Source organism: Crinia signifera, chromosome 1 (assembly GCF_055691185.1).
Source record: "Crinia signifera chromosome 1, ASM5569118v1, whole genome shotgun sequence".
Lineage (NCBI taxonomy): Eukaryota > Metazoa > Chordata > Amphibia > Anura > Myobatrachidae > Crinia > Crinia signifera.
The window spans coordinates 444,129,884-444,201,972 of NC_139217.1; the positions used below are offsets into that span (position 1 = coordinate 444,129,884).

The 72,089-nt window shown below is 47.9% G+C and overlaps 1 protein-coding gene across 1 annotated transcript; it reads left to right on the plus strand.

Moving 5' to 3' along the window:
• The first annotated feature begins 3,438 nt into the window (after positions 1-3,438).
• EMB (embigin) lies at positions 3,439-26,265 on the plus strand. Its single transcript, XM_083153887.1, has 9 exons — positions 3,439-3,779; positions 10,915-11,001; positions 12,493-12,685; positions 15,034-15,122; positions 17,159-17,286; positions 19,201-19,483; positions 19,972-20,014; positions 20,108-20,159; positions 25,453-26,265. The coding sequence occupies exons 1-9, from the start codon at positions 3,695-3,697 to the stop codon at positions 25,453-25,455; spliced, it is 963 nt and encodes a 320-aa protein (XP_083010013.1). The 5' UTR covers positions 3,439-3,694; the 3' UTR covers positions 25,456-26,265.
• The last annotated feature ends 45,824 nt before the right edge of the window (positions 26,266-72,089 follow it).

Sequence of the window (72,089 nt, forward strand, 5' to 3'; positions counted from 1 at the left end):
TGGGGGGGGGGGTGTAGAGAACAGTGATGGAGGGTGGGGGATAAGAACAGTTGGGGGGTGTAGAGAACAGTGAGGGAGGGTGGGAGATGAGAACAGTTGGGGGGGTGTAGAGAACAGTGATGGGGGGTGGGGGATAAGAACAGTTGGGGGGTGTAGAGAACAGTGAGGGAGGGTGGGAGATGAGAACAGTTGGGGGGGGGGTGTAGAGAACAGTGATGGAGGGTGGGGGATAAGAACAGTTGGGGGTGTAGAGAACAGTGATGGAGGGTGGGGGATAAGAACAGTTGGGGGGTGTAGAGAACAGTGAGGTAGGGTGGGAGATGAGAACAGTTGGGGGGGTGTAGAGAACAGTGATGGAGGGTGGGGGATAAGAACAGTTAGGGGTGGTGTAGAGAACAGTGATGGAGGGTGGGAGATGAGAACAGTTGGGGGTTGTAGAGAACAGTGATGGAGGGTGGGGGAAAAGAACAGTTGGGGGGTGTAGAGAACAGTGATGGAGGGTGGGGGATAAGAACAGTTGGGGGGTGTAGAGAACAGTGAGGTAGGGTGGGAGATGAGAACAGTTGGGGGGGGGGTGTAGAGAACAGTGATGGAGGGCGGGAGATAAGAACAGTTAGGGGGGGTGTAGAGAACAGTGAGGGAGGGTGGGGGATGAGAACAGTTGGGGGTTGTAGAGAACAGTGATGGAGGGTGGGGGGTAAGAACAGTTGGGGGGTGTAGAGAACAGTGAGGGAGGGTGGTAGATGAGATCTGTTAGGGCTGTGCAGAGAACAGTGAGGTAGGGTGGGAGATGAGAACAGTTGGGGGGGGGGGGGTGTAGAGAACAGTAATGGAGGGTGGGGGATAAGAACAGTTGGGGGGTGTAGAGAACAGTGAGGGAGGGTAGGAGATAAGAACAGTTAGGAGGGGGTGTAGAGAACAGTGATGGAGGGTGGGGGATAAGAATAGTTGGGGGATGTAGAGAACAGTGATGGAGGGTGGGGGATGAGAACAGTTAGGAGACATAGAGAACAGTGAGGGAGGGTGGGGGATGAGAACAGTTGGGGGGGTATAGAGAACAGTGATGGAGGGTGGGAGTTGAGAACAGCTGGGGGGGGTGTGTAGAGAACAGTGATGGAGGGTGGGGGATGAGAACAGTTGGGGGGGTGTAGAGAACAGTGATGGGGGGTGAGGGATAAGAACAGATGGTGGCGATGTAGAGAAGAGTGAGGGGGGGTCGGAGTTGAGATCTGTTAGGGCTGTGCAGATAACAGTGAGGAAGGGTGGGAGATGAGAACAGTTGGGGGGAGGTGTAGAGAACAGTGATGGAGGGTGGGGGCTAAGAACATATGGGGGATGTAGAGAAGAGTGAGGGGGGGTCGTAGTTGAGATCTGTAAGGGGGGTGCAGAGAGCAGTGAGGAAGGATCGGACTTGAGATGTGTTAGGGGGTGTAAAGAACAGCGAGGTAGAGTGGGAGATGAGAACAGTTAGGGGGGGGCGCACACCCTGCACCCATATCTCATACCCCCTGGACCCACACTCTGCACCCATTATAGATAGGCCTTTTTTCTGGGAGTGTCAGGAATACGCAGAAGTGCCCAGGCGTTTTAACGGAGGGTGTATGACATCAGCGCTGGTCTGGATCAGCCTGTTTTTGCTGCAGAGTTGTGGAAGTGTCAGAGTTAAGGTCCATACACACTGGGCGATATTGCCCAGCATGTATGGATAACGATGATGGGGAAAATCACAGGGCTGAAAAACTCTCTGTGCATACACACTGAGCGTTCCTCGCCCTTCCCCGCGATTTTCCCTGGGGTGTACGAGTTTCCATAGCACAACGCTACGGAAAGCCATCCACTCTGCCGCTCATCTACTGGTAATACCGCCCACCGGCTGCCCCGTACACACTGGGTGGCTCAGACGAGTAAACTGAATGGCTTTCAGCTGAAAGTTGACCAGTGTGTATGAGGCTTTACTCACATTTGCCCAGAGCGGGAAGATCATTCGAGGTTAGTGAGTTGCGTACGGATTTGCAGATAATAGCGAATAGCGAACCGGTCACAATTAATTTGCAGAATGTCACAGGACGGGTTCAAACACTGGGTGGCAGCTGTCTACTCGCAGTCATCTGCAAATTTGCAGATGAGTAATCAACTCTGAATCAGGCCCTCTGTCCACAACATACAGTACTGTACATGTCGGCGTAACGTATGTCGACATGTTACCCGCTGACATAGGAGGTCATTCTAGTTGATTCCGTCCATTGCAAATTTGCAACGGGGACCGATGGTGAAGACCTGCACATGCGCATATATACGCTTATGTGCAGGCCTTCTGTGCGGGCACCATCGGAGACTTGCATAATCTCTGGGGTGCTCTAAAATGGGGGGGGGGGGCGTAGGAGGCGTGCAGGTGGCATTCGCATGCATTTCCTTGGCGTAACAACAAAAACGCTGGGTGTCCCCATGCGAACGTGAGCGGGCACCTGGATTCCGGGGCGGCCGGCTAATGTCACCGGACGTCAGCTGCCCTCCCGGTACTCGGAGCAGGACTGACTTAGATTTGCAAGCACTACAGAAATCATTTAGTGGCCAGCGACCATTCGCAGTGCGTGTAGGCAGGCGGTGTTACATGGCTCGCAAAGCTGCTTTGCGAGCCAACCAGAATGACCTCCATAATGTACCTGGCACACAGTATGACACTACTAACGCGCCACCATTGCTAACCAGAATGACCTCCAGAATGTACCTGGCACACAGTATGACACTACTACCGCTGCACCATTGCTAACCAGAATGACCTCCAGAATGTACCTGGCACACAGTATGACACTACTACCGCTGCCCCATTGCTAACCAGAATGACCTCCATAATGTACCTGGCACACAGTATGACACTACTACCGCTGCCCCATTGCTAACCAGAATGACCTCCATAATGTACATGGCACACAGTATGACACTACTACCGCTGCACCATTGCCAACCAGAATGACCTCCATAATGTACCTGGCACACAGTATGACACTACTACCGCTGCACCATTGCTAACCAGAATGACCTCCATAATGTACCTGGCACACAGTATGACACTACTACCGCTGCCCCATTGCCAACCAGAATGACCTCCATAATGTACCTGGCACACAGTATGACACTACTACCGCTGCACCATTGCTAAACAGAATGACCTCCATAATGTACCTGGCACACAGTATGACACTACTACCGCTGCACCATTGCTAACCAGAATGACCTCCATAATGTACCTGGCACACAGTATGACACTACTACCGCTGCACCATTGCTAAACAGAATGACCTCCATAATGTACCTGGCACACACTATGACACTACTACCGCTGCACCATTGCCAACCAGAATGACCTCCAGAATGTACCTGGCACACAGTATGACACTACTACCGCTGCACCATTGCCAACCAGAATGACCTCCAGAATGTACCTGGCACACAGTATGACACTACTACCACTATACCATTGCTGTTACTATAATAATTGCAGTAGTGTAGGACACTGTGTGATTGCTGGGGACAGAGGCAGTGACAGCACCGGGAGGTTTGGTAAGACAGGATGTAGCAGTGTGATGACACGAAGAGTGTCTCATCCCCATCACCCGGAGCACACACCCTGCCTGCTGCAGGAAGCTCCCGCCAGTGACCGGGCTCACAGCTCACCCACTGCACCGGCGTCACCATGCGGCTCTCTCTGCCCGGCGTCCTGCCTGTCCTCTGCGGGCTGCTGTCTGTGGCTTCCCCGGGCATCACCCCTAACAAGGCAGGTAAGTGTCCCCCTAACCCCGCACACTAGCTGCCGACCTTGCGGGGATCACTGACCTTGGCCGGCAGAGGTAACTGGCTGCGGCTGCGGTGTGATGGCTGCTACTGGGGGGAACTAGTGCTGTAACTGGGGGACACTGTGGGCAATACGGGATTTACTGACGTGACCTCGCAAGTATACTCTAATATACAATGTAACCTATATAACTATGATTATGTAATGTGTGACTTACATTCTACTTCATCTATCTATCTATCTATCTATCTATCTATCTATCTATCTATCTATCTATCTATCTACTGTATCTATCTCTGTTTCACTTTTATCTATCTATCTATCTATCTATCTATCTATCTATCTATCTATCTATCTACTACTGTATATATATATATATCACTGTTTCTCTTCTATCTATCTATCTATCTATCTATCTATCTATCTATCTACTGTATCTATATATCACTGTTTCTCTTCTATTTATCTATCTATCTATCTATCTATCTATCTATCTATCTATCTATCTATACAGTATATCTCTGTTTCTCATCTATCTATCTATCTATCTATCTATCTATCTATCTATCTATCTATCTATCTATCTATCTACTGTATCTATATATTTGTTACTCTTCTATCTATCTCTGTTTCTCTTTATCTATCTCTATATTTCTGTTTCTCTTCTATCTATTTATCTATCTATCTATCTATCTATCTATCTATCTATCTATCTACTGTATAAATCTCTGTTTATCTATCTATCTATCTATCTATCTATCTATCTATCAATCTATCTATCTATCTATCTATCTATCTACTGTATCTATATATTTGTTTCTCTTCTATTTATCTCTGTTTCTCTTTATCTATCTCTATATTTCTGTTTCTCTTCTATCTATCTATCTATCTATCTATCTATCTATCTATCTATCTATCTATCTATCTATCTATATATCTACTGTATAAATCTATGTCTCTCTATCTATCTATCTATCTATCTATCTATCTATCTATCTATCTATCTATCTATCTACTGTATCTATATATTTGTTTCTCTTCTATCTATCTCTGTTTCTCTATCTCTCACTCTCTTCTATATATCTCAATCTCTCTGTTTATTTTCTATCTATCTATCTATCTATCTATCTATCTATCTATGTTTCTCTTTTTATCTATCTCTTTTTTTCTATCTATCTATGGGCCCGATTCAAAGTGGGCCGCTGAAGTACAGAAATTTTTTTTTTGTCTTATTCACACTTCACGCACGCACGCACGCACGCACGCACGCACGCACGCACGCACGCACAAGCCCTGGAACTGCAATCACAGGAGATCACATTTTCAGTGCTGGCCAGGGGTGGCGACATGGCGTTGCGGGGGCAGGATGCAGTGTTTTGTGAGAGCGGTCAGGACAACACAGGCGTGTTCGGACCGCTTGGGGGGAGGCCGCAGTGACAGCATGACGTGACACGTAGCTGCTGTGACCCAGAACATGGCTGGCCTGCGACATCACAGAGGCGGACCCAGCAAAGGTGGTGGCCTTGCCTTGTACTAGGCAGCCTCCGCATCCTAGCACCTGCAGTTGCATTTGCACCTGTTCAGCATGACAAAGCCCCAACTTTCAGCAGCACCACCCTCCACAACCAGGGTGTTCGGGGCCCCCCTTGGTAACTATAAATTTTTGCCCCTCTAACAAATTTTTATAAAGGTATAATGTGCACTAAGGGGGTGTGGACTCTCAAGGTAGGGGTGTGGCCACACAGCAGTACCCCCAATTCAAAATATGCCACAGTATCAAGATCTTATTCACATTACACTGCACGTAGTGCCCAATTCATATTATACCACATAGTAGTGTACCTCATTCACATTACATCCCACAGAAGTGCCCCTTATACACAATGCCCACAGATGGTGCCCCTTATACACAATGCCCACAGTAGTGCCCCTTATCCAAACAATGTCCATAGTAGTAGTGCCACTTACTAGTAACATAGTAGTTTAGGTTGAAAGAAGACTTGTGTCCATCAAGTTCAACCTTTCAGTGTGTGTTGTCTAGATGTTAAATCCCCTTTTGAATTTTTTACTTCAATTCCACTTTGGACTAAATTATGTTTATTTGTTGTACCTCTGGATGTTTTTATCCAATAAATGCTTGTCTAACCTATATTTAAATGTATTTTGTGTCTGCTGACAATACTTCTTCTGGATGAGAGTTCCATACTTTTACTGCCCTGACCGTAAAAAAGCCTTCCCTTTGGAGGGTACAAAATATTCTCTACTGCAGCCTGAGCCCATCGAGGGTACAAAATATTCTCTCCTCCAGCCTGAGCCCATCGTCTCCTAGTCTCCTACCTCAAAGTAAGAGTATATGGTCATATTATCGACCACACTTAGGTCGACACCATTAGGTCGACATGCAACTAAGTCAACAGGGTTCTATGTCGACATGGTTGAAGGTCGACAGGTGTCTAGATGGGTTTAGGTCGACATAGCGTTAGGCCGACATGTGCCGACATTCGGGTAAAAAAAAACAGTGAAAAAACCCATGTCGACCTCGCAACCTGTCGACCTAACGATATGTCGACCTAAACTCATGTCGACCTTATCCCATGTCGACCTAGACACCGGTCGACCTTCAACCATGTCGACCTAGAGCCCTGTCTACCTAGTTGCATGTCGACCTAACGGTGTCGACCTAATGACTGTCGACCTAAGTGTGGTCGATGAAACGATCCACATTCAAAGTAAGTAGGGTGTCTGACAGTTCTTTATATTGCCCCTGATATATTTGTACATGTTAAGCATGTCTTCCGTAAACATCTCTTTTCCAGCATAAACATTACTAATTTGGATAATCTGTCCTCACAGCTTAATCTTTTGGAGTATGACTTAAATATAAAAAAAAATAATTGTAATTGTTTTTTTTTTATATTCAAAAATAGATCATTGAATGTCGAACGATGTTAATGTTCTCATTAAGTGGCTCACCATCGGATCTGCTACTAGCGCTAGGGCTGTTGAGCCTGATTAGACGTTGGACTTGAAAGAGTTAATGACGCCAACCCTTTTATTAGATTGGTTTTCCTACTATGGACTTTTTCCAGTTCTAGAATGTCCTTTTTGTAGCAAGGAGCTCAGAATTGTACCCCAAATTCTAGATGAGGTCTAACCAGTGCCTTGTACAGTGGCATAATTATTTTGGTGTCCCTAGCTTCCATGCCCCTTTTTATACAGGCTAGTATCTTGTTGGCCATATTGGCTACTACATGACAAGGAATCAGAATCTGCACCATACTGCCAACAGTTGTCATGTCCCTTATACACACAATGCCAACAGTAGTCGTGTTGCTTATACACATAATGCTCATAGTAGTAGTGCCCCTTATACACATAATGCTCACAGTAGTAGTACCCCTTATACACATAATGCTCACAGTAGTAGTACCCCTTATACACATAATGCTCACAGTAGTAGTACCCCTTATACACATATTGCTCACAGTAGTAGTGCCCCTTATACACATAATGCTCACAACAGTAGTGCCCATATGTACATAATGTTTATTGTAGAAGTGCCACTTATACACATAATTCCCACAGTACTAGTGCCCCTTATACACATATTGCCCACAGTAGTAACACCCCTGATACACATAATGCCCACTTACCTAACACCTGACCACCAGCATTCTGACCACTGGTCATCTGTATGTATTTTGGTTGAACAAGGAACAACAAGCAAATTTGCACACAGGTTAAATACACATTTTTTTTTCAAGACTTTTGTTCCCAGTCACCAATTTGTAACTGCTGAAGCCCAGGGCCTGTACAAGTTTTTGTTGGCACCCTAGGCAAATCTTTCCAGAACTTCAGGTAAAAGTGTTGAGGTGGTATCTTAACAGTTCAATACCTGCCATTTGCATTAAGTCAAACAAGGATGCCTTTTTTATACCCCTTTCAGATAGAAAATCCATTTTGGACCCAGGATCTCGATCCCTAGTCCGGCACTTTCACATTAAACCCGGGTTGCCCATTATACAGAGGGCAACCCAGGTTTAACCTCTCTTATAACCCAGGTCATATTGCCGGGTTGTTTGACTTAGGTTATAAGCTTCGGTGCATTCACATTGCACCTCAACTTGGGTCAACACGCCAGCAACCCAGCAATTACCCGGGTCCGAGGTGCGGTGTGAACGGGATACTAGGGGCATGCTTAGTTTTATCATTGTCAGACTCAGGGGTGCCGACCAGATTCTTGAGCCAAAAAGGCAGCTGCCTAACGGTAAAGCCGGCCCTTATGAGGCCTCAGGGGCGTTAGATCTCATTTTACTTAAGTTGTGCTCTGAGTGTGAACACGTTGTTTATGCAACCATAAATAGCCACACACAATGGTTATTCATTTAGTGTATACTTTAAATACAATTTCACATTCATGTTGATATATATATCTGGCGATCGCCGGTGGAGAGGCGCATCATCTGACTGGGACGCGCAAGCATCTCACACACACACGTGTTCCAGTCACTCGGCGGCAGGGAGCGGAAGCCCTGCCCATCTTCACTTCAGGGAGACGAGCAGGGCTGGGGGGGGTGCGGGGAGGTGGCGGCAGCGTCTCGCATGCCCCCTTCCTGCAGATGGTGGGGGCTGGTGGAGGCAGGCGGCTGTATATAGACTTGTTTGCTGGGCAGCGAATTCAATGTCCAAGCGATTTTCGGATGTATTCTGTACGAAGACAGCCAGCAAAGTCCGTTTGGTGGCAGTAACGCAGCATTTTCTTGGATTGCCCCAGAAAACGCACACATTCCCTAACCATTGGGAGGGAGGGCCGCTGCGGCCTTCTTCTCCCCATGGCCTTCGCATCACTGAGTGAGACTAGACTGATTCGGCACTGCGAATAGAGGGGGGGAAAATTGATGGCGAGTTAATGTTTTTTTCCTCATGTTGGCGGCTGCGAATGCATTTGTAGCCCTGCACATGGGCAGAATTTCTCTCTCATGGGGCCTTCCTACGTCGGCACCTGAATCAGGCCCATGTGGGCAGAATGCAGATGTGGGGGCAATGCTATTTGAAGCATTTTACTGTGATGTCATTAGCGCTGTAAACTTGATGCTAAAGTGCCGTATATATATATAGATTTACCTGACAGAACCGTAAAATGCTCCTTTCCATCTTTCTGCACCTGGCATTATGATGTCAGCATTTTGGCTGTTGGTAAATCTCCCATTGTATTATGCCATCGAACCAAAGATTGAAGGAAGGTATATACCTACTTCCACAGTATCAGATAACTGCGAGTTAAGCATATTTCAAGCATAGATTGTAGCAGCTGCTGGAACAGAAGGTCATTCAAGAGCTTGGTCAAGGCAGCAAAGCGTACTTCCAACCTGTCTGAAATGACTCTCTGATCTGAAAGACAGAGACTATAATCCCTACTAGGGATGGCCATTGACCATCGATGATTAGAAATCATCGATGGTTTATGGCTGATGTCGAATAGTTTTGCCATCGATGGGGGAGAACCAGATGGTTTCCCACCATCGATGTCAAGCTTAAACGAATAGTTTCGTTTTTGCTTTTTCCCCAAGGGGCCGGGACATGGAGCATAGCTCCACCCACGAAGCCTCACCCTCATATTTTGATTGGCCCACAGGCCAACCAATTAAAGCAAATGGATGACCATCGATAAGTAAAAGCATCGATGGTCATCCATTGAATAGTAATACACTATCGAAGGCCAGTTGAACTTTTGCCATCGATGGCAACCATCGATGGCAAAGGCAATAATGGCCATCCCTAGGTAATACCAGAGAAAGAAAACTAAAAGTACATCTGGAAACATTCTATAGGCTGTACGATTTTGTCTATTTTTCTATTCAATTTTGCTTATATAAGCAAAGTCGAATCAAAATTGAATGGAAATTCAAACGCTTTTGATTCATTTAAAAATGTGCAGTTAGAGACCAGTGCTTCTGAGATGATGACCAGCTCTGGTAAATTGTTAGGGGGTGTGGCCTAATCGCAGGAGGCGTTACCACACCCCCTTAGCAAAAAATTGTGTTTAAAAAAGTTTTGGAGCAGGGGTAGTCAGGGAGAGTCTGCCAGGGGCATCTCAGACTAATACCCCTTTTACACCAAAACACCGGGTTGCATCTGGCTTTTTGGACCCAGGATCAAGCCGTGTGCGACCCAGCGTTTTGTCCCTTTTACACCGGCGCCCCCCCTCCCGGTGTAGGCGGTTCCTGAGCCGCTTGGAGATAACATCATCTCCAATCGCCACCGCCGGGACCCGGACCGCTGCGCTGGGGCAAGCCCAGCACTAAGGTAATCTGCTGGGCAGCCCCCGTGCACCCCCCCCAGCCCTTGTCCGGGTGGTGAATGGATGCCGCACACAGGCATCCATTCACCTCCTCCGCTGCCGCTACTGCTGTCTGCAGGGTATAGCAGACAGCAGCGCAGGCTGTCTGTGCCCCCCCCCCCCCCCGTCCAACCTGCTGACGCTGCGGTCCGCAGGTTGCACGTTCCCTCATTGATGTAAACAGTAGCCGGGTCGGATGACTGTCAGGACCTGGGTAGAAGTCCCGTGTAAAGGGACACAGCCTGTCCCATTTACACCGCCGATGATGCGGGTCTGACTCGTCGCTGACCCGGATTTTCCGGGGGTGTAAAAGGGGTATCAGCTGCAGCCTCTGCAGTACAGCACAATCCAGCATGTGCCACACTTCTGCCAGGGAGGGGGAGTGCGTGCGGCAGACCAGGTCCCCCGCTGGGCCCCTCCATCCGTCCCGGGTAATTAGTACCCCCCACCGATCATGGCGGCCATGTTAGCGTCTCCTGTAGTGGTATATTTGGGACTTTTTCTTTAAATCTAGCTAGGTCAATTTTACCCTGGTGCGCGGAATGCAAGATTTCTATCTGTAATGCCGCACTAAGATTTTATATTCCGAAACACATGGAGAAATTGAGAAATAATCTGTATAAGCACAAGGAGGACTGTGTAAAGGAATCAGGCTTTTAAAGCTGAAACATAATATTGATTTCCCAGGCTGGGGCTGGAGGTTAAATTCGGAACACAACTAGTATTACAGGAACGTGAAATGGAATGAATCCAATTTAATGCTTTGTGAATCCTCACCTAGGTCCGGATGTGACAGCGCAGACGCCTGTGAAAGATGACGATGGCGGCCTTGACAATGCCGTAGTAAAACACAGCTTATCCATTACAGGTAAAATCTGCATTTCCATCAGTGTAATCCAGATATCCTCGTCCAGCTCTCTGGATTCGTATAAGGCTGTTATGTAGACATTCTGCAGGCAGCTATCACACAATCTGGAAATATCTCAAGACAAAGAAGGGCAATGGATTTTTTTTATAGTTTGAAATGATTGACAGACTGTGATTGGTTGCTATGGGCAATAGCACCACTTTTAAGAAGCTTTAATAAATTTACAACTACTGGCCTGTTTAAAATGTTTTTACCACTGGCAGCCACAAGAGGGCACCCAAGGGAGCTAAAAAGCGAGAAAAGTCATCAGTTTAGCCTAATTAGGAATGGAAAAAGAGGACAGTGCCAGCGCTGGCTGAACGATGACGGGATGGTTCTTTTGGAGATTTTTTAATTAATAAAAAATAAACAGCATAAACACTATTAGTGTGTACCACAGTAACAAATTGTAATTGATCAACTTTTCGTGTTGCGCCTATTGGGGGTTATTCACGTTTGTTCGGGCCTGCGTGCATTCGCGCTCAGGACCGATGTTGGGCGCCTGCACATGCGCAGACGGGTTTCTGCACATGTGCAGATGTATGGTGCGTGCACCCACGGCGAACTTTCGGTTCCCGGGTGTACGCACCCATGGTGGCGTGCGGTGGGCGGAGATGGCCGGCGGGCGCCGGGCTGCCCTTTTAACATATGGGAACGCTCAGCTGGGCGTTCTCTTGGTAATGAGGCAGTGACGCTGGTGCGGGGGGGCGGGTAGCTGACATCACCAGATGTCAGCTGCCCGCCCATATCATGCCAGCGTGCACGCAAATGTAAGTGACTTAAAGTCACTTATATATGCGTGCACGCACCACATCTTTCGATGGTCGGTGACCATCGAAAGATGTGGGCGGTTACCCGAGCCATGCGAATGGAAGTTTATGCAAAACATCCATTCGCAGCCTGTGCGGACGAACCCACACTTCGAGGGGGCGGCGGGTGGGTGTCCATTTGCCGGACGGGGTTTAGTGGACTCGCAAGGCTGCGAAATCGCAGTCTTGCGAATCAACTAGAATAACCCCCATTGTATCTGCTTTACACGACTAAACCTAACCATAATGGGCGCAATCAGCGTGCTAAAAATCCGCAATTGAATATCATCCCACAATCTCCCGTCACTTCAGACGGGAGATCAGGCACGACAATGGAATCCAGCTCCAAGTATTAAACTTAATCTTGATGAACTCTGACTGTAAAATGAATGACTTGGTTTATAGATATGCGTGTGTGTGTGTGTGTGTGTATATATATATATATATATATATATATATCTATATATATCTATATATATAGATATATATAGATATATATCTATATATATATTTTGTTCAGCAGTTATATACGCTAATAACAAATCACTATATTTCTGTCATCTCTGCTTCTTTCTGTTGTTCTTGGGTTTGGAATGAAGTTGCATTTATGACTAATAAAGAACACTTTCTATTTGTCCGTCAGCCTCGTCGTCCCAAGGAACCCAGAAGAATATAATTATTGACAACACAGTCCGTCTGAAGCTGGAATGTAATCTACTGAACGACTTCAAAGGTTCCCAGATTAACAATGTCTCATGGAGACATGGAGAGGAACAAATAAGAAGTGATCTATACATGTACAATAATACAGATAGTCAGTGGCACACTTCTTATGAGTGAGTATCACGTGTGCACTTTGTCTCCGCTGCACAATATTTTTTCTTAAACAAGTGAATGGAAGCAAGCGTATGCATCGCGCACCTCCCATTCACTTCAATGGGACTGTTTCCATGTTGCGCTGGGCTTGCATCTCGGTCCCGCTACAGTAAGCTGCTATGCACAGAAACAATGGACCTTATTCAGGTACGTTCGCGCTCATGTGAATTTGCATGGGTACCCGCCCATGGGAACGCATGAAAACGCTGGGCGTTCCAATGGAAATCGCCGGGTGATGTGGGCACCAGGGGCGTGCAGCTGACATCACTGGATGCCAGCTACCCGCCCAGTTCCTCCCGAATGTGCACGCATATATACTGTATAAGTGACCTGAGAGCGCACCACATCTTTCGATGGTCAGCGACCATCGAAAGATGTGGGAGTTTCCCCCCGGCCTATGAATGGATGTTTATGTGAAACATTTATTCGTGGGACGTGCGAAGGTGCACGGTGTGCTAATTGGCAGGCGAGTGGCCTGCCATTCGCAGGGCGGGTTCTGGTGCACTCGCAAGGGTGCGGATTCGCATCCTTGCGAGTCAACCAGAATAAGGGCCAATGTAGTGGGGCACATCTGTAGATGCACAGACCACAGGCTGAGTTGCATGAGGCCCACAAAAGATTGTTTTGTGAGAGCGGGAGAGATAAAGTACATAGGGATCTGCTATGGGAATCTTTGGCTGTAGGCCTGGATCGGTAGCTTTGAGTTCAGGTAGTTTGACAGTGAATTAGACTGTGGGGACATACACTAAGTCATGGATAGTGATACAGTGGAGAGAGATCAAGTACCAGCCATTCAGCTCCTAACTGCCATGTTGTATTTGAAAAATGACAAGAGCTGATTGGATGGTACTTAATCTCTCTCTCCAAGGCTTCGTACATCTGCCAATGAAAAACGTTCCCTCTGAATCAACGATATCAATATTGTTGACGATATCACGTATATATCGTCCAGTGTGTACAATCAGTATCGCGACCGATGCATGCAGCCGCAGGTCATTAACGACCCCCCCCGTCATCTGTATAAGCAGCTCAATCTGACGGTATCGTCAGCAACTGCATGTACAGAGCGGGGATTGGGTGACGTCGCTGACCAATATCGTGAATGATACCAGTGTGTGCGCTCAATATCGCTCTCCCACGGCACCGCCGATATATAGTCACCTATATCTGCGGTTATGGAACTCATCTAGTATGTTCCCAGCATTAGTGAAAAGTAAAATGAACCATAATGGTATGTAGAAAAGAGCGAAAGAAGAAAAAAAGGAGGTAAAAACAGTCAAAATATGAAAAATCCTTATTTCGGTCAATATTGGAGACAGCTGTGAAAGCGCAAACCAAAATGAGGGCGGGATGTACTATCCTATTCCGCCACGTTGTATCATTTTTTCCGCGGCTGCACAGTGGTCTCGTATGTATTAATTTTTACACAAAAAAAAACTAATTTCCCTGCCACACAAAATTCCGCGATACCTCCGCCGCGGTTTGTTTCCTCATAGATTTACACAGGAAGTATCGCTTGGTCTTATGTTCTATGAACAGGCGCCGGAGTTTAATTTCTGCCATACTGACATGGCAATTTTTCTCTACTGCTATTGAAGTCTAATAAATACAGCACTCTGGCAAGTTTGATTGCTTGGTCATTAATAGTAACAATAAATAGTAATAGTAAACTCAATATACATATAAATACCGGTCCAGCATGTTAGAAGTTTTTTACTATTAAAGACCAAGCAATCAAACAAAACCCGTCTTCCCATACAGAGCTGCAGCCGCAAGAAGGCAAAAATGTAATACATCAGGGAACACAAGGGGCACAACGGCTGTGAGGGTGTGGTATAGGGATGTGACAGTGGGGATCCTGACAGTCAGTATCCCGACGTTGGGATCCTGACTGCCGGTGCTCCGACAGGGGGGGCAAGTGCAAAGATGTGCGTTCGCCAAGCTGCGGGCCCAGTGGCTCGCTACGCTCACCATAGGTTATAATCTCCCTCTATGGGGGTTGTAGACCCCCACAAGGGAGAATAGCCCCTGTGTGTCGGGATCCCCTGTGTCGGAGCACCGGCAGTCGGGATGCCCGACGTCAGGATACTGACTGTCGGGATCCCCACTGTTGGACCATCAGCCGGAACCCGGCTGTGATCGGCGCGTACAAGACTAATTGGCACATCCTGCCCGGAATGTACATTCCCAAATCTATACAGGACACCAAGCTCTGCTCCACCAGTATTTATATTAGAGTATATTTGATATGCTGCTGAAATATGATGAGCTTGTCATTTGAACATAAACTTAATATTTGTATTCCTAGATTTGTAGTAACAGACCTGAACCAGACTGGAAACTACAGCTGTGTGTTCAATTCTAACACAGAAGTAAAAGGAACGTTTCATGTACAGGGTAAGAATAGAATATTACAACACTACAGACAGCTCTGTAATACACCAATCACACAGAAAATCAAATTACCACATGAAGTAGTTCTAGTTGTGTGAAAGGGTCAACCCGGGTTGTAAATCCCGGGTCTCCGACCCTGGAATTTACCAGGGTCAAGGACATGGCATTTACGACCCGACTTTACCTTTACACGCACAGAAGAAATGTATTCTTATTCACTCGCAAAGGCAAATTCCTTCTCAAATGGACAAAACCATGTGCACTGCAGGTGGGGCAGATGTAACGTGCAGAGAGACTAAGATTTGGGTGAGGATTTACTTCAAAGTGAGATCTATATTGCAGTGTAAAAATAAAGCAGTCAGTATTTTCCCTGCACAGAAACCAAATAACTCACCCAAATCTAAAGCTGTGCACACACGGGGACGATATATCGCTCAGTGTCTTCTTTTCATCAGCGACCAGAGACGGTCGCTGATGAAAGGGAACGTCTGCCGGGGGAGCCGCAGAGGTAATCAGCTGGTCGCAGGTGCAAGCAGCGATCATAAGAGGGCTAAAAACGGGAGCACGAACCCAGCGATGAATCGCTGGTGCACACTCCAATCGCTGGCAATATGGTTGCTCAGCGACTATATTGCCAGTGATTATAGCCCGTGTGTACACACCTTAATTCTCTCTGCACGTTACATCTGCCCCCCCCCCCCCACCGCGCGCACTTTCCCGGGCATCACATTGCACAGTACAAAAAGTATGTGCTGCACATACTTTTTGAACTGCCCGCAGATAACATCGCATGCAAATCGCATGCGATGCGATCCAGCCCATAACGGGTGAGATCATCGCACCTTGTATGGGCACCTCTAGAAACTATGGCACCGGGAAGGTACCCAGCCATGGACCAGAGCAGGGCCGTAACTAGGGGGGGCTGGGGGGTCACGCGCACCGGGCGCTGGAGGTGAGGGGCGCTGTGAGGTCCGGTGACAGGTGTGTGGACGCTGTAGCGGCATGTTACTTTGACTCCGTCCATCTCCTACTAGCGCGGCTGCAGGAAGCGCTGATGACTTCGAAAAGACTTGCCGGACGCTGATTGGCTGAATTCAGCCAATCAGCGTCCGGCAAGTCTTTTTGAAGTCATCAGCGCTTCCCGCCGCAGCGCTAGTAGGAGACGGACGAAGTCAAAGTAAGATGCGGCTACACCATCAGCAGCATGGGATGAGGAGGAGAAGGGCAGCAGCCGTGGCGGTGAGAGGACTGTGCGGGGAGAGGGGGGTCTCCGGCGCCAGGGACAAGGCGTCATTTGGTCCGGTCCCCCCTGTCAGCTGCTAACTAAGCAGCGGGGAATAAACGCTGTGCGCATACGCACAGCGTCTATTCCCGCAGCCAGGGGGCTGGGGGCATGGCTAGAGGCTCACAGAGCCTCTGGGTCATGCCCCCATAGCGGCAAAATGGGGGCGTGGCCTCGCGGGAGAGCAGCGATTATAGGCCACGCCCACAAATTAGGCCACGCCCCCCCCCCCCCCCCCCCCCCCCCCCCCCCCCCCCCCCCCCCCCCCCCCCCGAAAATTTCAACGCGCCTCCGGCGCGCAGCAGCATCACTGGGGGGGGGGGGGGCACCAAATGACTGCCTTGCCCCGGGCGCCGGAAACCCTAGTTTCGGCCCTGACCAGAGCACTCATTCTGACATGTGACTACATGTGACAGGGGCAGTGTCAGGTTTTCAGAATGCATGCCAGCTGGAATGTACTAGGCCCTGATATGCGCACACTGGTGCAATGTCATCAGTATAGCGGATATATTTAAAATAGCTAAAGTTTCAGGGCAAAGTCAGATTGGTTTGGGCCTAAAACAAATTGCTGTTTTAAAACTGGCAGCTGTATCGCCGAAATCACCCCGGTGCCCACAAATTACATATAGGTTCCTTGGCAGAGTAGTGATGTGAGGTTTCTGATTAAGGAACATCGTATTGTCAAATGTGCCTCCGTATATGTCAAAGTTCCCTCCACCTCCAGGTCATGTCATTCATGTAACTGTGTTCACTCTAGTTCCTGCTGTCCATGTCGTAAGCAAGTCTTTCGTCAGTTATAACGGAGATTCTATAGTCATGAAATGTGATAGCTCCGCCTACAACCCTGTGGAATGGATTTGGTACAAGGTTACGGAGAACGAGCAGGTAGGCTGCAATTCACCACATTCCTGTTCTCACCATTACACAAATGTGCCAGTGAGACGCATTCACCTTCCAGTTTCACAGTTAAATCCTAGTTCAAATCCTATATTAAAATAAAAATTTCTCCTATTACATCATTTGAGACAGAGGGCGGGATTCTCTAATAACTTCAGCTGCACATTGCTGGCACTCGCAGTGTTAATAATTGCGTATGCAGTAACATAAGCGATTATTAACGCAAAAGCGATGGCCGGTGATGTGCTGCAGGTCCCCCCTCCCTCCCTGAACCCTTACCCGCTTTGTAAGTGCTCCGTTTCCTCCTTCCTGCACCCGGAAGCTGTGCAGGGAGGAGGAGATCACTGTTCTGGAGGCTGCCGGAGGCTGCCCGGACAAAGGTGAGGGGGACAATGCGGATCGGTGGGGGGTGCGCGGAGCAGCGTGGGACGCGAAGGGAAGCCCATAGGCTTCAATGGGGCTACGCCATCTAGAATTGGCGTAACCCCTCGCAGTGAAGCCCCAGTGGTGGGCTTTGCTGCATATGAAATTGCGGTAAAAATCCAGAATTTACAGCATTTTTAGTTTGGAGAATTCCGCCCAATAACAGATAACATACCACTTAAATGTCCCCGCACCCTGCTGGCAGAACCTAACCCCCCCTCCCCGCAGCCTAACTCTAACCTTCCCCTCCCCGCAACCTTACCCTAACCTTCCCCTCCCCACAGCCTAACCTTATATCCCCCCACTAGTGCCTGAACCTAACCCTCCTTCCCTGGCCACCCGCAATCCAGGCCTGCATACAGATGAAGCTAGCTTCATTTTTGCAGGGGCTGGCAATACTTTTCCCAGCCACCGGCTTGCGCGCCCCGTGGCAATGGAGCTTGCTCCGGGTCCCTGCCGCCTCCCTCGTCGCCGACGCCGGTCCCCCTCGACGCCCCCGACCCCCCCTAACCCTGTCTATCTCCCTGAAGCGGAGATGGGCAGGGACACGCAGCGCCACCGTCGAGAGACTGGGACAAGTTCAGTGTAGCCCCTGTCAGCCAGCGCTCACCAGAGGGGAGGGTCTGGCGAGCCCTGGCCAATGATGACACGGGCCACATCTGTACTCCACATAGCTATGTCTTTAGACACCGCAGCGGTGCTAGTGGCCGGCATTATGAATAATCGGTTCGCCAACTTCAGTTCCCAATGGCCATTTGTGGTTGTAAATATAATGAAGAGAAAACAAAGGCCCTTATTCTGGTTGGTGCGGTAATGTCCGCGTGCGTTCGTACCACCGATGTTTTGTGTCTGCGCATGTGCAGAGGCGTCTCTGCGCATGTGCGAACGGAACGCACGTCCAAATTCCGCATGAAATGTGTACACTACGAACAGGGGGTGGAGAGGGGCGTGAAGGGCTGTTTGGGCTCATTACCATATGTTTACACCCCGCGTTTCATGGGCGTTCCCATGAAAACGTTGGGCGTACGTATGGTAATGTGGCCGTGACGCACGTGTAGGGGGCGGACATATGACATTGCCGGATGTCAGCTGCCCGCCCAGATCCCTGCTTTTGCACGGAGAAATGCCCGTGTGGGTCTGAGGTTGCGGGAGCTGGCGGACCACTCGGTCCTGCGACCATCGAATGATGGGGGAGGTTCCAAGAGATGGAGGAGGTGTATCCGTGAGAAATCCACTCGTGCTCCGTGCGGTCAGCGGCTTACCGCATTCGGACGGAGTGAGCGATCCGTACAAAAGGCGGGGTTTAGGACGCACGGTCCTGCCCGCATATTCGGCTCCGTCCGCACCGACCAGAATAAGGCCCATAGTCACCAGTGTAGCGCTAGCACTGGTGTCACCGAACCATAAAGATACCTTTTGTTCAGTTCATCGTGGTTCCCTATTCCGTAGCTCACAAAGTATTTTTCTGCTGTTTTATAGGTGGTACTAAACTTCTCTATGATGTCAGCAAAATATAAACATCACAAAGGAAAAAGGAACGAAACAAAGCTGCACTTAGCAGACCTGTCCGAGGGTGACAGCGGGACTTACATCTGCAAGGCGATTTTTAAGACAGGAGAAAGCGAAGGACAAGTTCATCTTTCGGTCCTCAGTTACATGGTTCCGCTTAGGGTCTTCCTTGCCATAGCTGCTGAGGTTGCAGTTCTAGTAGCTGTTATTTTAGGCTATGAGATGCTCAGCAAGAGGAAACAGGCCAAAGACGGTAAGAGAATCCCACTTACACTATATTTTCTTCTATTCATTAGCTGGTGATTTGTAGATGCCCATTTAGTTGCACCTAAAGCTACAGCACAACATGGAAATGGTCCACACATGAAAAGGTCGACATGAGTTTTTCACGGCTTCTTTGGTGTCTATGTCGACATATGTCGACATAGACAACGTATAAGTGTACTGCGGTCCTTCTCATGGCTCGCTGAGTATTATGATCTAATTCTGTACCCTCTGGGATCGTGAAGTAAGAACAAGTCAAATTTTTCCTGTGTCGACCGTTTCCATGTCCAGATTTTGCTTGTGTCGACCTTTTGGCAGTGTCCACCATTTTTAGGTGTCAACCTAATCACCGTCGACCAATAGTAGTTGATCTACTGTAGTCTCTCGGCCTATCGACCGGATACCGGTCTGAGCACCACTAACTGACTGTACTAACGAGCCGGCACTCACTGATTTCTTTATGTGTTTCTTCTACAGATGTGAGAAAAGACGATGAACAATTGGAGCAAATGGAGCAGCTGTAAGGGCTCATTACCAATAGTTTCCCTCCAAGTTACCTCTTTCTCCAACAATTGTATTTACTGCATATTTCTCACTGTGTTTAATACTACAGAAAATCTGCAGACAGCAGCAGTGCCGACGGAAGTGCCGCCAGACAGAGGAAGGTATGAGACCATAGAAAGGGGGACAGAGGAGCGGGGAGGGGGGGGGGGGTGGGGAATCTTTTTTTTTTTTCATCTCAGAACACAAATCCAAACAAATCTTATTTATTTAGTACCTTCTAGAAGAAGAACATAATAGATAGTATCGGATTGGTTGCCTATAGCAACATCCCATGTGAAATAGAAATCCCATCTTAGTAAATTTCCCCCTATATGTCTTGGGCTGGGGCAGCAATAGCCAGGACCCGATTAACTATAAGGTGGATGGAGATACAGCTCCAGGCCTCAACATAAATTGTGTACAGGCACTTGTGTGTACTGAGGCGCTTGTGTTACACTTGGTGTATTACAGAGGCACTTGTGTGTACAGAGGCGCTTGTGTTACACTTGGTGTATTACCATACTTGCCAACTTTTGAAAACTAGTCTCAGGGAGATTATAGTTGGAAATAGAATTTTGCTTAGCGTACCATTGAGGGGGCGTGTCATGCTCCTCCCAAAGGGCGTGTCTAGTTTCATATATGGAGAGATTGTGAAAAGAGATTGTGAACGTGGCACCTAGAAGCGTGGGTGTGTACTGCTACATCTGAGAGGAATCTTGTAAAATGACTTATATCCAAATGTAGATGATCCCCAAAGCTGTTAGTAAGAGCTACTGTACTTGGTAATGTGCTGGGAAATGGTGCTGATGATTCAATGTAAATGTATCTGTCTCGTATTCCCTTTTTTCCCCAAAATGTAACAGTGTAATGTGGGCTAGGTGACATGAGGGAGATTGCTAGACTAATGAGGGAGAGAGGGAGATTGCTGTTATGTCAGGGAGTCTCCTGCAGAATGCAGTAGGGGAGGTAACTATGATGTAACAGTGTAATGTGGGCTAGGTGACTTGAGGGAGATTGCTAGACTAATGAGGGAGAGGGAGATTGCTGTTATGTCAGGGAGTCTCCTGCAGAATGCAGGAGGGGAGGTAACTATGATGTAACAGTGTAATGTGGGCTAGGTACATGAGGGAGATTGCTAGACTAATGAGGGACAGAGGGAGATTGCTGTTATGTCAGGGAGTCTCCTGCAGAATGCAGGAGGGGAGGTAACTATGATGTAACAGTGTAATGTGGGCTAGGTGACATGAGGGAGATTGCTAGACTAATGAGGGAGAGAGGGAGATTGCTGTTATGTCAGGGAGTCTCCTGCAGAATGCAGGAGGGTAGGCAGCTATGTGTATTACAGAGGCACTTGTATGTACCGGGGAGGCTTGTGTTACACATTGTGTCTGATTCAGACCTGTTCGCTGTGCTGCGTATGTTTGCAGCCTAGCGAACAGGTTTACACTGGCCGACAGGAGGACCGCCTCCTCTGCGCGAATTCCCTGCATTTACATACAAGGGGATATGTAAGATTACACATCCCATCGCATGTGCATGAACGGAGGAGAAATCATTGGTCGCTCACCATCGAATGATTTCTGCAGCCTTCAGTCTGAAAAGTCAATACTTACTTTTCAGATGGCAGCTGTCATGTGACATCAGCCGCCCTCCTCACACAGACATTGACACATGCCGCTGTCATGTGACGTCAGCCGCCCTCCTCACGCAGACATTGACACACGCCGCTGTCATGTGACGTCAGCTGCCCTCCACACACAGACATTGACACACGCTGCTGTTATGTGACTTCAGCCGCCCTCCTGACACAGACATTGACACACGCTGCTGTCATGTGACGTCGGCCGCCCTCCTCACACAGACATTGACACACGCTGCTGTCATGTGACATCAGCCGCCCTCCTCACACAGACATTGACACATGCTGCTGTCATGTGACATCAGCCGCCCTCCTCACACAGACATTGACACACGCCGCTGTCATGTGACTTCAGCCGCCCTCCTCACACAGACATTGACACACGCTGCTGTCATGTGACGTCGGCCGCCCTCCTCACACAGACATTGACACACGCTGCTGTCATGTGACATCAGCCGCCCTCCTCACACAGACATTGACACACGCCGCTGTCATGTGACGTCAGCTGCCCTCCTCACACAGACATTGACACAAGCCGCTGTCATGTGGCGTCAGCCGTCCCTCCTCACACAGACAGTGACACACGCTGTTGTCATGTGACATCAGCCGCCCTACCCACACAGACATTGATACACGCTGCTGTCATGTGACATCAGCCGCCCCTCTTCACACAGACAGTGACACACGCTGCTGTCATGTGACATCAGCCGCCCCTCCTCACACAGACATTGACACACGCTGCTGTCATGTGACATCAACCGCCCTCCCCACACAGACATTGACACACCTGCGTTCCCAGGGGAACACTCAGCGTTTTTTACGAGGATTCCCATAAAACAGTGGGCGTTCCCATGCTGCCGAACGGGTCTAAATGGGCTCCCTTGTGCATTACAGCGGTGTATGTGTAACGGTCCCTACACACGTAGCTATTTATGGGCATTTTCTAAGCCATCTCACTACTAATCGCAAATGCTCTAACAAATGTGATTAGTATCGCAAATGGCAGCAGGGGTGAGCGGGTCCCCAGCAGCTCTCCCCTCTCCATCTGTCCCCTACTGCAGCTGTGGGGTTCCGACATCTTCCTGCCTGAAGACGGAAGGGGAGTTATGGGGCTAGGGCGGAGAAGGTCACTGGTTTGGGCAGCACAGCACTTGCAGGGTTCCGTGCGGGGTGGCAACAAGTAGCGGTGAAAAGCCCATAGGTTTTTGCTGGCGATACTCCCCCTCGCCGTAACCAAGTGATCGGCTTTTAGTGCGTTCCAAAATGCGGTAAAAACCTAATAACTGAGTTTTTACAGCATTTTCGACATACTGGAAGGTCGACAGAGATCTAGGTCGACATGGCAAAAGGTCGACAGTTCATTAGGTCAACACAAGCTCTAGGTCAACATGGTCTAGGTCGACAGTCAAAAGGTCGACATGGGGTTTTTCACTGTTTTTTTACCCGAATGTCGACACAGTTGACATGGACACCGTTGTAAGTGCACCGCGCCCCCTCGCATGGCACACTGCGCTCGGCACACTATTTTATTCTCCCACCACGCCCTAGTGGATGGTAGGGCATGAAATAAAGCCTGTCGGCACATGTCGGATCAAAACACAGTGAAAAAACCCCATGTCGACCTTGTGCCATGTCAAACTAGAACCCTGTCGACCTTCCAGTATGTCAACCTAGTGGTGTCGACCTAATGACTATCGACCATCTTTAGGTCGACCAACCGACCGTATACCATATTTGCGTTAGTGCATCCCTCCCATTACCAGATTTTTGTTCCCAGCAGACAGATTGAACAAATAAATCTTTTGGTGTGTATCCAGTTTAAGATTCTCAGCAGAAGGAGTATGAGCTGAGCGCACTACCGTCACCAAATGTAACACAGACACAGAAGTAAGATTGCCCCAAGAATACAGAGATGAGGCATTAATACCGGACTGACATGTTTCCTCCCCATTCGCCCTGTGATATTTTATTCTAATTACACGGAGACTTAATTAACCAGTTTAATCTATTTCTTTCCTTTATTCTTATTAAATAAATGAGATACAACTGGTGTCAAGATTAACATTATATTATGTTTAGTAATATTGTGATCTATTATCTTTGTAACAATGAAACGCCCACGTGGTCAATCTCCAATTGTGACTGTCTGTGCAAGGAAAGGAAAATGAGCCTGATTCAGAAGGAGTCAGAGTGACTATCGCTGCTGTGTCCATAGCACTAATATAGTAATGCATTAGTGGTCCTAGGACGGGAAACGGTCATCTGTCAGACCAGACTTAGGTCGACAGTCATTAGGTCGACCCCGGAAGGTCGACTGTCCCCAAGGTCGACAGGGTTAAAGGTTGACATGACTTAAGGTCGACATGGGCCAAGGTCGACATGGTTTTAGGTCGACAGTCATTAGGTCGACATGAGTTTTTCACTGTTTTTTGAGCCGACATGTGCCGACAGGCGGTATTTCATGCCCTACCATCCACTAGGGCGTGGTGGGAGAATAAAATAGTGTGCCGAGCGCAGCGAGGCACCGTGCCCGAAGCATTGTGAGTGAAGCGAGCGATGCGAGGGGCTGCGGTTCAACTCCAACTGTGTCCATGTTGACTATGTCGACATTCGGGTAAAAAAACTGTGAAAAACTCATGTCGACCTAATGACTGTCGACCTAAAACCATGTCGACATTGGCTGAGCCATGTCGACCTTTAACCCTGTCGACCTTGGAGACCTAAGTCTGTTCTGACAGATGTACCGCTTCCCCTAGGGCACAGCATCAGGACATCTGCGACACTATTAGCCGGCTATGTGACCAATGGGCAATAGTGGAATGCCTAGTAGCGCACCTTGCTGTGAGACCCCCTACTAGGGCAGGTGACAGAAGGAAGGGGGGGTCAACGATAAATGTGCCACCTAAATCTGCCCCTGACCTTGGGGTTGCACAACAAAGAAGCCGGGAATCTCTGTCATTGGACCGAGATCCTGGCCTTGTCCCTCCCCTTCAACAGCGGCACTACCCTTCCTCCTCTCTACCACCAAATGGCATCAGTCAATCGCTGACAGTCTGATGCCTACCGGCATGCTATGCACAGATCCATATGGTGCAATGATACTTGGTGGCATGCTCCGCTACTCCCTCGGGACCTGAATCAGGCCCAATGACAGTACTGTGACTGGGAGAGGAACAAGTGTAATTAGGGAGAAATAATCTGAGCCATGAATATGAGAAGTTACAACCATGAAATGGGAATTCTAGGTTTGAATCTTGAAAAGTGGAACAATAGAATTTGGTACAAGCAGTAGGGAAGACTGCGCACATTATGTACAGGACATGACAGGCATACAGCTGCATGTTCAATTACTCAATATCACTGTACTGAAAGGTGTAGAAGAAACTATGGGCCTGATTCATTGCCACTCGGTCTCAGTGTATTCGCGGCTCATATTTGTACATGTGCAGGGCTGCTGTACGGACGCCTTTGGCGACTATCACAGTCACCGGGGCGTTTGTAACGGTAGGGGAGGGGGGTGTGTAGGGGAACACTCCCTCTTTGGCGGACACTGATGTAAATAAAAGACCATTTCGACTGACTTTTATTTCCAAAGAGGAGAGAAATCATTCGATGGGCACGGACGTTCTGCCCGGGGCGGCGTTTCAGGGATCGCTAAGCAGCGAACGACTGCTGATTAGCAAACCTTGCTGAATCAGGCCCTATGAGTGTAGCAAGCATTGCCTTTTCCTTATCTGCACCCTAATCTTGTGTTCCTTTGTGTCTTCCCTATACAGTGACAACAGATGAGCCGCAGTGTTCCACATTCACCGTCATCAACGCGCACTGCACAGTCATCGAAACTGAGTCACATTCCTACACTGTTCCCGGCTATCGGAATATTTCCCTTGCTTAAAAACAAATATTTCCAATATTCTTAAAACAACTCTCTTTGGCATTTGGCAACAGAGGGAATCCTGTAGTTAGCATCACGTCATTAACGCCGGTCTATTCTGTGATACCCTTTATGCATACTTGCTTTCCCTCCCCAAAGCTGCGGGAGAATAATGATTTTTGAATAGGCTACTCTCGCATCCTGTCCAACAATCACGGGTGATAAAGGGGCGGGTCTTAATATGGAATCACTGCCTCCTCATGGTGGACCTGCCAATAGCGTGTGTTTCTCTTTGGTAAGGCTGGGGCCTTATAATGAGCCAGTTCGGTCATGTTCCCTAAAGTGGTCTGTAGTGTCTCCTTTCTGACAAAGTACGTCTTTAAGGCCACGTAGTCCACATTGCTTGCGAGCCTTGCAGCCTTTTAGAAGGACGTGTTACAGGGAAGCAGGTCACTGCAAACCGGATGTATTACAGGGAAGGAGGTCACCGTAAATAGGACGTGTCATAGGGAAGCAGGTCACTGTAAATGGGACATATTACAGGGAAGGAGGTCACCATAAATAGGACGTGTCATAGGGAAGCAGGTCACTGTAAATGGGACATATTACAGGGAAGGACTGGTCACTTTACATGCTGTTTTTCAACCAAAGACAAGAGGAATATTAAGTACAATGATATGAACAGAACAATAAATGCAGGTGTATTTTAAATGAACACTCACTGGTTCCTATATACCAGTCTGAGAAAGGATTGCCTATACAGTATACATGATATGGTTTTTACTTGTAAAGAATAATACTTTGTTAATAGGGTGGAGATGTGCAATATTAGATAGCAAACTTATACTCCTTTCACACCGCACAAATAACCAGGACCTCTGTGCAGTGTGAAAGCGCCATTTGGGAAAACCTGGGTCCAGCAGCCCGGCATTCCGACCCGGGTTAAAGGAAGGGTTTTAGCTAGGTCGGACCTTGGTTTGCTGGGCTTTGTAAACTAGTAACTTGGGTGAAGCGGCCGGGGCCCTTTTTACACTATAGAGAGGAGGCAGCATCAGCTCCAAGCACTGGCGCTGCCCCCGTGTGACGTCAGCGACCCAGCTTACTGCTGGGTCGCTGAGGAAAGCTTCACCTCGCAAATGCTGGTTCACTCCCAGGATGGTCCTATGTCCAAATCCCGGGTCCGACCTGGCATTTATGAGGTGAAAGGAGTAATAGAATATACCCCATTTACACCAGCCCTAATAACCTGAGGTTTTGCACGGGAGTGTGCAAAAACCCGGGGTTGCAGGCGTTGATTTCAACCTGGCAAGCTCCCCGAGTTGAACACCGGTTCAACCCGGATCGCAGTGTAGTGTAAACAGGTAAATGGAAAAGCCGGTGCTGGAAGATACTCTCATCTCCCAGCGCTGGCACAGGCCCCGCCTCTGGTGACATCACCCGCCTGCCATTAAGCTGGGTAGGGGTGCCTGTGTGAAAGGGGCCTCAAGCCGGGTTGCTCCATAGTTGAGGCCGCACCTAAAGTCCCGGGTACGACCTGGGACTTGATGGTGTAAAAGGGGTATTACATTACACAGGCCACTTTGCCTATTGTAACTTATGCATTGTACTGTACACACGGCATTGGTGGTGAATTGCTGGGACAGACCACTGAATTGCTTGCGCACGTGGCTCTGTCATTCGCTGCTATGGTAATCAGTTCCAAACGATTGGGCCATAGGCCCATGAAAAGACAACTTTGTCCTGAAGCAGCAAATGAAGTCTGTACATATATGTAGCATTTGTCTTATCCGTTGTCTATGTCTTATGGTGGCACGGGGGAGCGATGTTTTGATTCTGTACATAAGCATTTATGCGCATGTGCGAACGGAGGCGGCGACTTGTATTTTACTTTGCGAGTCACCCAGAATGACCTCCCATGTGCGTAATGCTGGATGCTGCGTATCAGTTGTCTGCACACGATCACCTGGCCGGCAGTGATCTAGTAATTGTCTATTAGGAATATACTGTACTCCTGTAAATGTATACATGCCTTTAACCAGCAATAATGTACAGATAAGACTAATCAGTAATACAGTATGTTATATGTTGTAGAGTTGTAAGGGGCACATTTACTAAAGCTTCTAAAACGGAAAAGAGGTGATGTTACCCATAGCAACTAGTCAGATTATTGTCTGTCATTTCTCTGTTGCATTCTAGAAAATGATAGACAAACTTGGATGGGTTGCTATGGAAACATCACCTCTGTTCATTTTTAGAAGCGTTAGTAAATTCCCCCCTAAGTGTCTATACTGGTAACATTCTGTCTACAAGTTCCGTCGATCACAGAACCCTTCTCCCTATGTCAGGCATGTCCAAACTGTGACCCTCCAGCTGTTGTGAAACTACACCTCCCAGCATGCCTTGCCATAGTTTTAGCATTCCCTAATAGCAATACTGTGGCAAGGCATGATGGGACTTGTAGTTTCACAACAGCTGGAGGGCCATAGTTTGGACATGCCTGGTCTATGTTACCCTAATGTACTGTATGTAATCACAATGGTATATCTTGTTACAATGTAGGTTCAGCGTGTAACATCTGCCTGTTCAGTGACCCCTGTAGTAGAATCAATTCTATTAAATGAATGAAATCTAATTTCAAAGGTGGGGAAATGTATATATTATTTTATATATTCCATCCATATATCCTTGTGCATGTGTGCTAACACCAGATGTATCAAGTTTCAAAAAGTGATACAATGGAGAGTGATAAACAGCCAGCCAATCAGCTTCTACCTGTCATTTTTTTCAAATCCAGCTTGTAACATGGCAGTTAGGAGCTGATTGGCTGGCTGTTTATCACTCTCCACTTTATCACTTTTTGAAGCTTGATACATCTGGCCCTAAAGCACAAATGCCACCTGTTTCTTCAGTGGAAATAAATACATTACTGCAGCCATGTCTGAGTTTCTAGGTAGCCACAATGGCTCCATGGCTAATGGAGATGCGACAGGAGCTTCTGTGTAATAAGCGCTGATTCCGTTACAAACACGTGACGCAGCCCCCATTGTTTATCACACTTTGCGACCATATTAGCTTGCTGACAACATTGAATGTCAACATTTTAACAATGTTGATATCATGGGTGAGATTTAATAGGATGAGAGATTCAGAAAGTGAGAGATTTGGTGAGAAATCTCCAGTTTTTTTAAAGTCGCAATCATTTACACTGCAAAATCAAACTGGTTTTGCAGTGTAAGTGATTGCCACTTTAAAAAAACTGGAGATTTCTCACCAAATCTCTCACTTTCTGAATCTCTCATCCTATTAAATCTCACCCCATGAATGTCAACATTATGGTGTCAACTTGGTCATCCTAGATTGTAGGTATAGGAATCACAAGACTGTGCAATTTATATCTGTTGATTAGTCACATTTTGTGCACCCCTGACAAAAACAGTTTCTGACGCTCTGCTCCTTCCCATATACAGTATTAATTAAAACCTTTTACTTACATGCCTGTTGCCTGGGGTTACATGCTAGTTCCCTGGGGTTACATGCTAGCTGCCGAAAGATGTGGTGCGTGCATGCATATCAAAAGTGACTCTCAGGTCCCTCAGATATGCCTGCACATTCTGGGGGAGATTCCATAAGAATCTCCGCCCCACTATGCCGCCCTTCGCCATTATAATTATCGCATATGTTCTAACATATGCGATAATTATAGCAAAGGACATCTCTTGCGTTAAGAGCTGTCCTTTGCGGTGAGAGACGCCGGGTCCCGGCAGGTCCCGGCAGCTCCCTCCTCCCTCCCACACCCGGCGCTGCTGCGCCGGGCTCTCCTCCTCCCTGCACCCGGAAGAGGATCAGTGCAGGGAGGAGGTCACAGGTCCAGGCAGCACAGCTCTGTGCTGCCCGGACACAGGTGAGGGGGAGGGGGCGATGCGGGGGGTCCGTGCGGGGCGGCGGTGGGCTCGCGTTAGAAGCCCTTTGGCTTCTATGGGGCATCGCCAGATTTTTCTGGCGATGCCACTAGCCGCGGAAACCCGATAACGGGGTCTTTACCACATGTTCGCCTTAGAGAATCTCCCCCTATGGAGGAAATGGCGGGCAGTTGACATCCAGTAATGTGATCTGCCTGCCCCCGTCGCCCACGTCACTGGGCAGTTTTCATGGGGACGCCCATGAAATTGCAGGGTGTTCCCATGGGCGAGTACCCAGGCCCGCCGACCCATGCCCCCCACCACCGCCCGCAATGTTGGATGCATGCGCCCAGCATGCACATTTGGAAAACATTGAGCTTGCATGCGAGCGAACTTACCTGAATAAGGTCCTGTATTCAGAGCTCAGAGGTAAGAAATTTGGGCTCAGGGTTACCTAATGTAGTAGCCTGGAGACTCAGGAATCAACTCTATACACCTATCCTTTGCACCTCCGCAAAAACCTGGGTTTTTGCCTTGTCAAACCGGTTCAGTGGTGGTGTAAATAGGGTACCAGAAAAAAAAAACCTGGGTGGTGGGGCCGGGGCCTGTTTACACCAATGGGGGAGCCCAACTTCCCGATCACAGTGACCTGCGGTCAGTATAGCGGTTGGTCGGGGGTGCACACAGCCTCTGCTGCTATCTGTGCAGACAGCAGCAGACCCAAGGAGGAGGGGAAGTGATGCCTGTGTGCGGCATCCATTCACCTCGCGGCTGGGGGGCTAGGGGTGCACGGGCTTTCCCCCAGAGTGACGATGGGCGTGTCGTTTGGCAGATTATGTCATCTCCAAATGCTGCCCCCTGTGCAGAGTAAACGGTGCCGGCCTGGGAATATTCTGGGTCAGCACTGCAGTGTAAATGGGAAAAATAATGCACCGGAACCTGATCCCGTAAGCCGACATCTCGCCCAGTGTGTACCCAACTTACGTTACAGGAATAGACAAACAAAGTCTCCTTAGACTAACAGCATATAAATGACAGTATTTTTCTTGGCCATATTGAATACAAATTATTGCACTCAGCATGCTGATAGTCAAAAACCCGGGAGCGCCATCCTAATATTTGATATTGGGATGTATTTTCTAAAACCTTGTACCTCAGGGTTGCCTTCCTTTGGGTTGCCAACAGAGTAATCGTGTCCTTGTAGCCACTCCCTCTTCCTGTGCAGTGCCGGTATTTCAGGCATTGCACAGCAAGGGGTGGGGCTACAATGACGCGCTATGGACCCCCCACTGATGGGGGGGGGTGAGTGGAGGACGGGCACAATTCCGGGAGGCTTGCCTACCTTTCCAGGGGGTCAGGATCCGATTTCTGGGACCCTCCCGGCCATTCCGGGAGGGTAAGCAACCATGGTCTACCTTTCCTAAGACCTAGCTATAACCCTCCCCTCCTGTGGCCTATTCCTATCCATTCTCTCACAGTACCTAGTATTCTGCTGTGTCTGGGGATATTGACTACATCCCATCCTAAATTCCTCCTGATTATTGTAAAGACCTGATCCAACACTACTGGAAACATATTGCTGGAGGATCAGACAATTTAAAAGCCTGTGGACCATTGCACCTAATAACTAAAGGCGCCCATACACAGAGCGTTAACATTTTGAACTAGATGCGATGCAATCTAGTTCAAAAAGCACAGGTAGCACATACTTTATGTGCTGTGCAATGAGACGTGCGCGGGTGTGTGCATCTCATTGTACTGTGTATGGGCACCTTAAGACAGTGGTGCCCAACCGCAGTCCTCAAGTTCAGGTTTTCCAAGTCACCAAGCCAGTGCACTGTGTGTCACCAACTGTCACATGTCAATATCCACAGCAGAACTGGGAAATGTGAACTGTTGAGGATCGAGGTTGGGAACCACTGAACTTATGCTGGGTACACACCAGGACGACTAGGGCCCGATCCCCACAATCTAGATCCAATTCCGATCAATTGGATGTAGATTGTGTGCTGATTGGGCCCTTTTCTGACCTGGTGTGGACGATACCGATCCGATGCGCGGTCCCGCGGGTCGGTCGGTCGTTATTGAGATCCTACCTGCTGCAGGTAGGATCTCAATTACGACCATACAGCCGGGTGCGGGTCGCCATCGGATCGGACACACTCACGGTGCACATCGTGAGCGGGTCGTGCCCCCCCGCGTCATCGTGAGCGGGTCGGACGAGACACTGACGACCCGCTCACAATGTGCATCGTGAGCGGGTCGTCCTGGTGTGTACCCTACATAAGACATCAAAATGTATCAATGGGGCAGATGTATGAAGCAGCGCTATGTGCTTTTTGCACATAGCGCTCCTTAATGCCGGCAGTTAATGCTTCTTCCAAATGTATGAAGTGGCTGTTTATGGCTTTTTATTTTCTGCATTAATGTTTTAACGTTAACACATTAGCACCTGGAGCACATTTACCAGCAGGTCTGCTTTGTGTACTGCCGCCAGCAGCACTGCTTCCCCCGCCTGTCAGACCCGCAGCCTGTCAGAAGAATGTGGTCCCTGCTATACCCCACAGCACCATCGTGGGAGGGCAGCTTGGAGGAGCTGGATGCCCTGTTGCAGGCCCTGGAAGTGTACCTGTGCTACACCGCAGAGCAGTGTGGCCCCTGAAGAGTGCTGGAGCTGCTCTTCCCCAAAGACACGGAGGACATGCTCCAACGCTGTGCAGTCAAGGCTGGTGAGGAGATACTGTACATCCAATCATGCATGCGCAGTGCAGGGGGAAGCAGACGTAAAATAGAGACGTTAAAGTAAAATAGAGACGTTAAAGAAAAAGAAAATACAGAACAGTGGCGAGAACGATTATCGGTAATGACTAACTACATGATAATACATTATGGGGGAAATGGTGTCTGCTTCTCCACGTTAAGGGCGAGATGTATTAAACTGAAAATGCTGTAAAACCTCAGTTTTACTGCATTTTCCTATGTATTAAAACCCGGCCGCACTGATACTGCATTGTAGGGTATCGCCACCTTTGGGTATAGAAGCCTATGGGCTTCTTTTTGCCGCCCGCCACCTCTGACGCAACCCCGCCGCCTCAGCGCCCCCCCCCCCCCTCTCCCTCTCCCTTGGGCTTACCTTCCTGAAAGGTCCTCCTGAACCCCGGAAGGTAAACCCCTCCTCCCCCTAGCAAGGCAGCCGGACATCCTTCCGGCTGCAGGGGGGAGGAGGAGGCGCTGGGGACAGCCTGCTTAGCTGTCCCTGGCATGAGGGGAGAAGCAGGTGGCAGGGAGATGACGGACATCACAGTACAGGTATAGCGGCGGGCCTCCGTCGCCGCACCGTGATGCCAGCCGCATATGTTAGTACATATGCGCTGGCATCGCGGCGGGCGGCGATGTATTTTCATACATCCCACCCTAAGGCTGGAGAAGCGGGAAACGAAAATGCGCAGGATCATTTCTGGGCATCTGCATACGCAAGGTGCGTGCGACCACGGCGAGCAGGGTGCACCCAAGTGTGCGGGAGAAGGGCATAGTGTGGCTGGCTAGCCCATTTGCATATGGGAACACCCATCCAGGGCCAGTGGAACCTGCTCAGCGAGGGATGCAAAGCATGGAGGTGCCGGTTAGTAGAGGTGCTCTCCCTGCTCTGCACCCTGCTCCTGCTGGCTGCCACACTGCATGACAGACAGCACCAGCAACTTGAGGCACCAACCTGCTCCCCGTGACTTGAGAGTAACTTTTATATGCTTGTGCCTTCTCTATCATTTGATGGTCGCCAACCATCGAATGATGTGGGAGGATCCTACAAGGCTGTGTATGGATGTTACTGTGTAATATCCATTTACAGGTCCTGCGAGGGAATCGCCCTTGTGAATGAGTGGCGGCCAGGCCACCATTTGCAAGGCAGGGTTTGGTGGACTCGAATCGACTAGAATAACCACTATGTCTCCTTGCATTGTATGAGGACTGTAGTGAGCTCGGATTCTTGCAGTAACACAGGAGATATTGGCGAGTCCTCTGCGCTGTAAATAGGCATTTCACTTAATTAGCGGTGATCAGGATGAAACTGCTCAAATTCAAACTTTCTCCACCCTTAGGTCTATTTGTTACGGTTATTAGCGGCTCTTTTATGTATGTTATTTCTTTTTTTCTGATTAGTAGTTCTTTATTTTTCATAAACATTTTGTTATTTAATAATATCCAAAAACCAGAGGAAATAAGTGAATTTACATAGAAGCCAGACAATGTGTTGTTCTAGTGTCCTTATTTATTCTGTCTGCAGGTTTCCATAGATAATGCATTTCAGGACATATAATTGTTCTATTAACATTACAATGCCTTATTACTGTATGTTTTTTTATTATTATTTTCCAGCACTGTTACAAACCCATTACTACACGTCAGGGAAAATATTTTAATTTAGATGCAAGTACACAAAACAATATAACTCATCTAGTGGGTGTATTATAACTGCACTTTTAGCTGTTTTTATATACAATCATCACCTGCAATATAGCACTGTACATCGGGTATTATATTCCCATAGTAATCAGCTGTACAGCTTTATAATAATAACACATGATAATCTCTCAGAAGGGTTTGCTCATACTTGCCTACTTTTGAAAACTAGTTTCAGGGAGATTATAGTTGGTAATAGAATTCTGCAAAGCGCCCCATTGTGGGGGCGTGTCATGCTCCACCCAAAGGGCGTGCTTAGTTCCATACATGGGCCCTTATTCTGATCGGTGCGTACTTTCCCGAATTCCTACGGTGCTGTCCGCACGCAACGCTGTGCGGTGGCGTGCGGACATCGTCCGTAGAAACGCCCACGGGTCCCCCGCATTCGGACGGACTCACTCTTTAAGAACAGGGCGTGTGTACGGACGACATACAAACCTTGCGTGTGCGGTGGACACGTACAGATTCTTGCACGGTCTTGCAGCGTAAGCACGGTCTTACCGCGTTAGAACGTACGGGAAGCTGGCCGTACGCACCGATGCGGAGTATTTACGCACAAATCAACACTATTCTCATAAGAGCCAAATCTGTGCCACTACCCGCTTATGCAATTAGCCAAACTCATTCAAAAGGGATTGTTTTTAATGGTCATCTATTATTTCTCTAATTGATCATTAAACACTTTACTCCCACTTTACATTAACCCTTTCATCATGCTAAGTGCACCATGTTTTTTCATGCCCCTTTACGCCCATGTGTTATCTATGAATATGTATATACATTTTGCACCTTATATAACTAAACACCATTATTTAAATATATATATTTATAGTTATATTTATACTGTTAAATAAAATAATAACACACATACCACTTTGAACTGTCAACACAAATATTTATTATAAATTTACAACAGAGTAAAAAACCAACAAAAAATCAAACAAGCAGGTCACAGACAGCCTCCACCTCTGCGACCATCTCAATAAGGAGCTGCCGCAGCCTGAGTAGGGCCCCTCTTAATCTGGCGGCTTGCCTCTGTGGATCTGTGGGCATGTTAAAGGGGGAACAACATTAATTATGCTATTCAGGTTGACCTTGTACAGTCAATCTTAAGTACCTACAGCATACACTATGCGATTTTGGGACGATTTCATCCGATTTCGGCACTTTGTGCCGATAATCGGGTGAAATCGGCCCAAAATCGTAGGTGTGTGATATCTGATCCGATCCGATGCGCGATCCCGTGCGCATCGGACCGGATCAGGGAGGTCGGACGGTCTGTACATACGATCACGTCCGACCTCCCTGTATGCCACCTGACAGGCATATGCATGCAGACACCGGGGGAGCAGTGGGGCGGGCAGCGGGTCCCTGAGCGCTGGCGAGTGCTGCTGACTGACCTGGCCGGGCAGTGTACTTACACATAGCAGCAGCGGGGACGGGCAGCGCAGTGGCGGCTATTATATTTTTAAAATACTTGTCAAATGACCGGCCACTCTCTGATTGGCTGAGAGCTCTCCGGCCAATCAGAGAGCGCCCGGTCATTTGACAAGTATTTTAAAAATCTAATAGCCGCCACTACGCGTCCCGTCCCCGCTGCTGCTATGTGTAAGTACACTGCCCGGCCAGGTCAGCAGCGCTCACCGCACCCGCTGCCCACCCCCACCACCGCTGGCCGCCGCTGGCCGCCCCCACTGCCGCTGCCCGCCCCCACCGCCGCTGCCCGCCACCACTACTGCCGTTGCCCGCCCCCACAACTCCTCACCGCCCTGCAGCTCCCCGGGTTTTTTTTTTACATGGGATAAATCGCATGCGATTTATCCCATGTAAAAAATGGCACATCAAGTGCCAAATTGTATGTGAGCCTCCCGGGGAGCTGCCGGGCGGCTCGCAGGTAAATTGGGTCCGACTTGTCCCTAGGACAAGTCGGCCTAATGTATGGGGGCCTTAACACTCACCTTAAAACTCACCAATCTACTCCAAAGCTACATCCAATACAACATGCCACATTTTGCCATACATATATACCTGCATGTCACTGCTTAATAGCTAAACTGCATGATAGATAGAAACATGGATGGATGGATGGATGGATGGATGGATGGATGGATGGATGGATACATGGATACATGGATGGATGGATGGATACATGGATACATGGATGGATGGATACCACATTTAAAGGCTAGCCTAGTCCCTCTACCCCTTACTTCCGGATTCATAGTCACATTGCCAGATAGGTGAAGCTGCTGCACTAAGCCGCTTCCTTACACCAAACAAATAGAAAGGCCCTCCATAAACCAAAACGCATCACCTACCTGAGCCTCTAGATTCCACGTTTGCAGCTTGGGCCTCTAACCCCTAAGTGTGTCTGTTGTAACCCACTTTAGTTTATTAAATAATAATTGAGTAAAACACACTAGATTCACCAGTGGTACCTAACAAATAGTACTACCACCAATTATTAATGATGCCTTATGTTTACCTACCAATTACTGCTTCCTCCACCACCTCGCATGGCTCCTCCTCTTCCACCAACTCCTCGGCCACCTCCTCCTCTGGCACTTCTGTGACCTCCTCCTCGCCCACTTCTGGGGCCTCCGCCTCTGCCATTTCTATGGCCTCCTCCTCGGCCACTTCTGCGGCCTCCTCTTCGGCCACTTCTGCGGCCTCCTCCTCGGCCACTTCTGCGGCCTCCTCCTCTCCCACTTCTGTGGCCTCCTCCTCGGCCACTTCTTCAGGGGGGGCCTCCACCTCCTGGGCCTTTTCACGGGCCCGTCTTGCACGGTCACGTGCTGTAAGGGAAATCAAAATGCAGAGTGTTAAATAAGTCACATGAATTGCTCATTCATCCTGCATTCCAAAAAATGACATATTACACACACATTACAGCATGTCTAACATGAGGTACCACACAGATAGAGTATGTCATGGTTAACTCATGATGAACCAGGTTACCTTATTGGGACAAAAAAGGTCATGTAAGCATTAATGTACAATTGGCCATTTAATGTGTAAACACTTACAGCGTGCAATGCTGGCCCTTATTTGCTGGAGCTTTTCGGGCTCCCGGCGCCTCAGATCAGACCATCGCCGCTCCAGTTGGACGATGGTCCTGCGCACCTGGGTGCACGCGAATATGCGCCTGCGGACAGCGGTATACGCCTGGCGCTTCTGGCGATTTGTTATGAAGGGCCCCGCACGCCCCAGCCTGGTCTCCATAACGGAGACCAGTGCCCTCAGCTCCACGGCAGAGAAGGGTGCTGCTCTCCCATAGGCCGCCATCTTAGCAATGGCACAATCCATACAATCATGTCCTGTCATTGGTTGATCAAAGTGATATTTGGTATTAACTTTATTGTTCATTTTGTCAGTAACAGCGTGTATGCGCCACAACAGACGGCTAACGCATTGCATCGCTGTACCTGTGCATAGTTTAGCAGACTATGCCATTACTTACTACCTCCTAAACAGACACTGTACAATAAGATGGTAACCCATTATATATAATCTATTACATTCACCAAACATGGGTATAAGCAACAGGTGAAATAGTCTGCATCACTAGCCACTTACACCTAACTCCACAAGGTACTAAACAGCTTTTTTATAGTCAAAGCTATGCAGCTGAAACATAGCAAATAGTGGCAGACCTTTTCCCAAAATTAGGCCATGCTGCCATGTGTACACTTACCTTCTACTGGGCCATACTAGGGAGGTGGAATGAAAAGTAGCTAGCATCAAGGCTGAATTTGGAGAGCTTTCACATGTTATTTGAATGCTAGCACTGATTACTTGTGCCTAAGTGGTGGACTGGATTTACATATGGAATGGGTATTGTCAGTTGTACTACATACCAAACAAGTGCACAGTACAGATGTACATTTCATGTTTGACCTCAGTTTTATTTGGTCATTGGTGTTCACATCTGCATTTACCTACTAAATCAGACTTACTCAGTTTGCCAGGTTTTTTTTAAATATTTTTGCGCAGCAAGAGGCGTGGCCTATGCGCCGCACGGTTGACGCTGCCATACGGAACGCGGCCGTACGGAATGCAGGGTGTCGATGATGTACGCCAATTACAGAAATACTATATAAAGGTGTGTTTGGCAAATGCAATGTTGTTGCACACATGTCTGCATCTCTATCTGAGGAAGAGCAGGACTTGCAGGACCTATTTGCTCAGATGGACTCCAGCACCACCTATGTCCCCATCAACCCAGACCAGCCATTGGGGGAAGAGCAGGCAGGTGGGCCATCGTCATCAGGCCAATCGCTAGCTGGCCCATCCTCAGCATCAGCAGAATCATTGGGAACACAGCAGGTGGCCAGGGCCGGATTAACAATGGGCCTGATGGAGCTACAGCTCCAGGCCCACTCTCCAAATAGGCCCATTTTGTAGCTGAGGGCCAGGGCTTTCCAATGAGCCCAGCACTGCGTCGCTAGCCCCCCGTGAACCGGAGATACCGTCAGGCAAACCTGGAACGTTTTCCCAATAGGATAACATGGGACCCGCTAATTCAGACCTCCACCCGGTTCCAACAGCTACCAGTTCCCCCTCCGGCATCACAAAAGCTTGAGGTTGATCTCAGTCAAGCTCAAATCGCTGGGCCTTCAATCTGATACCTGGTCCATATGAGTTCATTAATTCTAGAGATATTGCGGGTAAACCAATTTTTTTCAGTTCTGAAATGTAATTTCATGGCTGTTCATGTTGTTTGAGGACAGATTTCTCTGGAAACAAACGGCCCAGTTTCACGGTACCAAAATCATTCGAAGCCCACATGTAAATGGGTCAGTTGGTTCCGAAGATATAGCTGGTTATTTAAAGCGGGCGGGGGTGGTTTTCTCTTGGCTGATGTAAAAGGGGCCAGTCCGGGAATGTCCCTGCATGATCCTGGGACCATATTCCCGGGTAAATCCCTGCATTTTCTGGTGTGAAAGGGGTATTATTTCAAATAGCAGTGCTCTAAATAAAGCCGGGCAGCCCCCTGCTCTCTGCCCGGCTGTTAATGGCTGTCATTTCTGCCCAGCGAAGGCTGTCCCCAAGTTACCACGAGCATGTATTCCCCCTTGGCAATGAGCATGTAATCCCACATGGCAACGAGCATGGAACTCCTGGCAATGAACATGGAACCCCTGGCAATGAACATGTAGGTAAGCAACACTTACAGTATGTAGCATACATTTTAATAGGCATTATGGTGTTTGGCATAATACGTAATGAAGATTATCGTGTGTGTCTTAACATGTAATGGGCATTATGGTGTAAATTTTTAATGCGCGCCAATGCCCCTATTTATGAAGCATATTGTGCATTATTTCTCAATCTGTTTGGTATAGCGCAGGCATATCCAAACTATGGCCCTCCAGCTGTTGTGAAACTACAAGTCCCATCATGCATTACCACAGTTTTGCTATTAGGGAATGCTAAAACTATGTCAAGGCATGCTGGGATGTGTAGTTTCACAACAGCTGGAGGGCCACTGTTTGGACATGCCTGGTATAGTGTGTATTTTGGCTCAATCCATATGGTAAAATGTGAGTTTTGCCTTAATCTGTGTGGCATGATGTGAATTGTGACTCAATCCATGTGCCATAGTGTGAATTTTGGCTCACTCTGTGTGAATTTTGGCTCATTCCATGTGGCATAATGTAATAGAGGCAAGTACAGTATAAGGGGGTTACTATTGTGTTGCATGATTTGTATAAGGGGTATATTGTTTGGTAAACTTAGGTGACCACATAAAAGGTGCTGAAATGTTGTCTACCAAGTTTCGGCTTTCAGTATGTTTTTTATGACTGTAGTGCCGCCTCACCCCGCAAGTATCTTAGGACATCGGCGTCCTGCGGATGTACCTTTGGAGTGCACCCGTCAATATATCTCCATGCATTTTTCTTATGCCAGCCCCCTGCCTTTTCCAGGCATATATAATTAGATGAAAGTATATACACAAATACAGACACACCCATGAGCAGATCATCCAAACAGAACACTGGTCATGCCACCCACATTATTCGGTGCTGGCCACAATCCCTATTATTGCACATAATAGGCCCTTGATCGTTCAGCTCCAGGCCCATTTAGACCTTAATCTGGCTCTGCAGGTGGCTTCCCAACAGAGTAGCCTGGCCAGCACTTCAAGTACAGCAACCGGTGGCCGTGGCCGTGGCGGTGCCAGTGGCAGTGGCAGTGGTCGTGGCCGCAATCGGGCAACAGAGGAACCAACCACCAGAAACATGGCATACGAACCGCAGGAGCTTGCCATCCTGGTGACCCGGGCACGGGATTTGATCGAGTGCCCACAGGAAAAGTTGACACACACAAGGAGATGGAAGATCTGGGACGACATAACGGCGGAGATTAATACGGTGGCTCCACAAGTTCGTGAGGCGGAGCACGTTAAGTAGAGGCAAGTTCATGTGTGTTACATTTGAGCAGTACAAGTCCAGTAATGTTTACATTATAAATTAGATGGAGTTGGTCAATGGGCGGTGACGTTGCTTGAAGCCACAGACATGTTTGCCATGTCATTGAATTGATAGTTATTGTAGGCTGAGTGTGATTGTATCTTCTAAGGGTTGTTTTTCAAAATTATTATAATCTAAGTTTGGTGTCAGGAGGCACATGTTGTATTATGTTTCAGATTGCAATGGGTGTTACAGCAAACATGAGGAGTGACATGTATTAATATGTACACTTTTATTGCAGGTGGCACGACTTCAAAACGAACCTCAAAAAGAAATTGACCCAGCGGTGGGAACACAGCCACACCTCTGGGGCTGGCCCCATGCCTTCAAAGCTGAAGCTCACCCCCCTGGAGGAGATGGCCGAGTGCTGCATTGCAGTGGAGGAGGTCCAGGGGGTGAGCACCATGGACAGCAAGTCCCCAGCGGAAGTCATGGCTTCTTTGCTTGAAGGTAATTATTTGCCATGTCATAAGTAGATGTATTGAATTTTGCATGGAATGTGTGGTAATTGGAATTTTCTCTTTCACCAGCATCCCCACCGCTTGGTCAACAATCTCTTGAGGAGGTTGAGGAGTCTGTGCCACCTGGCCCCAGTAGCAGGCCCGTGCAGCAGCAGCCGCCAATGTCCGCGGCTGAATTGGCCACGTGGGGGCATGTGCTTGTCAATATTCAGCAGCAGGGAGAGTCGGCATCAGAGCGGGTGCGTAGGGCCGAGGAGGTGTTGCAGGGTTTGACCAGCAGCCAGCAGAGAATCGCTGAGAGCCTGCAGGCTATGAGTGCCAGCCAGCAAGCTATTGCTGCTAGCCTGCAGGTGCTGGCTGATCAAGCCCTGCGGCAAAATGAACTCCTCATCCGCCATAATGATCTTATGGTGGAGCTAGTTGCCAGCAATAGGGTCCTAATGTCACCCGTTTCTGGTGCATTCCCACCATCAGCACTCCCTGCTGCCAGAGGGGGAAGACCATCCACCCCCTCCCCAGCATGTGCTCCACCTGACCCACCATCTGACCGTAGCCGTGGCCGAAGAGCTGCTGCACGTGGCAAGGAGCCTGCCAGGGGCAAACGTGCCCGCAAATGAACTTGTGTCCGCATTAATCTCCACCTTTATGTCTTCCCAAATCTTTCATTGAGCTGTGTGTGTCAGCATCCTGTGTCAAATTCCGTGCCGAGGGTCCCCACATTTGCCCTCGGTTCAAATGTCATGTTTGGTTCCCCTGTTGCCCTGTTTTGGCTACCATTACTGTGTGCTGTACTTGAAGTGTTGGTGCTATACTTTTGTTGTGAAGCCACCTGATGTGTTCCTAATGATTCTGCTGTGGCTATGTATGTCTATAATACATGTATTTATTATATATTATTTACTTTTATTGCTGGTATGCTACTTTTTATTTTGTGCCGGTTTCTAATTTATTTTATAAGTTCATTTAATAAATGTTTTTTTGTTTCCCCCAAATGTGTGGTTTAATTGATACATGTAGAAGTGACATGTGTATTTATTATTATTATTATTATTAATATTAAGTTGTGTTCATTATTTGCAGTGTAAAAGTGTGTGAAAAATGCAGCATATATGTGTGTGTTTAGTAATGTTCCATTTAAGCTGCAATGGTTCCAATTGAAGCAGTGACAAGCGTGTAATTAACAAGTAATGAGTAAAGTAGGTGATTGTATTGTGTTCAGCTGACATTGGTTGAGGTGCGTCCGTCCTGATTAGGCGTTCCGATTGCCTAGCGCATGACCGAGTGGTGTCCGCAAAGCAATACTTGCTTATGAACACCGCATATTTCTTCCCTTTTTGTTCGCGTGCATTCAGTGTGCTGTCCGAATGCACGCAGACCAAAATAAGTGTACTCCCCCGTGTCCGCCCATGTTTCCGCCCAGTTTAGCCCACTTTGAAACTACGCCCCTGTGTCATTCCGAATGACGCCCATAATACGCCCATATTTCCCGAGTGTTTGCGGTGCACATTTCTGTACGGTACAAGTACGGAGACCATGCGTGGCACATGCGCATAGCGTTCCCCACGCATGCGCAGACGGCTAAAAAACGCCATCCAAAAGTATACGGGAAAGTACGCACCAACCAGAATAAGGCCCATGGAGAGATTGTGAAAAGAGATTGTGAACGTGGCCCCTAGAAGCGTGGGTGTGTAATTTAAAATGACTTATATCCAAAATGTAGGTGAGCCCCATAGCAGTTAGTAAGAGCTACTATACTTGGTAAGGTGCTGGGAAATGGTGATGATGATTCAATGTAAATGTATATCTCTTTCATTCCTTTTTTCCCCAAAATGTAACAGAGTAATGTGGGCTAGGTGACATGAGGGAGATTGCTAGACTAATGAGGGAGAGAGGGAGATTGCTGCTATTTCAGGGAGTCTCCTACAGAATGCAGGAGGGGATGTAACTATGATGTAACAGTGTAATGTGGGCTAGATGACATGAGGGAGAGTGCTAGGCTAATGAGGGAGAGAGGGAGATTGCTGTTATGTCAGGGAGTCTCCTGCAGAATGCAGGAGGGGAGGTAACTATGAGGTAACAGTGTAATGTTTGCTAGGTGACATGAGGGAGATTGCTAGACTAATGAGGGAGATAGGGAGATTGCTGCTATGTCAGGGAGTCTCCTGCAGAATGCAGGAGGGGAGGTAACTATGATGTAACAGTGTAATGTGGACTCGGTGGCATGAGGGAGATTGCTAGACTAATGAGGGAGAGAGGGAGATTGCTGCTATTTCAGGGAGTCTCCTGCAGAATGCAGGAGGGGAGGTAACTATGATGTAACAGTGTAATGTTTGCTAGGTGACATGAGGGAGATTGCTAGACTAATGAGGGAGATAGGGAGATTGCTGCTATGTCAGGGAGTCTCCTGCAGAATGCAGGAGGGGAGGTAACTATGATGTAACAGTGTAATGTGGACTCGGTGACATGAGGGAGATTGCTAGACTAATGAGGGAGAGAGGGAGATTGCTGCTATTTCAGGGAGTCTCCTGCAGAATGCAGGAGGGGAGGTAACTATGGGTTTGCTATGCTTCATATGCTGATAGCAAAACAACAAAAAAGTTAAATCTTACATTTTTCCATCTTTATACAATTCCATCATAAAAATGGTCACCTTCAACTTCATTATTTGAATTCATTTTTCTGTCCAGCAAAGATTGCAGCCTTAGGTGGTCTAGTTAAATGCCCACTCATGTATAGCGATGGCCATCGTTGCAGTCGACATTGATGGGTGCCATTGATGGTGACAGTGCAACCAGCTATCTATAGTAACAAAATATGTGATGGATAACCAGCGATAGTTTTACCTATCAATGGCCATCCATTTTCTTTGAATGACTGGCCTGTGGGCCAAACAGAATGTGAAGGTGGAGCTTCAGGGTTGTTGGGGTCGGGGGTGTCCCGGCACAAATTGAAGGAGGGAAACCAAATTCAATGTGAGTACCTGTGGAAGGAAACCATACTTACCAGGGTCCTCTGGCGTAGATCGCTTCCTCTTCTTTCCCAGTAACATCCACGGGTCTTGTCAAAATAACAAAACAAACAACCCATACCCACTGACTAAGGCCTTTATTCAGATCTGATCACAGTACAAATTTGTTTGGAAAATGGGCAAAACCATGTGCACTGCAGGTGGGGCAGATGTAACATGTGCAGAGAGAATTAGATTTGGGTGAGTTATTTTGTTTCTGTGCAGGGTAAATACTGGCTGCATTACTTTTACATTGCAATTTAGATTTGTTTCAACACACCCCATTCAAATTTAACTCTCTCTGCACATGTTACATCTGCCCCACCTGCAGTGCACATGATTTTGCCCATTTTCCAAACAAATTTGTACTGCGATCAGATCTGAATAAGGACCTAAGTGAGGAGAAGCCGGACGCTCCTCCTCCCGAATAACATATTGGACACCTAGCGCCTAGTGACTCCTGATTGGCAGTTGGGCAGCCAATAGCGCTATTTGGGAGGAGGAGCCACAGGATGTAAACACACATCCTCCGGCTTGGCCTCAATTTGCCTGGAGGCTGCCGCTGATGCTTCTAGATGCAGGAGCAGAGTGCACCATACTAACACTCCCCCTCGATGCAATTATACTGGAGGGACAGCAGGCGGTGTTGTCATATTTGTGTTTGTGTTTTACAGTCTGTGATGTATGCATATACTTGTTTGTTGTTTCCTGTGTCTGAAGGTGACATGAAGGAAAAGATGAAGGAAAGATGCAGCATGCATCATGTACAGTTACCTTGTTCTCATTACCTGGTACAGTTTATATAAAACAAATCATACCACAAAGACCTTTCCGGTATGTGCCTACTGATTGAAGCTAGTCCAAGAGGTGATCCTGACTGCGTGGGTAAAACTCAAATGCCAACAAAAAGAACATGACTTTTCTACGTAGTCATACCTGTAACCAAAAAACATGGGTTAACAGAAGCAAACAGTGAAAAATTAATCAACATTAAACGTCTTTAAGTCCACAGTCTTTCAAGAATGTGTCCGGAATTTTGCCGACAGTGCTATCATCAATATGTCGGCGACGTTTTCTTCACTTGCAACATATTCCACGCTGATGGACTTGTTTTCCACTAACTCTCAGATAAAGTGGTGTTTTATAGCAATGTGCTTAGACCATCCATGGTGCTTAAGGCCCATACACACTTGAAGATTTTCAGTTCAAAAGACTTTGCCAAAATCTGTGATAGATATATCTTTCACCAAAGTAGTGCGTACACACTGAGCTATTTTCCCCAAAGAGCAAGAGATTTTCAGGAGGCGAAAGGCTTTGCTGAAAATCTTTCATTATAAATGGGCTGGGTTTGAATTCCAAGGGTTCCATATAGATGGAGCCTGCCTCTTTCTTGCAGGGGCTGGCTATTCTATCGCCAGCCCCCGCCAGCGGCTGTCTCTCGCCAGGGGCGTGCGCGCACGAGACGCTTGCGCGCGCCCCGTGGCTAGGGAGCTTTTTCCGCCACCTCCCCCGATGCCCCTCGCCGCCCCGACCAGCAGCGCCGCCGTCAAGGGACTGCCACCAATGTATATTTATATAAATGCAAACTGCCCACCTATGTATTTCTTTAAAGAGGACTAATCAGGGGGCGCAACCCCCCCCTGCACCCCCGGAGCGACTCGGTGGCAGACGCCACATCACCCGCCACCCCCGTGGAGTGACGCGGCAGCCCTCACCACATCACCCGCAGGCCTCTCCACCCCCCAGTGGAGCCATGCAGCGCCGGCTGCATCACCTGCCAGCCCCTTCCCTCACTTGGAGCAATGCGGCCGTGGCTGCATAATTCCCCCATGGAGCAATGTGGCAGCCGCATCACACCCCTCCAGTGGAGCGGGTATAATATATATATATATATATATATATATATATATTATGTGTATATATATATTTTATTTATATATATATATATATATATATTGCTGATGCAAGTTAATATATTGGTGGCAGTGGGCAGAAAATTATACACATTGGTGGTCAGGGGGGCGGGGCCAGCAGGGTGCACTGTCTCAGGGAGCAGTGCTGTGCCGTCTGCTCCTGTGTTGAGCTGGGCGGGGGGGGAGGGGGGCGGGGCGAGTTGCCGGGGAGCAGGGACCTCAGCAGCCGGCCGGAGAGAAGATGACAGGAGCGGCGCGCTGCGGACCAGCTCGGTGAGTATGACAGGCGTGGGGGTGGGGGGAGGCAGCGGGGCGGTCCGCCGGGCTGAAAGTGGTTAATCTTTCAGCCCGGGGCAGCATACACACACGGCGATGATGGATGAAAAACCATCCATCATCGCCACATCTGCTGGTAAAACCAGCAGATGAACCACTTTACTAGCGATGATGCGGGAGCGCGCATCATCGCTAGTCGGCAATCTCTGGGGCATTCACACTGGGCGATTTTGAGCCGAAAATCGCTCAAAACGGCTGTTTTGACCGATTTTCAGCTGAAAATCGTCAAGTGTGTATGGGCCTTTAGTGCTACATGGATGGTCCTCTATGGCAGATATATAGACGATCTGTTTTTCATTTGGGAAGGGGGCCTTAATTCACTTGACAAATTCACGGCTAATTTCAACGATAATCACTTTGGTCTTAAGTTCACATGTACACACAGCACTACTAATTTGAATTTTTTTTGGATATTACAATCACAATTGAGGATAATGAGATCCGTACAGAGACATTTACGAAGGAGGTGGATACTAATAGATTCCTGAAGTATGATAGCGCACATAGATTGAGTTGGAAGAACAATATACCAAAGAGCCAGTTTGTTAGGCTCAAACGTAACTGTTCCTCCACTGAGGCATTTGAGAGACAAACTAACTCTATGACTAAATCTTTTCTAGAACAAGGTTACCCAAAAATTGTGATAGATTCAGCCTTAGTTGAAGCTAAGAAGTTAACAAGAGAGTCCCTCTAGGACAGTGATTTTCAACCTTATTACCTTGCGGCACACTAAATAAGATTTTAAAATTGCCAAGGCACACCATGAGATCCCCACAGGGCAAAACACATTGGCCCCCACAGGAAAAAAACAAACCTATTGGCCCCCATATAAAAAAACAATCACACTGGTCCCCACAGGTAACAAAAATAAAATACATTGGCCCTTTACAAAAAAAAAGCATGTAAATAACAGTTGAACTGGTGGTGGCTGTAAACTGGTTTGGGCATCTCTAGATCTGGGGGCACACTTGAGAATAGCTCAAGGCACACTAGTGTACCACGGCACAGTGGTTGAAAAACACTGCTCTAGGAGGATAATACTAAGAAAGAGGAACAAACCCAGGTTACAAAAAAGACAAACAAAACAACGAGTTTTGTCTCTCAATACAATTATAGTGCACATAAAATAAAAAAATATTATTAAGAGCAATACATCTCTACTTCTGCTAGATGAGTTTTTAAAGGGAGAGGTTAATGAGAGTGGAAAAGTTATCTTTAGAAAATCTGTTAACCTGAAAACCAAATTGGTTCATGGTCATTTCAGAGGGGAGGGTAACATATTCCATGGCTATTGGAATAGACTATTCCATGGCTCCCACAAAAACCACCAGGTGGTGGTAGCATGGAGAAAGTAACTTTTTTAGCAATTGAACAGATTGGCCAAACAGCAAGGGGGGGGATAGGTTCAACTTACTGTCCAAACGTGAGGCCTACTGGATATTTAGAATGAATACTACAGTACCTGGAGGACTCAATGATACAATTGAGCTCAATGTGTTCTAATCTATTATGTTGCTAAGAATTAGTCTTTTACCATGAAGTTGTGCCAATTGTACCCCTCCTCCTTTGTTGCTGGGGGGACCCAGAGTGCGCAGGACCAGAGGTTCATCTGGGCTGTGCACGGGGGTATCGCCCAGTAATGAATTGATGGTACAACTACGGCCAAAATAACCGTGTGCTGGCTATATTCTTTCCATCATTGGGTCTGAAGAATGGGGGTCTGTGTGAGAGGGAACCAGAGGTCTATCTGGGCCACTTCACTTAGATCACCTATAAGAGCCACTTACATTTCTCTAACAATCTCCCTATCAATCTCCCTCTGAAAATATGTCCCACTTCATTAATTGACACGTCTCCTAAGTGTATCATATAATATCCTGAACGGTTCATAAGAATAATAAGAAATTTCCCTCGCAACTTTTGACTGTGACATTTTCACAAGTACAGACTATGAATACTTCTGAATTGGCACTTTTCCCTGTCTCTGATTTTATATCTATCCTTATGGATTTGCGCTGCTTATTTCCTTCTTTTTTTTTTATATATATTCCCTTTATATGTAGGTTTGTTACTTGTAAGGAGAGGTATAGGCCGATCTCCCTATCCCACGCCATTTCATCAAAACTGGACACCAGGTTTCCAGCCTAAGATGTCGCCTGATTGACTGGGTCCCCCCACTACCGAGGGGAGGTGACCGAGGGCTTATCTTGAAAAAGAAAGAAAGCCGCTGGATATACCAGCTGGGCACCTTGGCACCCAGAGGACTGAACGAGAACAATCCCCTTAATATCTTTCTCAAATGAACTCCTTCTAATACAGCCACCATGTGTCATCAATCTGGCTGTTTTACCACATGTATTTCTCTATGTCACACCGTCGCATGCATTCCACTTTGTCACCTGTGGTGGCATGATCTTGGCGGGTACATAGGCCTCCTTTAAAACCTATGAGCCAGATGTATCAAGCTTCAAAAGTGAAAAAATGTTCAGTGATAAACAGACAGCCAATCAGCTCCTACCTGTCATGTTACAGGCTGGGTTTGAAAAATAACAGGGAGGAGCTGATTGGCTGGCTGTTTATCACTCTCAATTTTATCACTTTTGAAGCTTGATACATCTGGCCCTAAGGGTTATTGATACTAATCGCTTTATGCTTGGGTCTTTCCAGCTATTTACCCACTATGAACACCTTATATGATGCTGCACGATATTGCATGACTCTGTTCCACTGGTGCTTGCATAATATTGGATACTTTATCATGGTGTGCACAGTGTTTTCGCTTACACGCTTCTATGACTATCTATGCTCTTTTCTCTTCCCCTGGTTTACAGTACCTACGTCAGACCTAATTAGGCGCTAGACTGCCTGGGGTTCTACCAGGCTGCCTACACCTTTATATATGCCCCCATTTGTCCACATTTTTCCACACAAAGCGGTGCGGTCGCAACTTATAGTGCTGACACCCGCTTCCCCTTAAGCCACTTGACACGCAAACACTCCGCTAGCCGGAAGTGCGTGCGTTCCAGAGCACCCACACAGGGCTCTGTGATTCTCCTCCCTTGTCCTGTTATGCCCTATATGCGAATGACACGCAGACGCTCCGCTAAGCCGGAAGCGCTGCGTTCCACTGACTCCCAACAGCGCGCACACGCTGTCAGCATCCACACGCTGACAGCGTGTCACTTCCGGTCTCCGGAGGGTACAGCGCGATGCGGCTCACGTGCGTTCCAAACGCAGCCGCTTCTTCCTGTTAGCGCTATTATGGCGCGAAGCAGGCTATCAGTCACCTGGCACACGCTGGAAAGCGTGCGCCCAGGTGACTTCCGGTCTACAGGTACTTAAACCAGACGCTGCAGCCTCTCTGGGTGTCTCACCCACTGCACCTATGCTGGTGTACACACATCGTTCCTGAAGCTTTATCCTCACCTTTACTCACCACTAAAACGTAAGTTGACTATAACCTGATCACTGTCTGATGTATGGATTTGTGTTTGTGCACTAATGGGCATATCTGCAAATATTTATATATCTCCAGGCTCCTTGATAAAGGTCCATTTTCTGTAGGACCGAAACGTCGGGGCTATGGTGAAGTCAGGATTTACTTGACATGTTATGTTGAAAATAAAACTGTCTTTATTTTTATCAAAAAGTATCATTCTTTGATAAAGTGGAGAGTGCTTGCGTCTCTTTGAGAGAACCCTAGCTATATATATATATATATATATATATATATATATATATATATATATATATATATATATATATGTAAAGAAATATGTTTATAGCTTGCCACTTTGCTGGCAAATGGAAAGAGAGAGAGGATATATCTATCTATTTATTTATTGACAATTCTTTCCTTGTCTCCTGGGACATATCTAAGATAGAATATGAATCTGATTTCTGTATGAAAGTGTGTATATGGGTTTTAATATATTTAATATATCTAGCTGTTTTAGACATCTGTGTAAAGTCCTAGATATGAGCTGTGACCATGATGGTTTTTGAAAAAATTCCGACAAATATACTATTGATTTTATTAATCTTTGCCACTTAACAAATGGCCATAATGTCTCCTAAGTCTAATGAGTTATTTCCGAGAGCCGGACGCAGTTACAATGTGGAATTGAAATCGAGGCTTGAAGCGCTGGCGCACTAATTGGAAGCTCTGTCAACAGTAATAGGGTACTTGTGTATTATCACGGCGCCCCCGATATTAAGTCGCACGACTTTTAATCGCATCGCACGCTATACACCGGATGCACAGTGATGCGATGCGATTAAAAATAGTATAAGCCCCCTATACGATTTAAAATTGTATAAGCACCCGGATCCGATATGTATTGCCAGCGGTCGGAATCCCGGCGGTCGGAATCCCGACACTGGAATCCCGACCGCCGAAATCCCGACATGGGGGGGACATGGAGCGCCCCCCTTGCGGGCTCGCTGCGCTCGCCACGCAGCGGCCCGGTGCCTCGCTACGCTCGGCACGCTATTTTATTCTTCCTCTATGGGTGTCATGGACACCCACGGAGGGAGAAAGTTTCGGGATTTCGGCGGTCGGGATTCCAGTGTCGGGATTCCGACTGCCGGGATCCCGACCGCCGGCACATTGACTGCATCCCATGCACCCTAATGGGTGCTTATAAGCACCCTGACGGGTGCTTACAATGTTAAATGCACCCCCACGCCACCCCCAGTATGAACGCCAACCCGAAGCGTGGCGAGCGCAGCGAGCCCGCGAGGGTTGGCGGTACGCGTCCTCCGACCTTTTCATACCCCCACTATCCACGTCGGCGTGGAGTTGATTTTATATAGTGTGGTGAGCGCAGCGAGCCACCGAGCCCGAAGCGTGGCGAGCGAGCCCCACGAGGGGACGCGTATTACTTTACATGTATTCCGCGTCCCCTCGCGGGGCTCACTGCGCTCGCCGCGCTTCGGGCTCGGTGGCTCGCTGCGCTCACCACACTATATAAAATCAACTCCACGCCGACGTGGGTAATCGGCGTGGACTGGATTTTAAAAGACGTTTGTTTTCTGTATCCCGAAGTCTGTATCCTTTACTTTCTTCGCAGTAGCTGAGCATTATGCATTGTATCGATTTTGGATATAGTTTTCTTCTTTTTTATTTCGCTATATGGACAAAAGCTTTACTTCCGGAGACACGAAGATGACTGACACTTGGCTTTTCCCAGACCAGGCCTCCAGTGTCATTTTACCTTTAACGGCTACTGTAGGTGCTCGATTCGGTACTCTTTACCTAGAAGGGCGCCCACGATTTTGATCGTGGGCATCGTTAGTAAAAAAAAAACGCGTCGGTCGCATCGCATGCGGCCAATAAATCGCATGCATTGCGACCGACGCAATGCCCACGATTTCCCATAGGGAACAATGTTAAATGTCCCAATTGACCTGATTTTCCTGTTCAATGTCTCAATTGATCCGATTTTCCATAGGAAACAATGTTAAATTGGCCACAGAGGCCAAATGGGCACCAAATAGGCACCCTGAAGTGTGAAATGGCCCCCACAATTGTTAACGCCACCCCACGATCAACGTGAACCCGAAGCGTGGCGAACGCAGCGAGCCCGCGAGGGGCGGCGGTACGAGTCCTACGACCTTTTCATACCCCCACTATCCACGTCGGCGTGGAGTTGAGAATAGAAAGTGTGGCGAGCGCAGCGAGCCACCAAGCCCGAAGCGTGGCAAGCGCAGCGAGCCCCGCGAGGGGACGCGGACAGCTGTGAAGCCGGCGAGGGGACGTGGATACCTGTGAAGGTATCCGCGTCCCCTCGCAGGGCTCGCTGCGCTCGCCATGCTTCGGGCTCGGTGGCTCGCTCCGCTCGCCACACTTTCTATTCTCAGCTCCACGCCGACGTGGATAGTGGGGGTATGAAAAGGTCGTAGGACGAGTACCGCCACCCCTCACGGGCTCGCTGCGCTCGCCACGCTTTGGGTTCACGTTGAGCGTGGGGTGGCGTTAACAATTGTGGGGGCCATTTCACACTTCAGGGTGGCTATTTGGCCTCTGTGGGCCATTTAACATTGTTTCCTATGGAAAAATCGGGTCAATTGAGACATTGAACAGGAAAATCGGGTCAATTGGGACATTTAACATTGTTCCCTATGGGAAATCGCGGGCATCGCGTCGGTCGCATCGGATGCGATTTTTTAGTGCATGCGATGCCCGCGATGGCCGCCCTTCTAGGTAAAGAGTACCCTCGATTCTTTAGGTAAACTACAGTAGATACTGCTTCTGCCCAAAATCTTTTCTCCAGGCCAGCGTTACTCAGCTCTCTCAACAATTGTGTGGTTTGCCCGCTTACTCACGCCATTCTGTTCCAGTGTGTAGACCAATGTTAGTTGATGCCATATTTTTTAAGGAATTCAGGTAATACTCTCGGACAGTAATTGTAGCAGGACAAACAGCCTGTTTGCTTCTAGAGGCAGGTGCAGAGCGCACCATACTAATAAACCTATCCCTCAAACCCCCCCACAACCTGATATTGACCCTCCCCACTAGTGCCTAACCCGCATACCCCACCACCTAAACCTAACCCTTCCACCCCACAGTTTAACCCTACCCCCCCCCCCCCTTTCCTTCTAAGTGCCTAACCTTAATCTTCCTTCCCTGCAACCTATCCCTAAGTACCCCGGTGCCTAAACCTAACACCCCCTTCCCTGGCATGACCTTAGCTCACCCTGGCATACTTGCGTTTGGCATCCCGGGAGTTGTAGTTCCGGTGCCGGTATCCTAATTGATGTTGGGATTCCGGCGCCGGTCAGATGGTGTCGGAATACTGCTGTTGGTATAGTGCACACCGGCATCCTGTCTGCCAATTGAATTATGTGCCAGGAGGATTAGCCCGGTGAATCCGTGTGACACTGTCGCCAGGTGTCAGGGATCTTATTCTAAACTGCTGGGCCACTTGGTATGTCTGCACCACAGGCTGAAATGACCAGCCATCCTCTGCTGACCTAGACATTGTCTGTGTTATGATCCATACCCATCACAAAACATCCAGGCCTGGATTTCACACTGTGTGAGGCACGGGCCTAGGGGCGGCACATTTTATTGGCGGCAGTGGGCAACATTGGGTGGCCAAGCCAGCAGTGCAGCAGCATAGCTGAGCGGCCATCGGCAAGTGACGTCATGATCGGTGGCGGCGCTGCCTGTCACTCACCACTGCCCGCTTGGGGACAGCATGCTGCAGCTGCACATGTGCGATTGTTGTGCTGTACGGCCACGGCCACGGCCCCCATCTGGTCCAGTACATGAGGTTCAGCTCAGCGTGTTGATGCTGAGCTGAGCCACTGTCCCCCTGCCGCTATTGGCACTGTGTCAATGGGCGTGCAGGGTGGGCATCATAGTGTGTGTGTGCCTCAGCTCCAGGCTCCCGCTCTCCCTCCCGAGTCCACTGCACTACAGAATAATAAAAAAAAAAAAGGTGCGTACTGCTGTGGCTGAAGTTTATATATATATATATATATATATATATATATACCCCCGAAACGTTGGTTTGCTGTTGAAAGCCCTTGGAGTGCTAATAAGCTGGTGCCCTCCGTAGAAGACAGTCGCAACTGTCTGTATGTAGAGTCCTGGGGGGGGGGGGGGGGGGCGGCACTCAGATGAAAATAAGACGCATAGGCAGAGTAACTACCAACAGTGACATCTTGATAAAGGAGCTCAAGCTCCGAAACTGTTGGTAGTTACTCTGCCTATGCATCTTATTTTCATCTGAGTGCCGCCGCCCCCCCAGGGAACGTACCGTAACAGCCTCCTTTACACACCTCTCCTCCTCTCTCAGTCTCAGCAACGCCAGCGCTCCGTGCTCTGCTGCAGCCACGTGATGTGCGCGGCGACGTCACGCCGCCTCCCGCAATGCATCCCTGGGACCGGGAGCAAAGCGGCATCTGTAGAAGCCGGTGGTCTCTAAATACCTCAGAGGTGACCGAAGATCACCTGGAGGTTAGCAGGGGCTAGTATTTATTGTTTGGAATCCAATGCTTTGAAAAATTAATCGCCCTTATTTTCGGGGGAGGTCTTATTTTGGAAAAATGTCCAAAATCTGGGGTAGGTCTTATTATCGGGGGAGGTCTAATTATCGGGGAAACACGGTATATATAAAATCAAATCAGCCTGTGCAATGAATATGTGAAAATGGGGGATGGGTGGGGGGGGGGGGGTGGGGGGGGGGGGCAGCGGCAAAAGTGTTGTGCCTGAACCCTAAATTCCTCCCTGAAAACATCATGTGTAAAGTTGTAATGCAGGCAGTAAATAGACCCATTAATATGCTACCAGAAATGTACTTGTCCGGAATAAAAATGTAGATATTAATTCCTAGTGAAAGCAGAACAATACATGCGCATTACAACAGGACTGGCCTTTCATGTGCAAATCACCTCCATCTGTATAGCTGCTGCACTCTATGCACAGGTTCCACCAATAAGTGAGGAGATGATGTTCCTCAGTGGCGTAAGTTCGTCCCAGTTGAAAATTGGTGCGCCCCCCCCCCCACACACACACACACACATACAACATTATTCAAAATATTATATAGTCTTTTATGAGATATATATATACACACACAGGTAGAGAGAGAGAGAGGGAGAACACATATTTTTAGAATTCAGCCACAGAAGCGATTTTGATGGCTTTCAATTAATTGATTTAAACTGGCAGTGGTGGAGAGGTGCCCCCTTGAGAGGAGCAGCCTGGCAGCAGATGACTCCATTGCCTCCCAGAGTTCTGCCGCTGATGTTCCTGCTAAATAGGTACACCAAGATTTCTTATAGTAGTTCTATCTGGCTGGAAAAAAAATCACATTATGGTAAAAAGTTAAAGGGTGTCAGAATTTGCTTGTGATTTTTTACTCGTTAATGTGCAGTTTTTAGTTAAATATTTTTTTTTTTAAATGGCGTGGGGTCCCCCCTCCTGAGCCAAACCAACCCTGGACTCATTGAGCCAGTCCTGATTCCAAAATACAGGGGGTCCCCAGTTGTTTGTCCCCTATATTTTTGGAACCAGGTCTGGTCCAAGAGTCCGGGGCTGGTTTCAGAATTACGAAGGAGCTTATGCTTTTTGCCCCAAATATTTTTGGAACCAGGACTGGCTCAATGAGTCCGGGCCAGGACTCATTGAGCTGGTCCTGGTTCCAAAAATATGGCTCAGGAGGGGGGACCCTATGCCATTTTTTTTGTTTTCACATTCATTTTAAATTTTTCCATTTTTTGGGACAGAACCATGCACAGATATCACTGATGCATGGTTCTGTCAAATTCCTCTGCCTGAACGTGTGACTTTTACCGCTAAATGTGCAAATTAAATTGCAATTCGCACCCTATTACATATGGGATTTTTGGTAAATGCCTGTTTTCTTTCCCCCCAAAAAACTGCAAAAGTCACAAAATCGCATCCTACTACGTCACCCTTGGTTTTGGTTTCTGTTGTGTAATTCAAGAGGAATCCAGCAGATGGCGCACAAGTACTGTGCATGAAATAATAAACATCTTCCTGAACCATGTTGGGATGTAGTTTATGGCAATCAGTAATTCCAGCATTTTTTTTATTATTATAGAAAGCCTCCTAATGCATCTCATTAGCGACTTATAATATACATATTGTAAGTGCACAAACTATATTTAAAGCCAAAATATATCCTATTGATATTCTGAGCCTTTGTTAAATTAATTATTATTATTATTATTAGCATAATTCATTACACAGCTTTGCCGTTCTCTCTGGATTTTATGGTTATAGTAAGTAATGGATATTGACCTTCTAAATTATACTTTTCAATATTATTCCTACAACATTGATCTCTATAGCATTATTATGGCCTACTGTAAATTAGGCATGGGGAACTTTGGCCCTCCAGCTGTTGTTGAAGTGCACATCCCAGCATGCCCTGCTACAGTTTTACTATTAGGCCATGGTAAAACTGTTCTAGGGCATGCTGGGATGTGTAGTTCAACAACAGCTGGAGGGACAAAGGTTCCCCATCACTGCTATAAATCATGAAAGTGGGCTTCATTCCGATGTGGTTGGAGTATATACTGGTCTACCCTCTCGGAACCAGGAGGCTCCCAGCGATTTATCCCATGTAAGAAGTGGCACATCATGTGCCAAATCGCAGTGAGCTCGCCCGGGCAGGTACCGGGGGAGCTCAGGGGAAATTACTGTAAAGGGGCATACACACGTAGAGATCTGTGCTAAGCAATTTTGCTAAGCTATTTTGCTAAGCTATTTTGCTGGTGTCAAGATCTCCCATGGGGAGCACATACACATGCAGAGATTTGTGCTAAGTGATTTTGCTAAGCGATTTTGCTAAGCAATTTTGCTTAAGCAAAAAAAGTCCGGGTAATGGTTCAGAATGAGAGATTGTGATCAGTATCTCTCATTCTGTACACACAGAGAGATTTGCAGTCATTTGCTAAGCAATCTGACTAGATTGTGACTGCATGCACTGACTTAGTTAGCAAGAGATATTAAATCTCTCGGAGCATACACACGGAGAGATCTGTGCTTACTTTCTAAGCAATCTAGTCAGATTGCTTAGAAAATAGCACAAATTTGCTCCGTGTGTATGCCCCTTAAGTCCGACTTGTCCTCTGGTATTTCCAAGTTTCATGCTTCTGGTTGTGGATCAGCTTATAGACAATGTCTAGGTCGACAACCAATAAGTCGAAACCAGAAGGTCAACATACACAAGGTAGACAGTGAAAAAAGGTTGACACAAGCAAGATGTCGACATGGAGATAGGTAGACATATGATATGTTCATGCAAGTTTTTCAAATGTTTTTGGTGTCAATGTTAACACCTAAGCAGGTGGACCCCCAAATAGTGTAACGTGCCTCGCTGTATTTGGCACACTTTACCATTCTGAATTGGAGTCCAAGCGGATGGTAATGCATGAAAAGTTACAAAAATATAAAAAAAAAAAAATTCTAAAATGTACGTCGACCTTTTCAAGTGTCGCCCATTGTCATGTAGATCTTTTGTAAATCAACTTTATGCATGTCAACCCCAAGGGAAAATAGTTTTGGTCCACTCAGGATTTATCACCTCAAAACCAAATACCTGATAAGAATAAGAGAAAGAAAGATCTGTTCTCAAATATTATAGGGGTTACTGGTGCTCCCGGAGTCAGAGAAAGGCAACAAATATTTAAAGTAGAAAAGAAGACTCTAGGAACATACATCAGAAAGATATTGTACCCAATCGTACAATCTAAACTGGTTGTATGACTGATTGTGTGACAGATTGTAATTACATTGTGTTTCCAAAAACCACCAAGGACTGCCGGGCAGTTGAAGGGAAATTGGACACAATCGTGATTGTAAAAAGACCGGTCTTTCTAGTCTTCTTTTCTACTTTCAATATTTGCCTGTTAACCCCGGCCTGCATTTACGATCACATCAAACTGCAATGTGATTGCAAGCAAATTAAAAGGAACATTGCGACCATCGGAAATATGCCTTATTGCTGTGGACTGATTGCTGATATCACTTTATGACGGAAATACTATAGATTGCAGCATGTCACATTTCGCACACTTGGTTATGATTAATCATATTTACTCTTCTAGAAGTTGGAGGAGAATTCATATTTTTCAGTTAGTTCCCCGCACCCCTGGGAGAGTTGGTGGATCTCCCGAATCTCACCAGGGTAATCCCAGCGGTGTATGGAAGAGATGGGGCTAAACAGTGGCGTACCTATTTATTCATAGGTCCCATAGCAAAAGTTTGTAAGGGCCCCCTATTTAGCAACTGATGGTGAGAAATGTATGTAAAACAAATTACTTAGACAGCAAAGATGGGCCCCCTTCAGCTCTGGGCCCCATAGCAGCTGCACCCTTGCACCTATGGTAGTTATGCCCTTGAGGCTAAATGAGAAGAATAAATGTGTAATTTTTGTCCTGCCGTGGACACAAAAAGTGCAGTTTCCTGTGTTGAGGTGGGGTGTAATGACATGAGCACCCGGCCCCTGATTGTGCAGAGGCATCTGCTCCCTGGACTACTCCCGGAGACATCAATAGAAGGTAACTCTTCCAGGAGCCCTATGGGAGGGAGATACAGATGGCCACTAGGGGTCGCTGGATGGACAAATTGTGTAAATTTGTCTTGAGCTTACCGAGCAATTCCATGAATTTTGCTCTCACTCTGAGGGTTAGGTCTCTGTTACCACAATTTGCTGAGAATTGCGCCATCCTGCTGCTGTCCTGTCCATTCCACTAGATATAGGCATTTGTATAATGGGTCTTTGTCTAAGGGACCATGCAGTCTGCATATCAGCATCAAATGATTTTTCCTCTCTTCACAGATAAGAGCATGCCTGGACTTACATTTATACTGCATGGTGATGGCCAAATTGGGTGCGGGGGCGGAGATCATGTGACATCATCTGCCCGCCCCAGCAGGCAAGGGCATGCCTTCGTTCACAGAGGTGTGCCCAGCATTTCTATGGGCACGCCCATGAAACGCTGGGTGGAACCCCAGAGTCCGCCCACCCCCCAGCTGCCAATCATGTTGCGAAACGCCCATGTGAGTGAAAAACTTGCCGAAGGCCTTCGCTTCGGGGGTTTGCACTAGGGATGTGCACCGGCCACTTTTCGGGTTTTGGGTTCTGATTACCTTGAGGTTTTGGGTTCTAATGGGTTTTGGCAAAACACCTCCTTAGTGTTTTGTGTTTGGATTTTTTGGTTTTGGGTTCTGATTTTTTGTTAAAAAAGCCTAAAAACTGCTAAAATCGCAGAATTTTGGTTTTTATTTTTTGCTCCTACGCTATATTAACCTCAATAACATTCATTTCCACTCATTTCCAGTCTATTCTGAACAGCTCACACCTTACAATATTGTTTTTAGGGCAAAAGGTTGCACCGAGGTAGCTGGATAACTATGATAAGCAACAGAAGTGTACGGCACAAACACTAGACTGATATGGCACACTTAGCATCCCCTCTAGGCTGATACTGCACACCTAGAATTACCCCTGGACTGATATGGCACAGGTAGCATCACCCCTGGACTGATACGGCACATTTAGCATCACCCCTGGACTGATATGGCACACTTAGCACCCCCCCTAGTCTGATACGGCACACCTAGCATCACCCCTGGACTGATATGGCACAGGTAGCATCACCCCTGGACTGATACGGCACATTTAACATCACCCCTGGACTGATATGGCACACTTGACAGCACCCCATGAATTGGCAGACTTGGCTTACCCCAGGAATTATACGGCACAGATGGCGGCACCCCTGGACTGTTACGGCACACATGGCGGCAGGCATGGAATTATACAGCAGACAAATTCCTGCAGTAGAAATAAAAATTTGTATTCTTTTAATTATAAAAAAGAGCAGCACACCTTACTTAGCAACACCCCATGAATTATACAGCACTCTTGGCTCACCCCTGGACTACAGCGCATTTAACAGCCCTTGCAGTAAAAAAAAAAAAACACCTTATAAAAAAAAGGGCAGCTCCCCATGTCTGATACAGGACACATGGGGGCACCCATGGAATTATATAGCACACATGCGGGCACCCCTGGACTGATACAGGACACAAGGGGGCACCCATAGAATTATACGGCACACATGCGGGCACCCCTGGACTGATACAGCACACATGTGGGCACCCCTGGACAAATACAGCACACATGTGGGCACCCCTGGATGGATACAGTACAAATGTGGGCACCCCTGGACTGATGCAGCACACATGTGGACACCCCTGGATGGATACAGTACAAATGTGGGCACCCTGGACTGATGCAGCACACATGCGGGCACCCTGGACTGATGCAGCACACATGCGGGCACCTTGGACTTATACTGTGCACTGGCAGCAGTCATTTAAAAAAAAAATAGTTTTTGCTGAATTAAAATAAAAATGGCGCCGACCGCCGGGAACTATATATCCCCAGGTCTCGCGAGAATCCGACAGCGGGAAGATGACGTTCGGCCTCGTTTTGAACACAGAAAAATGGCGGCGACCATCGAACTCCCTGGATCCGGCCTCGGATCAGGTAAGTTCGTGGGGGTTCGGATCTCTAGGATTCGAACCCGCTCATCTGTAGTTTGCACATGTGCCTAAATGACTATGGTCTGGACATGACTGCACCCCTTCAATGCTCCAGCACCACCCTGCAAATGCTGCGTCGCCATCCCCTTTGGCGATTAGACGGCGGTTGCATTTTTTCACAAAGCGTCCGCAGTTTAAGAGGCAGTGTATGCACAGGCACACACAGGCATTGCCAAAATATAGGTATTTGCAAATCTGCAAACCAAGCCGAAAACACCCCCCGTATTCTAACCCACAGGTTCTCAAACTCAGTCCTGAGGGACACAGTGCATGATTTCCAGGTCTTCTCACAGAGTCGCAAGTGGAATAATTAGCTCCACCCGTGAATCTTTTAAATCTTTTAAAATGTGTCAATGAGTAATGAATGCACCTGCCGGGTGACCTGGGAAAACGTGAACTGTGTGTGGGGTCCTGAGGACCGAGTTTGAGAACCCCTGTTCTAACCCTCTAACACTTGACACTGGTTTTGCCAAAACATGATGATGAATAGAATCAAAACATGGGGGTCCTCGCACATATCTTGTACAGTCGCTAGAATTGGAATTTGATAACAATAATTTATAAGATAACAGATAACTGGAGGGTATATTCCTGTACACATGCTGTGCGCTGTAACGTCAGATAACTGCCAGTTGGACTGAGTGGGATAAGCAGGGCTCTGATTTTTCTCTGAATAAAAGATCTTACACTTTGAAGTATCTCAGTGTCTTCAAATATTGAACAAGCTTTTACCCATCTGTTCCACCAAACCTTCCTGTTCTCCAGGGCCGGGTTAAGCCTTGGAGAAGAGGGGAAGGAGGGGTTGGATGCTTACGACAGGGGGGCTTGGGGGAAGGAGGGGGTGTATATGAGGTGTATATAAGATTGTGCCAGTGGCGTAACTAAGTTTTGGGCGCCCCCCCCCCCCGCCGCCGCCCCGCCAAGCACCCCCAATCCCCCGCCACCCATGCAAACCCCCCCCCCCAATCCTCTGCAGCCTTACCTATCGCGCTGGTCCCGGCGGCTCCGTTCTTCTTCTGCTGAGGACCACCACAAAATGGCCGCCCCCATACAGCAGACAGTTTCAGAGAACATTTTGTGGTGGTCCTCAGCAGAAGAACGGAGCCGCCGGGACCAGCGAGATAGGTAAGTCTGCGGGGGATTGGGGGGGGGGTGTAACTATAGCACCGCAGCCCCCGGCGCCCCCACATGCACAGCGCCCCCCCGCGCGGTGGCGGGGGCTGCGGTGCTATAGTTACGCCGCTGGATTGTGCATACCTCACAACATGTCCTATCCCAGATGGGACATAGGACCTCATACAGAGTTAATCGCAAAAGCAATTTCTTTTTCAAATGGGCAAAACCATGTGCACTGCAGGTGGGGCAGATGTAACATGTGCAGAAAGAGTTAAGGTGCCCATGCAATCGGTCCGTTAAATCAGACCAAATTGTCTCTCCCTGACATGCCGTTGGGTCCGATGTGCGGTCCCGTGCGCATCAGACCCGGCCAGGTGGTCAGGCCGGCTGGCCGTTCGAGCACCCGTTCTGGGACCTCCCTCCTGGTGGTGAGGCGGATGGGAAGCAGGGACGCATGCGATCCATCACAACGGAGCAGTGTTCAGACACCCGATACCCTGCTCAGAGACCCGCTGCCCGCCCCACTGCTCCTCCGGTCAGTCTGTATACATATGCCTGTCAGGTGGGCAGGCATATGCATACAGGGAGGTCGGACGTGATCTTATGTGCTGACTGTCCGACCTCCCTGGTCCAGTCTGATGCGCACGGGACCGCGCATCGGATCGGATCAGATACCACACACCTGCGATTTTGGGGCGATTTCACCCCAGGGACGTGCAGTCAGGGGAGGCAGGGGAGGCAGAGCCTCACCTGTCATTAATGATTAATATAATAATGCAATTCAAAGAAAATACTTATGACACATATTATGTGTCATAAGTATATGCTTTGTATTATTATAATCATTTTTACCATTTTTTTTTTTTTTATTAGTTTATGAGGCATCAAGAGCGATGCCTCTTGCTGTCTATATTACAACAACAGACACAGGGGCGGGCAGTGGGCAGGTCTGAGCATTGGGCTGTAAAAGCTCATTTAGAAAGGACATATAGGCGGCACCTATAGCGTTGCCTCGGTGACAGGGACGTGCTTTCTGCCTATATGAAAGCACACCCCTGTCACTGAGGCAGAAGTGATTGGGCACAGTGGCGCTGTCTCAGTGACAAGGGCGTGCTGTCATACAGGCAGAAAGCACGTCCCTGACCGTCACCGTAGCTCTTCTATAGGTGAGGTGCCCGCCGTTTATAGCACAGTCACAGTGCAATTTTTATAAGTGTTTTGCCGGGGGGACTTGTATTGCGGGGGGAGCGGGACTTGTACTGCCGGGGTCCGGGGACTTGTATTGCTGGGGGGAGTGGGACTTTAATGCCGGTGGTGGGGGGGACTCATGTTGCTGGGGGGAGCGGGACTCATGTTGCCGGGGGGAGGGGGGCTGACTTGTATTGCTGGGGGGAGCGGGACTTGTATTGCCGGGGGGAGCGGGCGGAGCTGGGGCGGGTTCCCAGCTACTGCTGTTATGTGGACACCGGCGCACGCTGCGCTCCCCTCTCCTGTCCGGTGTCACTATTCTGCCTCCCGCCGGCGCTCTCGATTTGGGTCTGGGTGCGGGTCCCAGGACCCTCTGGATCTCTGCTGGAGGTCTGTGTGGGCTGCTTGCAAGCAGTGCCTGGACCAACGGTAATGTGCTTTTTTTTTATGGCACATTTTAAGGGACATACTTGTGTGTGCTTGTGTTGTGACAGAGGTGTGTATCTGTGTATTTGTGTAAAGTGACAGAGGTGGAGGTGTGTACTGTTTCTGAGTGATTGTGTAAAATAAGTGTGATTTTAAATAAGTATGTTTGCCTAATGTACTAGCCTCAGAGGTTCTTTTAAACAGTATTGGGCCAATATACATTTAAAATCACACTTATTTTACACAATCACACAGAAACAGTACACACGTCTGTCACTTTACACAAATACACAGATACACAATACATACACAAACAAGTCTGCATTTTTTTTTTTATTGAAAAATGTATGTAGACAGACGCCATGGCGACTTGGTGGAGCCAGCAGTGGCGAGCGCTGGGTCCAGGTTGCTTCTTTCAGCGCTGACAGGCAGGAGCTGTTCTTTCTGGTCTCTGCTGCTAATGCAGGGGGCAGCTACCGCACCTACCTGTCAGCGCAGAAGCAACCTGGTCCCAACGCTCCCCACAGAGCCTGACGGCGCTGGCTCCACCAAGCCAGTGCCTCGCCAACCACAAACCTCACCGCACGTCCCTGTTTCACCCGGTTATCGTCCCAAAGTGCCGAAATCGTCCCAAAATCGCATAGTGTATGGGGGCCTTACGTAGGAGAAGGAAAATTCCATGGTGGAAGAGGGCCCTGCTTGTGAGAGCTTACATTCTACAGGCGATCAGCAGACAGACAGGGGTGACACAGAGGGGGGAGACAGAGTGGATCAGAGGGTAAGTATGAGAGATAGCTGGGTCTGATGAAGAAGAGGGTCTTGAGAGCCCATTTAAAGTTTTGTAGAGGTGGAGAGTCTGATGGGGAGAGGGAGAGAATTCCAGAGATAGGGAGCAGCACGTGCAGAATTAGGTCCATCACCCCAAATATTAATTTACAAGGTAGAACTCATAAACAATTAGTGAAGGGCAACAATTATTAATGAACGTATAGGATGACCAACACTGGTCAGTGTCAGAATGAAATGGGAACAGCAGATAGGGAAATGTACCATGCGGACATGTACTGGATCTGTCATTTTCTGTTAGACACAAGTACTGCAGAGAGCAGGAAAATATCAAGTATCAGACTCATTTGTAATTAACCCAGAAGATCACTGATAGTAGGAACAATATCAGGTGGCAGGAACACAGTCATTTCCATAGCACAAGATATCCCATCTGGGTACGGACTACTTTACATGAGTGTTCTTTCTGCCTAGATGACAACAACAACACGTGGCACCGTCCTGACCACACAGTCACATGATGTCATAGGAAGCAACACGTGGCACCCACCTGACCACACAATCACATGATGTCACTGCTTATTGTCATAGGAAGCAACACGTGGCACCCACCTGACCACACAATCACATGATATCACTGCTTTTTCTCATAGGAAGCAACACGTGGCACTCACCTGACCACACAATCACATAATGTCACTGCTTATTGTCATAGGAAGCAACACGTGGCACTCACCTGACCATACGATCACATGATGTCACTGCTTATTGTCATAGGAAGCAACACGTGGCACTCACCTGACCACAGGTGGCAGGCGCACAGCGTGGGATCACCTCAGAGAAGGGGCACACTGTCACTCACTTCTCCCTTCACACAGGAGGCGCATGGACAGACTCTCCTGGAAAGGGGGCACTGGTTCGAACTGGGCTTATGGGCAGATTGTGCTGTCACTCAAGAGTGTAAAGGCCCCCATACACTACGCGATTTGGCCCCGATTTCACCCGATTCTGGAGGATTGGCCCGAGAAATCGGGTGAAACTGGACTGGAGGACTGGGCGGCCGCTGAGTCTTTTGAATAGGATGGTTTCTATTCTCCCGCTGCTCTGCGGTCCCCACGGCGAGCGGGAGAATAGAAACCATCCTATTCAAAAGACTGGGCGGCCGCTGATTGGCTGAGTTCTCAGCCAATCAGCGGCCGCCCAGTCCTTTGAATGGGATTTCTTTCTATTCTCGCGCCGCGCACCCGGTCTCTCTGCATCTGCGGTCCCCGCTCCTGACCCTGCCTGCCGCAGCGCCGCTATATCTGAAGAGACTGAGGCTCTCCCAGTGCACAATACAGATTACAGCCTGCACCTACAGGTACCCAGGTACCCAGGACCGGACCCCGCCCCCAGCCTGCTCCTGTCACTCCCCCGGCCGGTCCCCACTCCCATCCTGCCGCTCCCCCCCCCCCCCCCCCTGCAGCTCCCCGGATTTTTCATGTGATAAATCGCAACCGATTTATCACATGTAAAATATGGCACATCAAGTGCCAAATGTTATCAAGCTCCCCCGGGGAGCTGCCGGGGAAGCTCAGGGTAAATCGGGGCTGACTTATCCTTAGGACGAGTCGCCATAGAGTATGGGGGCCTTAGTAGTGTGCAGGGGCTGAGACTACCCAGTGCTGGGGATTGGGGGAGCAAAGGCACAAACAGCCTGCAGGCTGTGGAGACAGGTGCAGAGCGCACCATGATAACAAGAAGTACTCTGACTTAACTATTCCCCTATTTGTTTACTATGAAATCAGAAGTTGCAGTATACCTCTAATACTGTATATTAGCAGACAGGGATACGACGGCTGGACTAGACGGGATGATGCACCATGCTAGTACTAGGCAATGTGCTACCTCCCTTTTATATTTACATATCAAACGGCAACTTCGTTTGGATGATTTGCAAACGGACATGGCCAGATGGACCATTGATTACCCAACGTCACTCTTCCGTCCATATGGGTTTTGTCCATATAAACAAAAATGTAGTTGCTCCATCATATGTAGAAATGCAATATAATCTATAGGGCGTATTACACTCCCAAAAGGAGGCTCCTGATTGGTGCATTTTAGGATTGAAATTGCTTTAATTGTGAAACTCCAGAGGCAGACATTTCATTGCATGCAGAACTGCCCAAGTACATGGTTTAACAGGGTAACAGTAGCCCAGAGGCGGATTAAGGTCTGTGGGGGCCCTGGACAACAAAAATTGTGGGGGCCCCCACAGACACATCCCCCACCCACCCACCCACCCCACAACACATCCCCCCTACCCAGGGGAGGTTGGTACCTGGGCAGCGCAGGCGGGCGGTGTTGGCATTATGTGTAATGGGCATTATGGTGTGTGGCATTATATTTAATTGACATTACAATGTGTAGAATTATGTTTAATAGGCATTACATTGTTGGCATTATGTGTAATGGGCATTACGGTGTTGGTATTATGTGTAATGGGCATTACGGTGTTGGTATTATGTGTAATGGGCATTATGGTGTTGACATTATGTGTAATGGGCATTACGGTGTTGGCATTATGTGTAATGGGCATTACGTTGTTGGCATTATGTGTAATGGGCATTACGTGTTGGTATTATGTGTAATGGGCATTACGGTGTGTGGCTTTATGTGTAATAGGCATTACATTATAAATTTTTGCACCACGCCATCCGCCGTCACTGTCCCCATTTCTGGTGTATGTGTGTGTGGGAAAATTATTGTTTAATCCTTGCTGCATACTTGAAGGGAGAGGGTAGGGTGGTGGGCCACTTGCTTGTGTAGCCTCCCCAGGCTGAAAGTTGCCAGCCAGCCCCTGCTAGTACAGTATATAGTTTACACTAAAGGACAGTTATAAGTATGTTGTACAGACAGTGTGACACGATCCCTTTTCACAAATGTGAAACAGAATTAGGACGTTTGTAAATCTTAATTGGAATACAATGTCAAAGAAATAAATAATCTGTACAAATGTAACAGGTCTAGATAAAAGGATACATAACTGTTATATTCTCAGATTGTAGGTGGCCTAAAGTAACAATGTAACAACATTCTGTCTGTACTGTTAAGGTTAATCTGTCAAACCTTTCCTGGCAGGGTGTGGTATGAATCACCGACAGTCGGGATCCCGACTGCCTGGTCTCAGACAGCGTGGCCAGCGCAACAAAGCCCCTTCCGGGCTCGCTGCGCTCGCCACCTATTCTATTCTCCCTCTATGGGGGTCGTGGACCCCAACGAGGGAAAATAGCCGACGGCCGTCGGGAACCCAGCCGTCGGTGTTTTAACAGTCGGGATCCCGACGTCGGGTTAATGACTGTCGGGATCCCGACTGTCAGGACCCCGACTGTCAGGACCCCGTCCGGCACCCTTCCTGGCAAATGTTCTGATAAATCATACACAAATAGTATTAGTTCTAAAGGCCCCCATACATTAGTCCGACTTGTCCTAAGGACAAGTCGGACCTGATTTCCCCTGCAGCTCACCGGGAGGGGGAAGCACGATTAGGCACTTGATGTGCCAAGGTTTGCATATGATAAATCGCATGGATTTATCATATGCAGTCCCCGGGGAGCTGCAGGAGGAGGGAGCCGTGCGGGGGACGGCAGCGGGATTCCGGCTAATTGAGAGCCGAGCAGGGAGAGGCTACATAGGGACCCGGGCAGGAGGAAGCTGTGTTGCGGTGGGGTGACAGCGGGAGGCGAGCAGGGAGAAGTTGAGAACTTGATGACATGACGCTGGCTGCCAGGCAGCGCCGCAGCGGCGGGAGCCGGGAGGAACAGATAACTTGGGGGAAAAAAACGCCCATAGAGATGACTAGCAAGCCATTGATAGGCTGAGAGCTCTCTCAGCCAATCGCTAATTGGCTGAGAGAGGTCTCAGCCAATCAATGGCTTGCTAGTCATCTCTATGGGCGTTTTTTTTTTTTTAAGTTATCTGTTTCTCCCGGCTCCCTCTGCAGCAGCGCTGCCCGGCAGCCAGCGTCATGTCATCAAGTTCTCCCTGCTCGCCTCCCGCTGTCACCCCACTGCAACACAGCTTCCTCCAGCCCGGCGTCATATACAGCCTCCCCCTGCTTGGCTCTCTATAGCCGGCATCCCCCGCCCGCTGCTGTCCCCCTGCACGGCTCCCTGGCTGGGCTGCACATAAGATTTGGCAAATCTTATGTGCAGCCCGTCCGACCTCCCGACCCCGATCCGATGCGCACGGGACCGCGCATCGGATCGGAGGGGATGTCTACAAGTGCGATTTGGGCCGATTTCACTGCCCGATTCATCCGAATCGGGTGAAATCGTTCCCATATCGCATAGTGTATGGGGGCCTTAATCTCACTGTTCATACGGGTGATCTGAATAGTCGTAAATAGTCATTAAAACGTGCAATACAGGTTTTTTCACAAAGTTGAAACCAGCGAAAATATAAATCACAGTTGTTAATACTATAGGAAGTAACTGTCTCCTCCCCCAAGGAAGAAAAGAGGGTGATGGGGTAAAAAGAGTTGAGAAAAAGAGAGAAAAAAAAGAAAATTCCCCTGTAGTTGACAATTCTCCAACTTTATATACCTGTAGTATATCAGGAAAAAATGATTTCTCACAGGGAGGTCTCCCTCGTTGCTACTCATCAAGGTCCAGTATACCAGCTGCCACTCAATGATTTGGTGGGCTCTCAAGGTATTGTGGGAAGTCAACCTGTGCAACCTGTGTACAAAAGGTGAAATAGGATGAGAGAGATTTGGTAAGAAATCTCCAGTTTTTTGTAGTGTAAATAATTGCTGCATTAAAAAAATTGGAGATTAGATTTCACCCAAAATGTCTTGCATTGCAGTTCATTAAAATATATTTAAAAAAAAATTACGTTGGACCTAATTCAGAACTGACCGCACAACTGCAAATTTAGTGCGCATGCACAGGGCCATACTGTGATGGAATCCTGCTACTTTTGATCGCTGGCTGACGGAAGATGATTGACAGGAAGCCGCCATTTGTGGGTGGTAACCGGATGTCGCCTGGGAGTGTCAGGGAAACCGTATGCGTGCCCAAGCGCTTTAGGGGAGGGCGTGTGACGTCAGTTCCAGCCTGTTTCTATCGCTGCTGCCGAGTAAGTCCTGGGCTAGGCACAGGCTGCTCACACTGGAAAATCATTAGATGTGAGCGGCTTGCGGATGGATTTGCAGCTACTCGCCGATCCAGCCGTGCTAAGCAATTCGCAGGGTTGCACAGGGTGGGATTTCACTATGGCGGGGCGGAGTCAGAGGTGGGATTTAGCCGGTTCTCACCGGTTCTGCAGAACCGATACCTATTATACAAGCCAATAGAAGCTTGCGGTCCGGCAGCCAATAAGGAGCGGCAGTGGTGGCTCATTATTGGCTGCCAGCATGTATTCCCCCTTGACAACGAGCAATTTACTCCCACTCAACAACCAGCATGTATTTTCCCTTGGCAACGAGCATGAAGCCCCTGGCATCCAGCATGAAGCCCCTGGCATTAAGCAAAACCCCCTTTTCCCCCCCTAGCAATGAGCCTGTAGGTAAGTGGCACTTATGATTCAAATATGTAATGGGCATCATGGTGTGCGACATAATGTATAACTGGCATCATGGTGTGTAGCCCAATGTGTAATGGGTATACGGTGTGTGGCCTTATGTGTTATTGACATTACGGCGTGCAGCTTTATGCGCAATGGGCATTAGGACATAGAACCTGTTGTTAATTTATTTGAACCCACCACTGGGCGGAGTATACCTGACTGCTGGGCTCCGAAAAATGAGCAGCACAGGGATCAGGTCTGAATTAGACCCTTTGCTCCAGGATAAATGTATATGAAGTGGACATGTGTCATTTCATCCATCTTTAATATCGATGGTGATCTGATTCTGGACTCATGTCCTATGTACTATGGGGGGGGGGTACAAATAGATAATGAGAAGAACAGCTGATTTTATTTGTGTGATGTATTGTATTTTACAGCAAAGTAATAACCAAGATTGCTGTGAGCGTTCCTTGCCGTTACAGTTAATCAGTTAATCTTCTGCTCTCCTATTCAGCCAGGGAGCAATAAGGGCCCCTAAAGAGAGATAGAAACTATTTCTTTTAGAAAACCGGTATCAGCGTCTTTCCATTGTGCACCCTGGGACCACTAAGTGCCTTCACGTCTATCCATACCGTCTGCTTTTAACCCTAGATAGCTAAAGGCTTAATTATTTCAAAGGACTTAAGGTGCCCACACACTAGAAAGATCTGCGATCGTAAGATGTGCGCATAAATTAGCCTTGAAATCTTTTGCCTGTCCTGGACAAAAGATTTCAGGCAAGCGCACATCTTTACCCAAGATTTATCTTAGATCCCGTGTGCGTTCCTATGGATCTTTTGTTAAATCTTCTGATCTTTCGTGCAGCACGTAAGATCAGAAGATTCAGCTAAAGATCCACGGGAGCGCGCATCGGACCGATATCAGTCGATTTTCGACCGATTACCGGTAAACATCGGACCAAAAATCGTTCTAGTGTGTGGGCACCTGAACCTTATTCTCTGTATCTCTCTGACAGTAGACTGCGTATCTGACATATTAGGTAAGGATCCTACCATTGCAGTACTGCACAGCTATAATTGTTTCTGTGAAAGAAACTCTGAATGCTGAATAAGCAATGAGGAGACATGAACCACCTAGGAGTGCTGACACTTTAGTTAGTATATTAGGTCATATGTAAATGAGATAGGGGGAGCCAATCAGGGGTTCAAGAAGGAGTAGACAGGATAGAAAGGGGGCATGTGATATAGGAAGCTTCCTCTTTTGCTTCCGAATCCCCTCTCTCCCTATTTCTTCTTCTTTCGGCGGCGGTAAAGAACGGTCATCTTGTGTAGTTGTGTGAGTTTGTATAGTGAGTGCACTCTCCCCGGCATCGATTGTCATGGGCCATGCTTCTGCACGGGGGATGGCCGCACCATCTGCAAGAGTGATGGTGCTGGGAGAGTGATCACCAGCGGTGTATGGATGGTATGCTGATGCCTACCCCCACTTTCCTATCTTGACCGTTCTTTGGTGCCGCCACCATTTTGATAGTCTATAATAAGTTGTCAAAAATAAATTTGACATTCAAGTTTTGAAACGCCAGCACTTGTGTCCGTGTCGTTATTTTAGTGTTAAGTATTAGTTAAGTTAGAGTTAAGTTATGGTTGAAGTTTTTAAAGTGTTGGGCATAAGGATACCCAATGGTGAGTTCATGGTGCATGCTAAGCTTATTAATGCAACATGCAAATGTTCTAGACCTATGGCTTCTGCAATACCCTGATTAAAAGAAAATAGGAACTGATTCTAAAATGTGGAGGATGATACATTGTAAATAATCAGAGGACCCTTATATTGCTGCTAGAGATCTTCATAACATAATTAATTTACTGACCAGTCAAAGGGTCGTATTCAATTTAACCCCCACGCCGCTCAGCCTATTCAACGTTCCGGGGGAATCCTTGCTGTCAGAGGACGGTGATGATTCCCCAAACGGCAAGGTATGAGGCCAATGCAGAGAGCCCGCTGTATTTAGCCGCAAGCATCGCCGTTTTGGTGACCGCACACCAGTGGCGGTTTTTACCTATGGGCTGCAGGGCTTTCCATGCTGACTCACTGGTAGTTGGTGTGGCTCCCCTATTTGAATATTAGACTTTGCGGCAACCCCTCCACTGGAGTCGCTACTGCTTGTGACCAATTTGGGGGTGTGGTACAGTTTGCAACGGCAATCCATACACCTTTATAATGGCTCCACTGTCTTACATCCTACAACAATGCTGCACAACCATAGGGTTGATTAAACTCCAAATTGCGTTCAAAAGTTGCATCTTCATACACAAATACAAATCCAGGCGGCAGTGACATTTGCACATTTTCTCACAACTCCTACAACCGGAATCACAGCTATTCAATCTCTGAATCAGGCCCAAAGTGCCAGCAACGTCCTTATCCCCCCAGTACTCCATATTTTCTACATTACACATATACAGTAGATGTAATGCTTTTCAGTAACCATGCTTCTTTCCTGGTTGTTACGTACGTAAGATGTGCAGACAACCCAAATATACAGAGAGCCGCGAAGCCTTCGAGGGATCTCAAATGGCAGAAACCTTAGAGGTTGTAATGATTCACTATGTGTCATAGGATCACTCGCGTTAATTACAACTTGTGACATAATGAATCCGGCTACAAGACAGTAATTCACTGTGAAAGAACGTACAGTGTTTCTATGTATCTGTGCAACGTTCTAGTAGGTAATTATCAAAGGGATTTGGGGGCCGATTCAGGTAGGTCAGGCGGCTTGCGATGTTTATCTGTTCGTTAGGCTGCGAACATCCGCAGCCTAGCGAACAGGG

Bases quoted from the DNA above. Each gene is read 5' to 3' on its own strand.
- EMB (XM_083153887.1), top strand. From the start codon at position 3,695: ATGCGGCTCTCTCTGCCCGGCGTCCTGCCTGTCCTCTGCGGGCTGCTG. The intron at 11,002-12,492 runs GTAAAATCTGCA...TTTGTCCGTCAG, and splicing joins ACACAGCTTATCCATTACAG to CCTCGTCGTCCCAAGGAACC. The intron at 15,123-17,158 runs GTAAGAATAGAA...TGTTCACTCTAG, and splicing joins AGGAACGTTTCATGTACAGG to TTCCTGCTGTCCATGTCGTA.